The sequence below is a fragment of the Gossypium raimondii genome, chromosome 12, assembly GCF_025698545.1.
Source record: "Gossypium raimondii isolate GPD5lz chromosome 12, ASM2569854v1, whole genome shotgun sequence".
NCBI classification, from domain to species: domain Eukaryota; kingdom Viridiplantae; phylum Streptophyta; class Magnoliopsida; order Malvales; family Malvaceae; genus Gossypium; species Gossypium raimondii.
Genome location: NC_068576.1, coordinates 40164726 through 40236814, shown reverse-complemented (window position 1 = coordinate 40236814; position 72089 = coordinate 40164726). Strand labels below are relative to the sequence as shown.

The 72089-nt window shown below is 33.6% G+C and overlaps 3 protein-coding genes, 2 long non-coding RNA genes and 1 pseudogene across 5 annotated transcripts; 2 read left to right on the top strand and 4 right to left on the bottom strand.

The window, feature by feature from the left end:
• Window positions 1-26496: 26496 nt before the first annotated feature.
• Window positions 26497-27352, bottom strand: LOC105764108 (hypothetical protein). Its single transcript, XM_012582574.2, has one exon. The coding sequence runs from the start codon at window positions 27116-27118 to the stop codon at window positions 26612-26614; it is 507 nt and encodes a 168-aa protein (XP_012438028.1). The 5' UTR covers window positions 27119-27352; the 3' UTR covers window positions 26497-26611.
• A 3532-nt stretch (window positions 27353-30884) lies between these two features.
• Window positions 30885-31525, bottom strand: LOC105764107 (hypothetical protein). The gene has a single exon (XM_012582573.2). It carries the CDS (start codon window positions 31483-31485, stop codon window positions 30976-30978), a length of 510 nt encoding a protein of 169 aa, XP_012438027.1. The 5' UTR covers window positions 31486-31525; the 3' UTR covers window positions 30885-30975.
• Window positions 31526-42246: 10721 nt separating this feature from the next.
• LOC128035594 (uncharacterized) lies at window positions 42247-51757 on the top strand. Its single transcript, XR_008192091.1, has 3 exons — window positions 42247-42500; window positions 42973-43053; window positions 51475-51757. It is a non-coding gene; the product is annotated as an uncharacterized LOC128035594 (long non-coding RNA).
• Window positions 51758-54890: 3133 nt separating this feature from the next.
• Window positions 54891-57707, top strand: LOC105764104 (exocyst complex component SEC15B). Its single transcript, XM_012582572.2, has one exon. The coding sequence runs from the start codon at window positions 55055-55057 to the stop codon at window positions 57464-57466; it is 2412 nt and encodes an 803-aa protein (XP_012438026.1). The 5' UTR covers window positions 54891-55054; the 3' UTR covers window positions 57467-57707.
• Window positions 57708-57773: 66 nt separating this feature from the next.
• On the bottom strand, window positions 57774-65256 carry LOC105764105 (glyoxysomal fatty acid beta-oxidation multifunctional protein MFP-a-like; annotated as a pseudogene).
• A 119-nt stretch (window positions 65257-65375) lies between these two features.
• LOC128035566 (uncharacterized) lies at window positions 65376-67187 on the bottom strand. The gene is made up of 3 exons (XR_008192034.1): window positions 67118-67187; window positions 66564-66650; window positions 65376-65867 (listed from the first exon to the last, which is right to left on the bottom strand). It is a non-coding gene; the product is annotated as an uncharacterized LOC128035566 (long non-coding RNA).
• Window positions 67188-72089: the final 4902 nt, after the last annotated feature.

The following is a 72089-nucleotide window of genomic DNA, read 5'->3' as shown; positions in this document are numbered from 1 at the left end:
GAGGGAGAGCCCCCCTTTTATAGGCGTGGGGGAGGGTTGAGATTGAAAAGAAAAAAAACCCGTTCTTGAAAACACGTCTCAAAAGTGGCGTTTTCATCAAATATCAAACAGAAGCGCCTCAAATATTGCTTGGGATTCCCGAGCTTAAGGCAACTTAGTAGGCTTTAGAAGGGTGGTGGATAGAAAATGCATCCAGTTGGGCGAGCTTTCTTGCTGAAATATCAAGGACAGTTGGGTGAGCTTTTCAATAAATACAAAGAAAACGCGTTCAACTGGGTGCGCTTTCCCTAACATGTCAGCAGGAAAGCTCACTCAGCTGAACGCACTTTTTGTCTACCACCCCTCCAAAGCCTAACAAGATGCCATGCCCTCAGGAGTCCCCGGTAAGTTTTCAAGCACAGAAGACTCTTTCATTATTATTATTTGATGAAAATGTGTCTGCTGAAATGCATTTTCAAGCACCTCTGAAGCTTTCATTATTATTATTCGATGAAAATGCGTATTCTGAAATGCGTTTTCAAGCATGCTTCCCTTCCCCTCGTTCTTTTTTGCTATTAAACTATCGAAGTATTCAATACTAAGACACAAGCAAATTCGTTCTTTTCTGAAGAGTTGCATTGCGAGTGTCATCTTCATTTCTTTAGATAACCATCTGAACAGTTTTTTGTTCTAAATATTTAATTCATTTTAAATTGAAATGAGTCGACGAGTGATGTAACACCCTAACCCATATCCATCGCCGAATTATGGTTACAAGGTATTACTGGACATAGTATAGATCAAAACAGGTATTTTTTTTTCGTAATCAATCTTATCAAAACACATACAATTTAAATTTGTAACAATATAACGCAATTTATAAATCATAACACAGACAAATAATTATAATACACATAATTCATTTAATCAACTAAAACTCAATTAGACTTCACAATATGGGCATTAGCTTCTTAAATACATGTTCAAACATTTATCCTTATTTTTCATACATCAAGTAAATATCAATGCAATTAACTTATGGACAATCATAAGTCATATCATTTTATAAATTGACGAACATGCACATATTAAAAGAAACATAACAACCATGTTACATGACCTAATTTTTATTTTGTTCTAATACATATATGCTGCAATAATTAATGATATACTAAGATCAATCAACTTAACATATTATATACCATTATTTATAACACCGAATAATACACTATTTCATACCACAATTGATAGTTCAATAATACACATGTTCTTCTAAGTTATTCAAATAATAAATATAATTAATATGCACACTTTATGCTTAATAATATATCTACTTTTGGTATATTTAATGAAACCTAATATAAGGTTTAATAATCAAAATCAAAAGAAACATTACACAATTTATTTTAAAACTTTCAAGAATTAAAACATGCATATTTTCCTTTTATAACTTGCACATATATGGTCTCAAATATACCATTTTCAAAGTCCATATTTCATTACCATACTAATCTGGACATTACATATTCGAGTTTTATATATGTATCAACCAATCCATATTATATTTGTATTATGCTATAAAACACATATCTTACTCCTTATTGTAAACCATCCCATTAACCTACTATACATATACACTTAAATCATTATTTTATACCAACCTATATAATTGAAACATGCCATTTTCCAATTTCATATCCAAGCCATAAGTCTTAATCCGAAATACACTAGAACTTATAAACATTCATTTACTCTATTAATAGGTGAAAGTAAGTAGTCACCAATATTTACAAGCATACTTTAAATTATAATTCTTGACCTATACTTACTCAATTACTAAATTCAAACATACTATACCTATCATTTACATATTTAATACATAACCCAAACATTATTTTAACATTACTTATCTAAAGAAATATAACAAACCTACTTACCTCAACAACTTAATTCCCGAAGCACATTAATGAAATATCACCATATAAATATCATCCACATAAAATTTAAACCATGATCAAAGTAAGCTTAAGTCTTAATTCAACCAAAACCAAGCACAAACAAGAAAACTAAGCCATTTTCGCATGGCTTTAATACATACATTTTTGAATTAAGCAAACTCCAAAGCTAGTCTATACATGCCATAGTTTCAAAAGAAATTTCAGCTTATAATATACCGTAGTTAGTCGATAGTGTGATAGGCTTTACTGACGATCCTCGAGCTCGTAACGACTTCAAAATCTATGAAACAAAGGTAAACAAATACAAACACACACAATAAGCTATTTAAAGCTTAGTGAGTCATAAGCATAAGCAATATTTAACTAGTAAAGATTAAAGGCACATAATTTACTATATAAAGATATCATACATTACATAGTCATACTTTGATCACTTATACAATTATAATATCGAATATATCCATGTATAAATGCATATAAATCTTTCACCTTTGGCAACATAGTTATCAACTAAAAACCAAATTACACATATATGTACAAACATGAAAATTCAAAATTTATATTCACATACTATATATAATTCCAAATAAATAACTTACCTTATTTCCATATATTCATTTAACTAATACATACCTGCACATATAATTCAATTACATATCCGTCTTCGTTTAACATTACCCGTTAAACCATTCGGAATTTAAAAGGATACGCGAATAGTCGTAAGGCTCATACAATACCAATGTCCTAGACGTGGTCTTACATGTAATCACAAATCAATGCCACTGTCCCAGACAGGGTCTTACACGAAAACACAAGTCGATGCCAACGTCTCAGACGTGGTCTTACACGAAAACACAAGTCGATGCCAACGTCCCAGACGTGGTCTTACACGAAAACACTTGTTAGAAATCCTATGTCATGATATAAGTATCCCATCTATTTCGAGGGTTCATAAGGGCTTCAAACATTGATTTTCGATTGAATCGAACTCGAAATAAAATCCCTATCCTAGCATACACATTCGGCCAAGACAATTATCCAATTCAATAATTCAATTTACTACATATATATTATAAATATTCATGAATTTTAACAAATTTAAATGCTTATCGACTTACCTCGGATTTCGACGGACGAAATTGACTAATCGACTACTTTCGACTTCCCTCGATCTAATTTCGTTTTCTTCGGTTCTCGATCTAAACATATCAAATTTAACCCTTTTATTTACCAAATCATTCAATTTAATCCAAAAACACATAAATGGGCAAATTACCATTTTGCCCCTAATATTTTACACTTTTTACAATTTAGTCCTTATTGCATAAAACACAAAATACACAAAATCTCACAACAACATAGTTAGGCCGAATCTTCCTTGTATTCATACAAGTCCATGAATTTCATTTATTTTTCATTTTAGTCCCTCAAAAATTTATTTTCACAATTTAGCCCTAATTACTCAAATTCACCAAAAATTCAAAAACAAAACATGTTAATCTAACACATATATTTCATATTTCACCTACTAACATCATAAAACTCAAACATTCATCAATGGCACATTTCAAAATCATCAATAATTCACAAAATTAAGACATGGGTTTTGAAGTATTTAAAGCAACGATCTCAAAAACGTAAAAATTATCAAAAATCGAACAAAATTCATACCTTAATCAAACTTGCAAGTGCCAAAAATGTTAAAGCTTTTAAACATTCTTCTTTCTTCTTAGTTTTGGCTAAAAGATGGAGAAATAATGCTTTAATTTTGATATATTAAACATATATTAACATTAATAATTAGTTTGCTTTATTAACCTTTATATAAATATATATACATATATATATAAGGCTATACTTGTACTTTGCCACCCACTAACTATATTTTGGCCTTATTACATCATAAATCCTCCATTTTATAAAGACAACAACAATTTGATACCTTTAGATTTAACCCCTAAATTTTTATTTTATGCGATTAAGCCATCTTCTTTAATCGGTCACTCAAACTACAAAATTAAAACATGAAAATTTCACACATTATATACACACAAAATAATATTAAAATATTTTTGGACTCAAATTTGTGGTTCCGAAACCACTATTCTGATTAGGGTTAAAATCGGGCTGTTACAAGTGAATCCGTAATTTATTATGATGGTTAAATTTGCAATACAGACGTCGTGGTCGTATTTGTAGGAGCCCAGCTCGTGGACTTGACTTTCAATCATAGCATGTAATTACATGAGCTACGAACAAGAATTAGGAGGAAAGTTGGAGGTTCAAATCGAGGAAAAATTTCGAGCTTGAAATGTAGATATCTGACCTCATTGGACCCCTTTAAGTATGAGCTATTTGAAATGTAGACAACACTCTTGTGAATGAGCGGTAGAAACATATTTATGTGACAACCAAACTGTACTTCAACAAATTTCTGAAAATGGATGAATCACCTCAAGGCTTCTGAATTATTCTTGAGAAAATGGAACCAAGTATACCTGTTGTACATATTAACAAAGGAAATGTAATACATAAATCTATCTGATTTTGTTTATGCCGACCCCCATAAATATAATACTACCAGTTCAAAAGGAAAGGAATAAACTGTTTGAGAAGGAAAAAAAGTTACCTTATGAGCTTTGCCTAATTGACATGCTAAACAAACTTGTGACAACTTAGTTTTATTGAAAACAACATTACAGTTTTGCAACACTTTAGTGAGTACTCTAGTACAAGGATGACCAAGTCTTTTAGGCCACAACTCAACAACATTGCCTACTTCAACATTATACACATGCTTTGAAACAGAAGAGTCTCCAGAGACATATGAACCTCCAAAAGAAGTGTGTGTTGTAAGCGAAGTGTCAAACCTGTACAGTCCTTTATGCATGTGGCCCACCAGCAAAGTGACCCCTTTCTGTATGTCCTTCTCAAAACAATGGAAAGGGTGGAACTTAAAATAAACCCTATTGTCCTTTGCAAATTGCCCAACTGACATTAAGTTCTTACAGACATTTGGCACATGAAGGACATTTTTGAGCTGTAAGACCTTAGAACCAGTAATTAGAGCAAAAAAAAAAACCTATATGAGAAATAGGAATAGAATCACCATTTCCCATAGACACTTTACTTGTACCTGTATATAGCGATGTAGTTATGGGAGTTGGCGTGTCAGCAACGATATGATTTATTGCTCCTAAGTCTGGATACCAAGCTTGATCATTGCTTTCGTTGGAGTGACCTCGTAAACTATTGATTTGAGAATCCCCTATTTGAGAAGGCTGTTGTGTAACTGGTATAATAGAACCACAAAAATGCCGCAGATTGAAACAATGTGACATTTGACAAAAATAGTTTTGACTATCAAGATGATGATAGTTGACTAACATTGAAGACCCTTGATCAACATCAAACACCTCAGAGAAACTTTCATCAAATCTATAGTAGCATGTTTGCACAACATGGCCAACCTTGCCACACAACTAACGTTGAGGCCGAGAACGAGAGAATCAACCTCCATGCTCCCTGCCATGATAGGAGCCTCTATTTCCTCTGGAGCTTTTTTTAAAACCTTGACTATAAGTCCTAGAATAGCCATTCGATGATGCTTGCTTTGAGTGAACACCACCATCACCTTTCTGTGACTCACTAAATTGGCTTGCATGGGAACATCAGAAACCAACTCTAATGGTCACGATACTAACAAAAAATATGACAAAGTATTTATACTAAAAACATTAAAATAAATATTTCCCAACAAATTGAAAGTAAATTTAAAAAAAAAGGATTTATACTTAAATAACACTAAAATAGGTGTAACTTAATAAACAAATCTCTCTAAAATAATAGCAAAGGTAACAATAAAATAATAATTATTGTCGAAACCATTTTTTATTTTGGAAAAAAAAACAAAAATTAGTTGTCGACTTTAAAAAAACAAAAATTGGGAGTCGCCACCAATCTTTTATTGAGGTGTGATTGTATCACCTAAAAACGGCTTTGGTCTACGAGTTTTAGAAAAATGGATCCGGGAGTCGGTTACATACGAGGAAGGATTAGCACCCTTGTTACGCCCAGAAATTGGTACCTAGTTGATTAATTAGTGTCTTAATGTCGAGAGTTAATAAATACTATCCTTAGTTAAATTAAATTATTTATTAAGACTTTCTCATTTTAAAAAGAAAAATATCACACTCAATGCGTTAGGGCACAACATTTTATTCTTTTCAAGATGAGTTAGTCCAAAAAAAACTCGTGTAATAAAATTTAAGAAAATATTTAATTGTTTAAAATTTATGAAGAAATCGCAGCCCAATACGTTAGGGCACAATTTCTTAAAATCCCAAACATTCAATATTTCCTTTATTTTTTAAAAAAATCTTTATCTCGAGAAATCAACGTGTCACATCCAATATGTTAGGACACAACATATTGAAATCCCGATGACAAGTTTTATTTTGTTTGATTAATGAGCAACTCTCGATCGTTAGATTTAACGAAGAAAATCGGAACCCAATACGTTAGGGCTCAATTTCCTTGAAAATCCAAAATACGAGTATTATCTCAATTTTGAAAATTTTTGAATAAAATGATTTTGATGCTTGAATGATATCGAACATAGCCTTTTAAGCGAATAGAATGCGATAAATGATAATATACAACATGGAGCGATAATTCGTAAATAAAACATACACTAATGAATGATAAATAATAAATGAATTCGAAAGAAAATACATAAACCTATTTAAGAGAGAATTTAAACATACACTCGTGTAACAGGAACGAAGCAAAGACTTTAAAAATGACTAATTTTTGCCCGGTCACGCTGGATCTTGGTGCTCTTCTTCTTCAAGCAGCCACATTCCATCTTACTGCATCTTCAGAGGTATAGGAATTAGTGCTTCAATCTACTCCACTACAACAGGGAGATAAGACTTGTATCTTCGATCTACTTCGCCACTAGTATGGGAAGACAAGATCTGCTACCTTTGATCTATTTCATACCGATACATGAAGACAAGATCTGCTTTCTTCGATCTACTTCGCCAATACATGAAGACAAGATCTACTTTCTTCGATATACTTCACCACAGTATGGGAAGACAAGAACTGCTATTTTCGATCTACTTCACACCAATATATGAAGACAAGATCTGCTATCTTTGATCTACTTCACGCCAATACATGAAGACAAGATCTGCTTTCTTCGATCTACTTCGCCACCATTATGAGAAGACAAGATCTGCTATCTTTGATCTACTTCACGCCAATACATGAAAACAAGATCTGTTTTCTTCGATCTACTTCACGACAACCCAGGGAAGCAAGTCTGGTATCTTTGATCTGCTTCACTGTCGGTACAGGAAGGCAAGATCTGCTATCTTCAACCTGCTCCACTACAACCCAGGGAGGCAAGGCTGGTATCTTCGATCTGCTTCACTGTTGGTACAAGAAGGCAAGATCTGCTATCTTTAACCTGCTCCACTACGACCCAGGGAGGCAAGGCTGGTATCTTCGATCTGCTTTATTGTCGGTACAGGAAGGCAAGATCTGCTATCTTCAACCTGCTCCACTACAACCCAGGGAGGCAAGGCTGGTATCTTCGATCTGCTTCGCTGTTGATGCAGGAAAGCATGATCTGCTATATTCAACCTGCTCCACGACAACCCAGGGAGGCAAGTCTGGTATCTTTGATCTGCTTCACTGTCGGTACAGGAAGGCAAGATCTGCTATCTTCAACCTGCTCCACTACGACCTAGGAAGGCAAGGCTAGTATCTTCGATCTGTTTCACTGTCGGTATAGGAAGGCAAGATCTGCTATCTTCAACCTGCTCCACTACAACCCAGGGAGGCAAGGCTGGTATCTTTGATCTGCTTCGTTGTCGTTGCAGGAAGGCAAGATCTGCTATCTTCAACCTGCTCCACTACAACATAGGGAGGCAAGACTGGTATCTTCGATCTGCTTCGCTGTCGATGCAGGAAGGCAAGATTTGCTATCTTCAACCTTCTCCACTACAACCTAGGGAGGCAAGGCTGGTATCTTCGATCTGCTTCGTTGTCGATGCAGGAATGCAAGATCTGCTGTCTTCAACCTGCTCCACCACAACCCAGGGAGGCAAGGCTGGTATCTTCGATCTACTTCGCCGTCAGTACAAGAAGGCAAGATCTGTTATTTTCAACCTGCTCCGCTGCAAACCAGGAAGACAAGGCTTTGTGATTTCACCGATTTATTCTTTGAGGAACATGACCTGTATAATGAACCTAAATATGCATAAGATTAGGATGGCATGATCGAAATGCATCAAATGCTCCTAACTAGACATGTGTGAATGGTGTTTGCATGAATGTAGAATGTTATTTTTGAGAATGATCCCATTTTTTACTTAAGTTATTATTGCTCGAAGTTTATTAAGGCTTTATCACTGACGTACTACAGCATTTTCTTGCTCGGCTGGCGTCTCCACTTAGTCAGATTTCCCCCACTGTAAACCTCAAAGTTCAATCTACTAGGACGTAAAATTTGTACTATCATTCTCTCACTACAACCCGAGGGTAGAAATATATGGCTTCTTCTCAATCCACTCCTATCACAATTCAAGGATATAGAATGTAAAATTCTTTGGCCCTTTACACCATACCTAAGGTGTCGCACCAAAGGCTCATGTGTAAATGAAGTCTTTTTTCTCCAAGGAAACCTCTTCCTATTACTTGGTGACCATTGCTCGCTTGTTTATGTTAGCTTTGTCACCAACCTGACATCCTGTCACTTTGCTCAATCAATGTTTTTGACAACAGAATCCAGAAAGTTCTAATTAGACTCTTCCTTCTTAAATTTCCAACCTTTAAACTTGGTGCGTTCTAAACAATAGTCCTGTTTCAGGTTCCTGTATTATTTAGAAACTTCTAAAGTAATATGCAAAACTTCCCTTGTGAAAGTTTTATTAGTCCATTAATCATTATTCCAATGCAACATACTTGCAAAAAAGGTCATAACAATAGATAAGAAAAAGTTGGTTCTGAGCATAGCTCGAAAGAAATAAATTATCAAAAATAGCAAAGAAGGATAACAAAGAAATTGATTGGGAATGTATATCTTTGAAAAGAATGAAGTATTCCAAGAACAATAAATTCAATAGTATAAAAATTGGGTGCCCCAGATACCGCAGCTTGAACTTCTCTGTACAAACTTTCTGAAGACCCTTCTGAGTTTGACATGTGTTTGAGAGATCTACAGTACTCTGTCGATGCCTTAAGATGTTGCCTACTCTTTCCTATTGACTAGATCACCACATGCCCCAATCTGATCAAGATTCGAGTTGCTCTAATCACCTCATGCCTCATTTTGATCATTATTTGAGCCGCCCTTTTCGGGTTTTCAACTCAAATCCCCTTTGGTCTCAATGCGTCCTTTGCGGATTTTCACCTTGGCCTCTCCCTTTTTCTTTTTCTTTTTCTTTCTTTTTTTTTTGAAATATTTTTTGATTGAATCTGAACTCATAGGATTAGGCATGTCATTGCTATCGTCATTTTTCCAGATAAGGCCTTCCACATAAGATCCTTCCTGGCTTGGGATGAAGTTCTTTTTGTATGGGAATGATCTTCTTCAATATCAGGTCCCTTTCAAAGAATTCTCTAGGGCGGACCTTTTTTGTGAGCTCGTATCATTTGCTTTTGGCGTATTTGACCATAATGGATAACTTTGAACGTTCCTCTTTAATCAGAATTAATCCAAAAACTCAGAGAGAAAGAATCTTGTCTTCAATAGGTAAAACCGCGATGAGCCCAAGAGAAAGGTATTGCCCTGGAAGAGTTTTTTTTCTTTTTTTTTGCACCATCCTTTTTTGGCGATATGGCATTGATTGTGAACAAACTGCAAACTTTTGATATTATGTTGTCAAATATGATCCTTTTGGAGTTCCACATGGTTCTTCAAGAATTTACTAACTGTCGACTTTGTGACATTGGCATACGAAGCAGCTTCCACCCATTTAGTAAAGTAATTGATGATCATAAAGATGAATCGATGACTGTCAGACTCTTTTGGCGAGATCGACCAAATGACCTTCATGCCCCACATAAGGAGAAGTCATGTATCCCAATGACTTTTTTTTAGGGTAAGATCTGTTTCTCGACTTGTTCTACCATCCTTAACAAGTTCAGAAATAGGCTATAATCTATGTCATCTTCAAAGTTATGAGATCCCTCTAAACACATATCTCGCTCAAAAGGAGATTCTAAGTCTGTAGTAGCGTCACTCATGTTATTGATATCTGGGGACCCATAGTAAGTGCAAAAGAATATACAAAATAATGTGTGAATTTACGAATAGTTATTATAAATGAAAGAATGAAAGAATGGGAGAAAATCTAAAAGAATGAAAGAATAATTACTCGCAAAGAATGAAATAATATTGGCTAAAAAATAAATGCAAAGATGTATTTTATTAGAATAATGATGTTCAGACATGAGCCTATTTCACAAAGAAATTCCTATCATTTTTAGGCTAAAAACAATAAGAATGTTTTGAAAATTACTTAAATAAGCTCTAAAGACTATAGAGATTTCTTCCGCAATCCAATTATTTTGAACACTCCCAAATTTATAAGGGCGGACATCTAACAAGGTCCCTTTTCAATTTTGTCTTCGTATATGACATTGATGTGAACCCTTCCCAACACCTCTTCATATATTGCGTTCACTTCATTATCAATCATGATTGAGTAGCGGATTAGATAGATCATCCAACTTGACAATACCCATGTTGATGAAATTTTCAATTAGCTTTTTGAAGGTAATGCAATTCTCTATTGAGTGCCCTGTAATTCCAGTATGGTAATCACATTGTGCGTTCGCATCATACCACTTGGGATACGGAGGTTGTGGAGGTTTTAAGTAGGAAGGGGCAACAACATGTGCATTGAACAACCTTTGATACAGCTCCTTATACGACATCGGTATTGGTGTGAACTGGAGCTTCTCAGTACCTTGTTTCACTCCAAGTTCTTGTCTCAATGAACCTTGTTGATTAGCGACCACCTTTCTTGCCTGATTCACCGTAATCGGCTTGCTGTACGTATTTACGCTGTTCACCTCATTTTCCTTTGAGGCTTGCCTTCTATTATTTCCTCCAGCATCAATCTTTCCGCTCCTTATGGCGTTTTCAATCATTTCACCATTCATGACTATGTCAAAAAAGCTTTTTGTAACACTTCCTAACATATGTGTGATGAACGGGGCTTTCAATGTATTTATAAAGAGCATTGTTATTTCTCTTTCCAAGAGCGGTGGCTGAACTTGGACGGCGACCTCCCTCCACCTCTGTGCATACTGCCTAAAGCTCTCGTTCGGCTTATTTTCCATATTCTGAAGGGTGATTCTGTCAAGTACCATGTCTGTTACATGACTATACTGTTTCATGAATGCTTGTGCTAAATCCCTCCATGAACCAATCATGCTACGGCTCAGTTGATTGTACCATTTAGATGCTGCCCCTGCGAGGCTATCTTGGAAACAGTGTATCAATAGCTGGTCATTACTAACATATCCAGCCATTCGCCTGTAAAACATGGTGATATGAGCTTCTGGGCAAGTTGTCCCATTGTACTTCTCAAATTCTAGCATCTTAAACTTGTGAGGGGGTACCAAATCTGGAACTAAGCTAAGCTCTTTAGCGTCAATCTCGCGATAGCTTTCAGTGACTTCCATCGCCTTGAATTTCTCCTCGAGTCATTTGCACCTTTCCTCTAACTACTTTGGGAACTCCTCCTTTAATCTTTCATTTTCATCCACTTCATCGAAGTCAGGAATGGCGGAGTTAGTAAGGTTGTTTCCGGGGTTAGAGCCCAATCCATCTTGAAAGTTTGAAGCACCGGCCTGAGACTGCTGAGGCCTGATTGTAACAGTAGGTTTGTGTGGATATTCAGCTTGAGCTCGCACATGTGGAGGAGTAAAGACTGAAGGATAGAGTGGTTCATCCTCATTACCCTCTTCGACATCAGCCATGGGACCCTTTCCCTTATTACCTCCTCCAGTCAACAGTTGGGTTAGCTTTGCCATCATATTATTTTGGGATTCCATTATTTTATCTATCATTTTTTGTTGAATCTTCTCAAGCTGCTCATTCATTTTTTGTTGAAACTTATCCTGCATTTTTTTTTGGAACTGTTCTAGCCTTTGGTCCATACCTTTAGTCTTTGATCGAGAACCGTAGCAGTGTTTGGAAAGTTGGTTGGTTTCCAGATTAACTGAGGAATGATTTTAATCGATTAGGCTCTTTTATTGGACTTTAATGTTTATGATGTCATGCAATGCGAATGCATGCAATGAATGCATAAAGAGATGTTGATTCTAATTCAATTCCATTTAGAAAAATTTACTAAAAAATAAATCTCTTTACATAAAATGGATATTTATACGGCCTTTCCCTCATAGGCGGAGATATTCTATCCTCTTCTTCATTCGAGCGTTAAGATAAATCTCACGAACTTTTCAAAAAAAAAAACATCTTTTCTATCTCCTTTTTGCTCGATCTAGGCCATAACTTGTTGCTCACTCATTCTCGTGATGGTCGTTGGCTTCTCTTTAAGAAGGTTCAGCAGCTCTCGAATAATCTTTGCCATCTTGAATCCTTGGGCAACGGAGCCATAGTCGTGTAGTCCTCCATTAAATTATCATCTTTCTCTTATCATGTGTTCTTGGACCATATTCGGACAACCATATTGTCATCCACTTTATCAAGAAACCCATTTTCTTATGACAAGCTCTCTATTTAGCAACTGAACGTGAATCAACACCTCTTTTTTAAGATGCAAATGCAATGCAATCATAATAAAAACAACATGGAAAACAAGTTAGTACAAAGTAAAAGCAAATGAATAAAGTACCTACTCAGGTGACCTCTAGGGGTTTGGCATAGTTCTACCTAGGGCAAGTTCCTAAGGTTCATTATATGAGGTTTGGCTTCTAGAGCAAGGGTACCCGAACTAGCAGATTCCTCAATCCTCACCCATTATAGGCTTATATGGACCGAGTTCAGTTCAGGGGAATACATTTCCCTATGGTTGCACGGAGATGAAAATCTCACGAAGACATAGGTACAGATGTATCCCGGAAGCGGTCCACTACCCTGCACGGAGGTAAAAACCTCACGAAGGACTAGTTTCTCGCTCCCACTTAAAGGATAAAATCATTCAACTCATGTAATGTGTAGTGCAAACTATACTTAAATACATTAAGCAAGAAGATAATGAATGCAAAAAGATATCATGAAATCTTTTTTTAAAACAAATACTTTCTCGACCATAAAACAAAAATTAATCAACTTTGTGGCTCGACTCTCTTATTTTTTTTAAAAATGTCCCCAGTGGAGTCACCAAGCTGTCGAAACCATTTTTTATTTTGGAAAAAAAACAAAAATTAGTTGTCGACTTTAAAAAAAAACAAAAATTGGGAGTCGCCACCAATATTTTATTGATGTGTGATTGGATCACCTAAAAACGGCTTTGGTCTACGAGTTTTAGAAAAATGAATCCGGGAGTCGGTTACGTACGAGGAAGGATTAGCACCCTCGTTACGCCCAGAAATTGGTACTTAGTTGATTAATTAGTGTCTTAATGTTGAGAGTTAATAAATACTATCCTTAGTTAAATTAAATTATTTATTAAGACTTTCTCATTTTAAAAAGAAAAATATCACACCCAATGTGTTAGGGCACAACATTTTATTTTCTTCAAGATGAGTTAGTAAAAAAAAAACTCGTGTAATAAAATTTAAGAAAATATTTAATTGTTTAAAATTTATGAAGAAATCGCAGCCCAATACGTTAGGGCACAATTTCTTAAAATCCCAAACATTCAATATTTCCTTTATTTTTTAAAAAAATCTTTATCTCGAGAAATCAACGTGTCACATCCAATATGTTAGGACACAACATATTGAAATCTAAATGACAAGTTTTATTTTGTTTGATTAATGAGCAACTCTCGATCGTTAGATTTAACGAAGAAAATCGGAACCCAATACGTTAGGGCTCAATTTCCTTGAAAATCCAAAATAAGAGTATTATCTCAATTTTGAAAATTTTTGAATAAAATGATTTTGATGCTTGAATGATATCGAACATAGCCTTTTAAGCGAATAGAATGCGATAAATGATAATATACAACATAGAGCGATAATTAGTAAATAAAACATACACTAATGAATGATAAATAATAAATGAATTGAAAGAAAATACATAAACCTATTTAAGAGAGAATTTAAAGGTAATAGATAAAAATAATATGAAATCAATAATATATAGAATAAAATAATTTATTACAAATTATATATGTATATATAAAATAGTATTGTATGAAAACATTTTCATATAAATCTTTAAGACATATAAATATGTAAAGTGAATTTCAAAATATATTACAAAATAGGGATATCAAAGAATATATACAAATCATGTTGAATTTACCTAAAATATAAAAAATGTGACAAATCGAAATAATAGCAATATATATTGAATTTCAAAATAATGATACATTATAATTTTTTAAAAGGGTAATATATACATATAATTCAATAAACTTATAGCCATAATACATATAAAACGTAAAATAAAATGGAAAATACTAAGCTTAATCATTAAAATAGTATTAGATTCAAAATTAAATATATTTAAAAAAATAGTGGTGTAAGAAATCAAGCACATTGAATTAACAAGTATTTAAATTGAACTCCAAACAGAATTAAAGGAAAAAAAAATGAAGGCCCAATTAAAAGGCGCGAATAACTCATAGGGCTCAAATGGCAAAATATCTCTATCCTTTGAAACGCGTCACTTTATTAGGGCTAAAAAAATAAATAAAATTCGCAATGGTATCACCTTCTCCCTTTTTTAAAATCGTAAATAAGTAAAAAAAAGAAAGACAGTAAGCCACCTTTAAATAACTGACAATCGTTCTCCCCTTTTTTTATTGATTTTTTTCCTCTCCACACAATGAATGGAGAGGCCTCTATTTATAGTTGAGCCTCCCCAAATCCAACAGTACAAATCAATTACATCAACAGCTAAGATTAAAGGGTATCTACAAATTAAATATCTAAGATTACAAAATCATATCTTCCAAGATTGCATATCATTTCCAAGATTGCATATATCATATCCAAGATTGCATATCCTTGAATATTATGTTTCCATAAGCTTGTAGATGGACCTTCAACCTTTTTAAGTAATGGGCCATTCCGATCGGGCCAAATGATATAATTTTGTACTGGACTTAGACTTTATTTTATTATTGTGAGCCAGGATAAAATTGGGTATTACAATTATACAATATCCAAACGACAAAATAATAACAATATAATCTCAAAATGACAGAAGATAACAATAAAACAGTAGAAACAGTAACAAAACAGTGGAAACAATAGCAAAACATAGCAACAACTTTTTTTTTTACAAATTCGGGCCAGGCCTTGACAAAAAAACTTACCCTAGGCCCGGCCCATTTAAAAAACGGGTCCCATTTTTTACCCAAACTCATTTTTCGAGTTTATATTTTTACTCGAACCCTCTCACTTTTCGAGTTGAGTCACCATGATTAGATCTATATGTATAATAAAAATTAAATTATTTAAAACCATTTGATATTAAAAAATAAATAAAGTTAAATGTATGATAATAAAATTTATACATTTATTAAGTTATTGTATTTTTTGACAGAAACTGAATTTGTTTTCATATAGTAAACCTTCAGCTCATAAAAGAGAAATTTGTGCTTTTAGTAAAAAGAAAAACAAGGTTATACTGGGAAACCACCTTAGCAGTGCGGTGAGAATATTTGACCACATCTCACTATTAGTTATCCAAACATATGGGCAGTGCAATGAAAAAAGATATTTTGTCAATATTTCATCTGACCATCGGTATTTTTACATCCAAAAAGGATGGTTACAAAATATTTATATTCAAGTCTCCGGTTAATATCGATTTTAAATTTAATCTCAATATTATATTATGTGTTTACAGTGTTTATTATAATTTTATTATTTTTAATATAATAATGATCTGAATCTAAATAATTTAAAAGAATTGAAAAAGTATGCATTAGATTCTTCAGAAGATATATTTTCATGTTGAGATTGTTGAATATCAATTGTATAAATAAAAGTAGAGAATATCAAACACACAAATATTTACATAAAACAAAATTCCTCAAAAGAGGATAAAAAACTACGGACAAAAGAGACTTCATTAAATGAGCAAAAATCGAAAAAGTATAAAATGAAGATAATTTCAACAAATAGCCCTAAATCCTGAAAGAACAAAGGACTCTAGCTGAAACTCGAAATTTTTCAAAACTCTCTCAATCTCAACAATGATGATGATTATTGTTCTAGGTTACAACAACTCCTTTTATAAGTTAAATTCGTAGATTAAATGCGACTAAAATAATATATATTAATCAGAGTTTAATTGAAAAACAATAGCAGAGTTTAGCTAAGAGAAGAAAATCCGATTGAATTGGAAAATACGTTGCATGTACCTTGTCGGGACGTTGTGGTCGCCTCGTCACGATATCGACTCTTTCTCATTGGCACGTCAACTCGTAAATAAGAGGTACACTCCACAAATATCAATCTTTTTGAGGTTAATTTCGTAAAAACATTTTGATATGACCTAATGATGTCATGTAGACATTTACAGGTGGGCAAAATTTGTCCACTAATATATATATATATTGTCTTTTTAACCAAAAAATGGTACTCAACTCGGTTCATCTTCCTAAATATATATTTTTATACTGAACAAAAAATTTATACACTTATTATATGATTTATTTAAAAGGAGAGATAACAGGTTAACTTGTGCTTACAAAGCGCATGCTGTAGTTACACCTAATGTCTAAATGGAAATTAGTATCAAATGGATAGCAAATTTGAGAGTACTACACATCACGTAACTGAATCCAATTCCTACATAAACTATTTCCTGCTGAGTAAAAATAACTTAAAACTTGCATGCATGATTGATTGCCAATATCAGCTCACCTACACCAAGGAAATTAGTTTCCCATTGGGGGATATTTACTAAAATATTATAACAAAAATAAAAAATTACCAAAATGTTATAACTTTTTTTTATTTACCAAAATATATATTTTTTTATTTACCAAAATATATAAAAAAAAACCTGAAAAAAAAATCTGACTGATGTGACGGGTGTACCTTGGTCACGCCAATGGGATTGGCGGCACCAATGGTGCCAATACCATTGGCGGCACCAATGTTTATTAGGAGGGGTCGGTGGTGGGGGGGACCAGAAGGAGAGGGAAAGAAAGAAAGAAAGAAAGAAAGAGAGGAGAGGAAAGAAAGAAAAAGAAGGAAAGAAAAGGAAAGGAGAAGAGAAAAAAAGAAAGAAAGAAAGAAGAAGAAAAGGAAAGGAGAAGAAAAAGAAAGAAAGAAGGAAGAAAAGAAAGGAGAAGAGAAAAAAAAGAAGAAGAAGAGGAAGGAAGGAAAAAAAAGAAAATGTATTTTTTATAAATTTAAATTTTTTTAATATTTGTGTGTTTAAAATTTATATTACGTACATTATAGTTATTTTATTATTTTGTTTAGCATATATATTTTATGAAATATATTTAGAATGAAAAAATAATGGTATGTACATTGTATGTTGAATAGGATTTTTTAATGAAATTTACTTAGGAATTTGAAATTTTAATTTTAGGAAAATAGCATTAAAAGAAAAATGACAAAGAAGTATGGTTAAGAAAACATAAAATACGAAAAGAAAAAATGGAAATTGTATATTTATCGAAAATAATAAGATGCTAATAAAAATGCGAAAAGTGTACATGTAATAAATTTCAAACATAATAAATTGAAATAATATAAAATTATAAAATAAAAATTACTATATTTTTAAAAATAATAAAATACGGAAAAAATACGAACAAATGGCAAGTAAGAGTGTATTAGTAAATTTTTTAAAAATTCAGAAATAAGTTATACAAATAATTGAAACAAAATGTCTGAAATAATATAAAATAATAAAATACTGAAAATAATATATTTTTCTTGAAAGTAATAAAATCGGAAAATAATAATACGACCAAAGGCGGGAAATGGTTTATTTCGGTTTTTACCAAAATATTAGAAAAAAATACGAAAATATTATAAATTTTTTATTTACGAATATTGTGTTTTACAAATATATTTAAAAAATTAAAAATAACCAAAATGTTATAAGTTTTTTATTTACCAATATATATATATTTATTTACCAAAATATATAAAAAAACACGCAAAAAAAGGGTGATGGTTATTTTTTACGAGAAAATTAATACGAGCAAAGGCGGGGGTAAGAGTTATTTTTACAAAAATTAATTTAAATAACACACTAGATTAATAAATTTCAAACATTATGCATTGGAATAATGTAAAATTATAAATTTAGAAATTATGATATTTTTTAAAGGAATAAAATACGGAGAAAAAAATTACGAATAAATGGCCGAAGTAAGAATTTTTTTTTAACTTTTTTTTTCAACTTGCAGGCATCGCAATGGCTGGATTGATTCAAAGCAATATTAGACACATATCTGATGCGGCTAATAACAAAGTATGATTTATTATTTGTTAATCAGGAGTTCTATTTATTTTAAAAGGATATACCCAGTATATACAAAGAAATTATGTTATCATAATATTTTTTCTGTAATTTAACACTATCAGGACTCATTCCGAGTATTAAAGGGCCGCGTGAGTGTTTTAAAGAAAGCTCCGGATGATCGATTGCTGCCGTACCTGGAGCTAGCCGGATTTGGGTCAGTAGCATTAATCCGGTCATCTGACTTGCGCTTTGATTTATTATCTGCGCTAGTGGAGCGGTAGCGTCTGGAGACCCATACTTTCCATTTTCCGTGCGGGGAGTGCACGGTGACCTTGGAGGATGTTGCAGTGCAGCTGGGGCTCCCAATTGACGGGAGTCCCGTAACGGGAGTATCGTCATTCACAAATCCGGCTGCAGTTTGCTATCAACTCCTAGGAGAGTCGCCAGAGGACGGCGACAAATATTTTTCCTGCATCAAATTTACATGGCTAAAAGCCAAAATTAGACAATTATCAGTGACCGCCACTGAAGGTGAGTTGATGTGCGTTGCCCAAGCGTACATCATGCATATGATAGGGGCAGTACTCATGCTTGATGCAAACGGCGACTGTGTGCATTTGTCGTACCTGCCCCTGCTAGTTGATTTATCCACTGCTAGGCGGTATAGTTGGGGTTCCGCCGTTCTAGCAACGCTCTACCGGGAGCTTTGTCGGGCGACAGAGCCGCAGGTTAAAGACATCGGCGGATGCCTCATACTGCTGCAGTCGTGGGCGCTTTATCGGATATCGTTTTTGGCACGCGTTAGTCACCAACCCTATCTATATCCACTGCCACTCAGGTGATAAGACGCTAAATTGTCATTATTTGTAGTCATAATATATTGAGTAATGTTACCAACCCTAAACCCTATACTATTTTTTGTAGGTAGACGACCCGTCCTGGCATTGGGAAGTCATCTGATGTCCCGATATACCGCATTAGGATTGAACAGCATGCCCGGGAAGGGGTAAGCTGCTATTCTAATATTCATGACATCTATTCTATTTCTATATCTTAATCACATGTTAGCGGTCTAACTCGTTACAATGTTATTACTCATGCAGTTTATATGGATACCATACCGGAGGCGGGAAATTACAAATGTCGTACCCTCGTCCGTACTCGTTGATTCCCACATATAGTGCATTAACACACCAATTATTAATTTCAACGTCGTCGAGTGGTATCACGACGATCGCGTGCTTCGGCAGTTTGGGTGCATCCAACCTATCCCGGATCCGCCAGCCCAGTTGGAGGATGATCACGGCTTGACAAAGAGAGGAAGAGTTCAATTGGACTGGGGAATCAAGCACCGGAAATACGTCGCACTGTGGAACGATCGATTTCGCCGAATTCCTCAAATGGTTATGGCTACGGACCTGCAACCATCATTGGAGTATACACAATGGTACCATAGTTGCGGGAAGCCATATTTACTTGGAGGGCAATCGACTATAATCCCCCCATACGTGCAGCAAGTTGGGGCATCGGACGACCCGAGCCCGATGGATCTAGATCCGACGGCATGTTGTTCTCCGCAACTGACAGAGCCGGAGCAGGACCCCCAGCCAGATCCCGGACATTCACAGTCAAATGTGGATTCACATGGCTATCGTCTGGATTTGGTGGGCGATGAATATTATCCGAGCTTCGCAGGGGGCGAATACGCCTACGAGTTTGAACTGTTTGGATCCCCCGGCCGTAGTACGGCATGCCCGGCCCATCCGACACGTATCCGCAGCATTATGGTTCAAGTTCGTCGGCGGCGAACGAGGCACAGGACCTTTCCTCTATGTTTTCCACGCCCCCACCTATGGACGATGAGGATGTTGGTCGTCGCCCAGACCGTGAGCGTCGACCTTCGCAGAGGTATACCCCCCGGACAACACCATCGAACCATCGATTTTAGGGGTTTGATGCACTTTCTATATAAAAAGCCATATTTGTATTTTAATTGACCTTACTTCTGAATTTTTTGTATAAATATCCATTATATTTTTTTCATTATATTAAAGCTCAATCGAATTATGAATGCCTCTATTTTCGATATAATCTTAATAATTCCAAGTGCGCACATGGTACAAAGCCGAATAAAATTACTGTTTATAACAAAATACAAAGCAAATCAATTTCGCCCCGATCCGGACGACTGACCAACATGAAAGTTTTGGTTAGGGAATTTATTCCGGCTATGACCACTTAACCGGCATATTCCACAACGCTTTCCATCAAATTTTTCCCTAATGTCCATCTCATTACGGATTTTTCTTGACTACGGATGACCCCTTGGATTCCTCCTTCGCCCTCTGTCTGGGATCAACTCGAAAGTCATCGGCGGCACCTCCCATGTAGATAGGTCCGGCAGGACGGGGAACTCATTCTCCAAGACACGCAATGTGCGCTCCAGCGTGTACACATCATCGACATATTGTTCAACATCAAGGTTGACTTTAGCACACGCCACCACGACATGCGAACAGGGATAATGAATTGTTTCAAACTTCCTGCACTCGCACCGTCTGTTCCGAAAATCAACTCCGTAGGACCTAGGTCAATGAGCGATGTTCACAGTAACTCGAAACGTTTCTAGTCGTCGTGAACATATTTCCACGTTCATTGACCTCGCCAACTGACGGTTTACGACCATTGCATCCCTTACATGTTCGACAAACACATGTCCCGCCTGAATCTGGCCGACTTGCTGCTGACCCATTCTTGGCATCAAAGTAGCCAACCTGTAGAAAGTAGCAGGAAATACCGATACAATCGAAAGATGACGTGTTTTCAACAAGACAGCGTTGATCCCTTCGACTAAGTTTGTGGTCATGTGGCCGTAACGAAAGCCCTCATCAAAACTTTGAGCCCACTGCCACGGCTCCATTGTGCGCAACCATTCTCGGAAAGATGTGTTTGTCTGCCCCTCCATGTCACTCTCAAGTCGGATCATTCTTTGTCGGAAAATATATGGCTCTAACTCGTACGCTGCATACGTAATTAACGAAAAATAAGTTCTAGTAAGTCGATAACATCAAACATTACAACTTATAGTGAAAAGATAAGGTTATCATTTACCCATTGCCATGACTTGTCTCTTCCAGTCTGCATTCTTATAATCTTTATGGAAGTTAGACGCAATGTGACGAATGCAGTAAACGGATCTCCACGGCACACCGGAACGCCTAATAGCTGCAATTAAACCCTTCCCTCTATCGGAGATGATACAAATTTTATCGTTCCTAATAACATACCTCTGCAGATTTGTGATGAAGAATTCCCAAGACTCCATGTTCTTTTTATCTACGATAGCAAATGCTATCGGGAGCACGTTTCTGTTACCGTCTTGAGCAACTGCAAGAAGTAGGATCTGTGTATATTTTCCATACAGCCATGTCCCATCCACCTGCACAAGTGGCTTGCAGTGAGGAAACGCCCGCACACATGGATCGAACGTCCAGAACATCCGATGGAAAATCCTTTTTGCCGGCTGTAACTGGTCATCCGGGCCGTAATATGAACTTGTCTACAACTCAATCATAGTCTCCGGTACGTACTCCCGCATAGCAGCTATCAAACCTTGAAGCTCATTATACGATGAATCGTAATCCCCATACAGTTGCTCCATCGCCATCTGTTTAGCTATCCATGCCTTCCGATATGAGACTCGATACTGGAATCGTGCTTGTATTTCCACAATGAGTACCAAAACTTTAATGGTCGACATGTCCTTCACCATTGGCATGATATACGCACAAATAGTTTTCGAATCAAGTTTTCCATGATCTTCTGTCATACGTGTTGATGTGCATGTATGAGGACCAACAAATTTTCGTATCTCCCACAGCTGAGAACTTCTAATGAATGCAACTCGTACCCGCCAATTGCAGCCTTCCGCTGCCTTCCAACACTCCCCAACATATATTGTCGGAGTAGACACGGATACTTTATAATCCACCGATATCTTCATGCTTTGTCTGCTTTAATGGCATATACGCACTCTTCTTTACAGCTGAATCTCTGGCCTATGAATATCTCATCATCATCAGATGTTACGGGCAGCCCGTGAGAATGAACTATTTTAGGGTACTCCGAAAACTCAGCTCATACGCTGCGTCGGGGTCTATGAGCGACATGTGTGGCCTAAGATTATTGTGTATCACAATACGCCGCATCTGCTCCCCGACTGAAGAAGCGTTAATGCCTTCATCGTTGTTGACAGCTTCATCGTCAATATCATTAGGTACATCATCAACATCGAGATCACCGTCACTATCGACCTCTTCATCTCAATGATCGCCACCACCTTCTTCTTCGCTAGCACCTTCTTCTTCACCACCAACCATGTCAACATCGGGTGTAATATTCAGGTCGATACCGATCCCACCCATAGTTGATTCACTATCAACGTATGATATTGGAGCCACCATCCACGGTTCTTCAGCCCCGTCTTCTTCATCAGATGCATTGACATCTTCATTTTGCTCCATACCGACTAACTCAGCAAAGAAGTGAATCGATGCATTCTTCTCACTTTCATTCCCACAGTAGAGATCGACCATTGTCTCCACGTCTTCGTCGTCTACAAGTTCCATTTCGACGAATTTGACCGGATTTGTCGAAACTGGAAACTTGTAGAAAATTTTTGATATCCTTCTCCCACAACGTCTATGAATTTTTGCATTAATCATTGCCTTCATTTCATCGAACGATACATTTCTATTAAATCTCATTGCTATTTGATGCCGACATTCAAATACACATCCAACACTTGTTGTCAAGATGACTCCATCGAAATAAACGCATACAAGAAACTTAGAATCCATCTTCAATATTTAATCTGTCAAAAAAATAATATCTCATAAAAATTCTCGAACGGTAACTAAATTACTTAAAAAAAAATTTATACTCAAAATAGTATACAAAATAATACACACTAAAATTATTAATTTTACTAAAAATAATAACTAACTAACTAACTATAATAATAATACTAGTTTTTACTAACTAGTTTATTTTCAGAAATAAAAATAATAAGTAACCATAATAATAATACTAGTTTTTGCTAACTATAATATTACTAAGTTACATCTTAATACATTAATAACATCTTAATACTAACAACAACAACAACAACAACAACAACAACAACAACAACAATAATAATAATGATAATAATAATAATAATAATAATAATAATAATAATAATAATAATAATACTAACTAATACTATTATTTTGAGTTTTATTAATCTTAATAACTAAAGTAAAACAAAAAATATTACAAAATATACAAAATAATAACAACAATATAATCAATTATTTTTAAAAAAATATCTTCTTTTTCTCCTCTTTTTCTCTCTTTTTCTCTTCTTTTCCACAGCAACTCTTCTTCTTCTTTTTTTTCTTTTGATTTTTCTCTCTTCAGCTGGACAGAGGTCGTTTTTATAATACAAGTAGTGCCGCCAATCAATACGGCACCATTGGTGCCGCCAATCCCATTGGCGTGACCAAGGTACACCCGTCACATCGGTCAGATTTTTTTTTCAAGTTTTTTTTGATATATTTTGATAAATAAAAAAAAAGTTATAACATTTTTGGTAATTTTTTATTTTTGTTATAATATTTTAGTAAAAAACCCTTCCCATTGGTGTCCATATCATCCAAAAACAGCAACAGCTCAAGCTATTTTCATTGGAACTTATGAGCTATTATTCATCCTCAATAATAATACGAAAAGAAAATGGTACATTTGATGATTTTTCTTTTTTCTTTTTGTTGTTTTAGTCGGTAAAAGTACCATGGTGTTAGTATAGTAGCAGTTGAGTAATTAGTTGAAGTAGTTAGCCAGTTAAAGAGCAGTTAAAGAAGTTAGTTTGTTAGCAACTAGCTTAGCAGCCATTAATATCTTGTATAAATACAAACCCAAGTATACTTTGTAAATAGATGAGTTCAATGTAAAACTTCTCTTTGATATTTGTTACTTGTCTAGTAATGCTTGGTATACTCAAAACATGTAAGCTCCTGTACTTTTGGTTAAATTGTATTTTATCTTTTTTATTAAAAAAATAGACAAATTAATTCTTATATGTTAGATCAAATGATAAACTAATCATTTCTATTAAAATTTTCTTCCATTTCTATAGTTAAAATTTGGTGTGACTGACAGAATTACCAGACAGTTACCCGTCACGTACAACGTGTACATCATGTTGACGTATAGGGACTAATTTTTAATTGTAGAAATAAACAATTTTTAACAAAAGAACTAGTTTACTCTTTGATCTAATGTACAATGATTAATTTACCCATTTTTGAGTTGAGAGACAAAAATGCAATCCGACTCCTAATGTAAGAACCTCCATGATACTTTTACTTGTTTCAGCATTGCTTCGTCCAAGATTATCTTCCTAATAAAGAGCAGAGACACTTGTCAAGGAAGGGTTTATACAAATTACAATGATGTGAATCCACACTTGAACTACAGAAAAAAGGCAGTTACGGAGTCTAGGCATGGATTTGCAACATCTAGCAGTGAATTAGTCTAAAAGCTGTCAAACATCCATCTTTGTCCAAGTCCTTATCAACTAATCCATTTAGAGAATTTTCTTCCATCTTGGTTCAACAAAAGAAACATTCTCAAGATTGTTGAAAGTTACAGTAATGTGATAGCTTCAAGTTAACCTGTTACAAATACTGGATTTAGATTTCAGAACTTTAACCATCATCTCCAATATATCGAATGCAAAAAGTTGTTCTCATAAGCCTAATTACCTTCCAGGTCTAAATGTTCTTATAAGCCATTTTAAACATGATGCAGACTTGCCTATGATCAGCTAATATAAAATAACCGAGTCAAACTAGCAGAACCATCATTTTTAATCGCTTCAAAATGACCATAAATGGCACCTTGCTATGTAATTTCAATCGAAGATGCATTGAGCAACAAAGCTATAGCAGTTTGAATTATCCAATTCCATGTTTTGAACCTAGCATGCTTTAAACAATAATGTGATCAGTGCTTTCATCATATATGCAGACCAGAATAGTGCAGAATACTACACAGCATATGCATTTTAGGTAACTGAGAACTCCACACCATGCAAGTTCAAATGAAAACTTCTCTGGTTGAAACTATTGAAGTTCTCCACTAAGCTTAAAGGGTACTACTTGCAGAGTAAGTAACAAAGAGCCTGCCTTAGAACTAGACCGTGGGAGTCGCGTACATATCAACTAGCACTCGTGTTGAGGCATTGTAAAGAGTTTTGGCTAATGACTTGACTAAGATTCAAACAAATCATTGAAATTCTCACTGGAAACATTATGAATCTTTCTACTTCCAGCTCTCATGTCCAGTTAATACCGTACCTACTTCACCAACAAAACTTACCGTTCTCAAGTCTGCTCTAGTCTTCCTTTCTGCCCTTTCCACCTACTTTCTTTTTGGTAGATCCAAAGTATCCTCTAAGTCTGTTTTACGGTCCATAGACACTAATCCTTTCAAGATTTGTGACTGGCACTCCCAACAATGTTGTATCAAAAAATTTGACCTAAGTCCCATTGAGAGTGCAATGCACCTTACCATTCCACCTAATACTTGTCCTTTCCACCACTTTCTATTCACTCAATAGTTGCTTAATAGCAACATAAATTTGCAGTTCACAATCATATACATGAGATAATCTTGCAAAGCATAGCCTTCTATTAACACCCTGACTAACATTCATCGTCCTAAGTGAAGATATAACAGGATAGAAACATGTCCCAAGTCCCAACCCTGGGCTTAGGATTCTAACAGTCTAACTCATAGCATTAAAAAAAAGATTAGTCGATCAATTCAATCCTTCCCTAGGCAATGAAACATAGACCAACCACAGAAACAGAAACAAATACATATGAGTTGAAAGTAAAAACGCGTAAAAAAAGTTTAAAACTCTGCGAATTTCAATAAATAACCAAGAACCCACTTCAATTTTCAAGCAAGATGAAAACTTAAACATTCGAATAACTTCAATATATTTTGTCCCCTGAAAATTCCTCTAAAATGAAGAAAAAGAAGACTTAATTCTAAGCTTGCTTACTCTCCCATTACCGCAATCCAATCCACAACCACACTGCGGACACTCATAAAAGTTATCAATCGGAAAGCTTGCAGAGGCAATCCCTACTGAAAACTCCAGCTCGTCATCATCTCTAATAACCTCCACAATGTTGAGCCATACAAAAAAGACCTTAACGCTTATTCCACTAAGGTCTTTGAGCCTGTTATTGGATATAATTCCGCTGATCGTGGATTTGTATTTGAGTTGATAAGACCCTTCTAACGAGAAACTACACGTATCATTTAAGTAGGCATGGAATCGGCCCGTGGATTCGTCTAAATCGTACTTTATTACTCCTTTGGGAAGAAGACCGACGGGGAAGTTGTAGCCTTGAAGGACATCGTAAGCTGACGGTGAGTCGCCAGTGACAGCGTGAGGCGATTGAACGAAGAGGAAGAGGAGGAGGAGAGATATGGGAATGGCGGTGGTGAGATTGAGAGCCATTTTTTGTTTCTTTTGTTATATTTTTTTATTCGTGTGACTGGAAACTAATGAGGAAGAAGATGGGCGGTGAAATGGGGAAAGGGCAGGTGGGTGCTTGACTGGTAGAGGGACTATAGAATAGACTCTCTAGACAGCACGTTAGTGGCAAATTTGTCAACTTCAAAAGTAAGACAACTGGGACGCAGTTTTCTAGCTTGGAATAGTGGTTGGTGACCGCCACGGTGCGGTGGGTGACCGGAGAATTTAGTTGGGACTTGGGCCCTAAATTAAGGTATTTAGAACCGCACCTCTGATGGTCACATTACTATTTTTCGATTTGATACATTCCCTGGTTCATTCAATTAGTATCAACATTTTATTTTAAATTGATAACTTAACCAATTTTTAATCCATTGGTCGGTCCGATTTTAAAAATAATACCTTAAATCATCAGTTTTATAAATATTAAATAAAAGGCTTAAATCTAAATTTGCCCCAAGCTATATTGTTTTATTATTTTGGATAGTTAAATTCTTATTATCAAAATTATATTTAAACTATTAATTTCGTCTCCTTTTATTTAAAATATGATATCAATTAAAAAAACACATGATATATTGTTGTTATATTTTTCTTTTTGATAAAATGAGAGGATATTATCATTTTAGTTAAAAAATTTAATATTTAAGTAAGAATTTTTGTATTTAGAGATCAAAATTATAATTAGGCCTAAAAATAATATAGGATAAGAGACATCTTTGGTGTGAAATATACTTTCTATAGAAAATACTTACTTACCCTTTTAGATTTTGAAATATCATGTAAATTCAATTGAAATGTATTTAAATATTTAAATTTTAAATGAAAAAAATAATTATATATAGGAGGATAATGCGCTTTACGAACTCAAACTCACGTCATCCTGATAACAATGTCAATGCCAATCAAATTAAGATTCAATCAATAAGAATTAAGTATTATTTAAATATCAAACTACAACTTTAATCACTCTCCAAACAATTTTGACTAAAATTAAATATTTGAACTTATATTAAACTATATATTAATATTAAGTTAAGTTCATTATTATTTTTATTTAAAATTAATTAATTATCTCGTTTAGAAAGTTTTAATGAAAATAAATTCATTAAAATAAAAAAATAAATGGAAAAAGTTGTCTCAAAGTTATATTATGAGTAAACTACTAAAATAGTCACTTTTGTTTTCCTCGATTACATTTTAATTATTTATGTTTGAAATGTTACTTTTAGTCACTTATGTTAACATGTTGTAATATTTTAGTCATTGAGACATTAATTGTAGTTAACGGTGTAATGGTAAGCTGACGTTGCACGTTAAATCATCATTTCAAACAAAAAGTTTAGGTTAAATTATACAATTAGTCCCCATATTTTTTCATTTTGAGCATTTTTTTCCTTTTTTTTTTCACTCCATTCTGCTTCTCCTTCTATTTTCCTCAATTCTCCATCTTTTTTAATGTAAAAGAAAAAAAAATTAAATTGCTCAAAACGAAAAAAATATAGGGACTAATTGTATATTTTAACTTAAGAATTTTGTTTGAAATGTTGATTTAACGTGCCATGTCACCATCGTTATTAATCGTTAACAACAATCAATGCTCAGTGACTAAAATATAACATGAGAGAAACAAAAGTGACTATTTTAATAGTTTACCTATATATATTTAAATTAAAATTAAGTTTAAAATAATTAATTTGCATAAAAATATTTAAAAATTGTAAAGAGAAAAAAATATATTTATCATTTATGATGGTTTTTATCTATGAGTGTTAAGTAGGGAGAGCATAAGTTGGTTAAAATCAATTTAATTATTAATTTGGTTAAATTGATTTTAGTTTAGACAGTTAAATTGATTGTAGGATTAATTTATTTGATTATATCAGTTAGTTATTGATGATTGAATTTTTTAATTAAACCGATGATTTAACCAACTTAATATTTAATATTTTTAATTATTTTAAATTTATTTATATTTTATAATATATATAAATAAGTTAAATATATTTATGTTCTCATTATTTTGAATATATTTTATAATATACTTATTTTAAGTTGGTTCATTAATCTAAACGGACAATATTAAGTTAATTGATACCATATAAAATCGGTGTGTTAAGCTATTATGTAAAAATATCGGTTAAGTTTATTAAAATTTCAAAAATTGATTGAATTAATCGTACTTATCAGCAAAAGTTAAAATTTTCTACTTCTGCTTTTGACTAAAAAATAAATTTGCAAAATATTTTTTGTCCCAAAATTATTTTTAAAAACTTAAAACATCTTATTTAAAAATACTTTTAAAAGTAAAACTAAACTCGCCTAATAGTGCAGCGATAAAGCTGATTACCCTATTCATAATGGGGTATTTACAGTGCTTTGTCTTTTGTTTTCTCGTATCTTGTATCAATACCTCCTTACATGAGATAATGAATCTTACTGAATAAAAAGGAACGAAATTTATTGTGTCTCAAAGTCGAATAAAAAGATGAATAGTTTAGTATTTGTCTTCATGTAAAATTGTTGAATTTTTCCACGTCAGAGGCCGTCATGGCTTGAATCGAGCCGGGTTCAGGTGGACTCATGTAAGATATTTGATTAATTTTTAAGCATGGATTTGACTCCATCCGAAAATTAGATTTAGTTCTTTTAACGTAATTTAAGAAAGGTCTGTTCATTTTGATTTTTAGATTAGTTTTTATTTAAAAATAATTTTAAAAAAATATAATACACTTAATGCACTAAAAAATACTAAAATAAAATTTTCCAACATATTAAAAAATATTTATATTAAAAACACTATCATAAATATAATAAATGTTTTATCATATTAAAAACAAAACAAAAACAAAAACAATAAATATTTTATCGTATTAAATGTAAATTTTAAAATTTTATATTTTAGATTGAGTTATTTAGTTGGGTAAAAGCATTTTAAATTTTGGATAATGAATTTAATTGTTATTGAATTAATGATTTAATATAAATATAAATATATATAATTAGTATAATATTTTTATAACATGATATATCCGAATTAAGCTGGGCTGAGTTTAAGTCGAAAAATCTTGTCCAAAACTCAATCCACATAAATAAAATCTTAAATTTTACCTAATTTCATTTTTTGAATCTCTATTTTTATTAAACCCTCTTAATTTTCTTATTTTTCTGCGGTTGCCACTGCCCATTTCACCTCTTGTTTTAAAATTTAATGTACAATAATTATCCTATTGAATAATGGCTAGAGGTGCTCATGGGCCGGGTCGGGCCTAAAAAAATTTTGGCCCGCATCCTAGGCCCTGGCCCTGGCCCGGAATATGGACCTGAGATTTTGTACAGGCTCAGCCCGAGAAAAAATTTCTAAGCCCGAGCCCGGCTCTTTTTTTAATAAAACACTAAAAAATTATTTTTAAAAAAGTATTTTAAAAATATTTTAAAATTTAAAAAATAAATATATATTTATTATATTCGGGCCAGGCCGGGCTCGGGCCAAAAAAGTGAAAACGGGCCTCATTTTTTTGCCCAAACCCATATTTCGGACCTATATTTTTACCCAAACCCTCCCATATTTCAGGCAGGTCGTTGGGCCGGGCCGCCCGGCCCATGAGCACTCTAATAATGGCTATAGGGTAGATGAACTAATTTTGTTCCAAGTATGACGTAAAGTAGATAATAATGATGAAAAAAAAAAATTGACACCTCCTTTTCTCTTAAGTTGAACATAGAGTTCAACCTAATCGCAAGCATATCAATCATACATGACAGTGAAATCTTTGATTAAACCCAAAACAATGTTAACATAAACCTTAAACTCTCTTAATCAAAACATGCCAACTTAACTAAGCAGAGGATATCAGCTGATGATTGGGTTTAATATTCTTTCCACCATTAACAGTATCACAATCGAAGCCACATCCACAAGTAGGGCACTCACTGAAATTATCGACGGCGAAATCAGCGGACGCTACCCCAACTGAGAATTCAAGCTCATCGTCATCACGGGTTACCGACCGGATGCTGAGCCATAAAAAGAGGACCTTGACCTTGATCCCGCTCAAGCTGCTTAGCTTGTCCTTGGATATGACCCCAGTTATTGTAGACTTGTATTTGAGCTCGTAGTTGTCGATTGAATAGCTGCAACTACCGTTCAAATAGACGGAGAACTTGCCGGTGGTTTCGTCTAGCTCGTAGCTTGATACACCTTTGGGAAGGAGACCTATGGGGAAGTCATATTGTTCAAGGACTTCATAAGCGGTAGGTGAATCCTCGCCGGTGGCGGATGAGATCAGAAAGAGAAGAATCAAAGAGAGAAATGCAATTGATGGAATGGGTTTTAGGTGGAGAGACATTTTCCTTTTGACCGTCTGGTTTAAGCTCTAATTCAGGTTCTATGGAGTAATATATACATACACGCACGTGTATGTGATGTGATGGCTACTATTTGGCTACTATACTTGTGTAAAATTAATATGATTTTTACATATTTGTACTTATCATACATAAAAAATTTTAAATGGGTTTGATATCCCAATCATATTAATTTAAGATATTGTCTGCATTAATAAATATTTGATAGTTGAAGGCTTTTTACATAAAACAAATGATTTAAAATTTTGTTCTTTACTCGAACTTGGCATACATGATCTATATGAATAGAATATGAAATATAACGGTTGGGCTATTAAAATATCAATCATAAAAAAGTTACGGAAGTGTGTAAACAGTGCTAATTTTACATTGGTGTAAGTGAATCACTCCCTTATATTTAATATTTATTATTAATTTTGATTAATAGTATATTTTAAAATGAAATACATAATATTTAAGGAATTTGGTTCATAAAATATAAAATTACTTGTGTAAATAGGGTTACCAAAATGTAAGATCACTTAGCAATTAACACATTATTAGGTATATAATATTACCTTGTTTGGATTACTTAAAAACATATTTCTTTAAATTATCATCATAAAATTTGATCACTATTGTTTCCAGCATAAATGTTGAAGCTTATTATATTGTTTATCATAAGGACATGATCAAATTGGTCACTCCATTATTAAATATATCAATTTAATTATTTTATTGTTAAAAAGAATTAAATAAGGTCAAATTGTAACATAGTTAACATTTACGGTTTCACACCCACACTCGACTCGGTTGACGGATCTGAATGCGTAATTACACATTATGTTGCCAAAACAACCTAGATCATCTCAATCCAATTATGAAAGAATCATGTAACACCCCTAACCCGAATCCGTCGTCGGAACAGGGTTACCAAGCATTACCGAAATTTATAAATCAAACAGACAGAAAATGTAAACATTTCATATCATATATCATTCATGTCAAGAACCAATCAAAATCATACATATTGTCCTTTATATGTGCCATCGAGGCTCAAATTACGCATTAGAAACAAATCAGGACTAAATCAAAACTCAGAAAATTTTTCAAAAACATTTAATATTTTCAACATTGCAGGGGATACACGCTCGTGTGCTAGGCCGTGTAAGCATACTGACTTGTAATATTAAGGTGTAGGGGTCACACGGTCAAGCCACACACCCGTGTGCTAGGCTGTGTGAAAAATTTAAGCATACTGACTTATGCAAATTAAAAGATACAGGGGACACACGACCATGTCACCTGGCCGTGTGTCACACACGGTTGAGACACACGCCCATGTCTCTACCCATGTGGACGAAAGTAGACCATTTTACAAGCCATATTTCTCACCCAATTTTGTGTCAACCTACAATCAACTTTGTGCATATCTACAAATCATAATTAGACATAAAAAGAAAGTCAAAATCAAGCTTTAAACATATAATATTGTCACTTACAATCAATATGCTTTTAGGCACATCAAATATCAAATTATAATAGGTATATTCATATTTTCAATATATTCATATGTTAACAAACTTATATGCATATTTGTACCTAAAGTTTACCAAGCTAATTTGCATTATTTCTAACCAAGTCACTTACCTAACAAAACTTACCATTTGATGCCAAAATGTATTTCAAATACTAACATATTTAGTTATATATATACCTTACATATCATGGTACCGATTCATGATCAATTCATTGCATCCCAAAACACATGTATATAAATACACTTTTATCTAACATTTTACCTTTCACCATACAACCATAAACCAAACCACACATCAAACATTTAAGACAAATATGCACCAAACCAATATGTGCCAAAACACAAGCCAAATAAGTGGTTAATATTAACAAAACTCATATAGGCCAACATTAACCAGAATACATATACATGCCATTATAACCAAATCAAAACATTTAAAAGTACCAATAGAATCGAAAGATAGTGTGATATAACTCTGACAAAATTCTAACCTGATCGAGCTTCCGATAATCTAAAAAGTAAAGGAAAACAACTACATAAGCAATGAATGCTTAGTAAGCTCGTATAAACTTTAATCATATTAATTCATTTCAAATATGAAATCTATATGTATCAAGAATAACCCAATATTGATACCACAATACTCATGAAGCTATATTCATCAATTCACAAGGTGAATAAATCCACAGTATCACATATACATATTATCCCAAGCTTAGTAGGATTTTATATAATTTTAACTCTTCCAAATTTCTTTATTTTCATTTGCACTTCTTTACTTTCCGCACTTATTCCATATGCATGACACACAAGTCATAAATATATCATTCAACCATGGCCACAAGCTAGTGCATTTAACCAAAGCCTTTTTCGAATTGACCACATGATAAGTCATTTCATAAGAAATTGCATAATTTAAACCTTACCACTTTTTCATGAGCGCTAGCATATTTTCACTTAAATACTAACCAATTCAATGCATCTTATAAATAATCATATTACCATTCAACCAATAGCTTGGCACTTGCCTAAGCATCAAGCAACAACACTGGTTAGCGTACTTGCTCATATTACATATAAATTCAACATTGATAAACTTATTTTCTCGACATGTCACACTTGAGTCTATTACTCGTCTCAACATACATAATTTCCTTGTATCAACATATCAAAGATAGTCACATATTTACATGTCATGATACATATCATTCTCTTGCCGTTTCTTCATAAACATAAATCATTCATTTCATTATATCAATATTTTATGTATCATCATTTTCATGGATTTCGTGTATATTTATTCGATGAATAGTTCATAATCATGAATATACATAATTATCAGGTAAGTTTCACATGCATGTATTTTCCATGTCATGTTTCAATATATCAAATAAATATCATTTCCATGCATTTTAGGTATATACCGGTAATAGTTCATTTCAAACTCATGTTATCTCATATCAGAACTTTACTCGTTGAATCATTTAAAATATCGATGGATACAAAGGTAGTACACATGAAGTGTATGAATCCGAAATCCGCCAATTCATATTCGGGGGTACTCATTAAAGCACATAATTAGCAAGCACTCTCTCGAGCCATATAACAGGAAGCTCATGTGAGCCATGTAACAGGAAGCTTATCTGGGCTATAACAGGAAACTCATAAGAGTTTAGAACAGAAAGCTCATGTGAGCTTAACGGGTAACTCCGAAAAGCTATTACTAAGAAGCTCCAGATAGCCATATATCAGGAAGTTCAAGCGAGCCATATATCGGGACGCTCATGAGAGCTGCGGTATGTCTACAATACATGCAGGATCAATATCGATCATATAATAGGATGTTCACAAAGAGCTGCGGTATGTCCGCAACACATTTTGGATCAATACCGATCGGGATGCTCGTAGGAACTATGTAACGGGAAGCTCGAGAGGGCTTATAACAAGACGCTCTTTTGAGCTATAGTGTGTCCGCAACATATGCAGGACCACATCCGATACGGGAAATCCTGTATCCATCGAATTTTATTTATTCAAACGAGACTTTATATTTATCAGACATCATCGAATATATGATCAATTTCATATATATGACATTTACACAAATTCAAAAATATAACATTCAATTCAAATATATAAATATAAAAAATTTAGTTACATGAACTTACTTGGCTAAATTGCAGAAATATCAAGATTCAGGGGTATTTTGGTAAATTTCCATTTTCCTCGATTTTCCACCGATCTTAATCTAAATTAATAATTTCATTAAATTTATTAATTTAGACAATAAAAAATTCATTTCCTGCAATTTAGTTATTTTGATATTTTTACAAAATTACCCCTAAAGTTTTACTTTTATTCAATTTAGTCCCTAAACTCAAAACATGCAAATTAACCATTTTAATACAAATTCAAGCTAGCCAAATATTCATGGCATTCAATACAACCCATTTTTCAATAAATTCACAAAAAACTCTTGTATTTTTACCATTTCAACAATTTAGTCCCTAATCGGAAATTCATCAAAATCACTTAATAAAATATTTTAATTAACAAATAATATATCAAATTCATCATTTAACATCAATAATCATATATATTCATTAATGAAAACATCCAAAAACTTTAACAAAATCAAAAACAAAGGTAAGGTTTAGTTAGACTTAATTGTAACAATCTAAAAAACATAAAAATTATTGAAAACTGAGTGAAATTGAACTTACCTGCAGCAAAAATATGAAAACCAGCTTGAGCTCTCCCCCTTCTCTGTTTTTAAACCGAAAATTGGAGAAGGAAAGCCTAGAATGCTTTTTAAATTTCAATTTGTCTTATTTAATTTTAATATAATTACAATTTTACCATTGTTTCTTTTTATTTTATTATTTTTTATTCACATGCCGCCTTATCCATTAATTTAGGCATATTTATCACTTAAGTCTCTCCTTATTTATTAATCAAGCCATTTAGTCACTTTATTATTATAATTAGTAAGTTTTGCACCTTTTTCAATTTAGTCTTTTTAATTAATTAACTGTCAAAACGTTAAAATTTTTTAGCGAAACTTTAATACTACCTTAATGACACTTCGTAAATATTTATAAAAATATTTACGGCTCGGTTTATAAAAATGAGGTCCCGTTACCTCATTTTCTAAAACCACTTAAACTAGAGTTTTATCACTTGAACCTAATAATTCATTATAAGACAAATTATTAATTCAAAAATATTTTTAAAACCATATTTGACTCGTAAATATTAAATAGTAAAATTTATGAGCTTACTCGTCGTATTTGGTGGTCTTGAACCACTGTTTCGGACACCACTAAAAATCGGGCTATTACAAATCAAGCATATATGTAACACCCCTAACCCGTCTCCGTCACCTGATTAGGGTTACGAAACGTTACAGTACAAATCATGACATTTTTCATTAAACAGAAATAAAAATATAAAATAAATGATAACAATCAATAACTTATAAAAATCAGGGTAAAATAAACTTACGGGCCACGACTGTGTGGTCAGGCCGTGTAGAATAACCTAGGCCGTGTGGTTTCACACACGCCCGTGTGGCCAGACCGTGTAATTAACTGTGACCATGTGAAAAGTCATGTACCTAAAAATTAATAAGACACATGGCCGTGTGGCATAGCCCAGGTCGTGTGCACCTTAAAAAGCTTCCAAAGCAAGGCAAAACTTTCATCCAACACTTAGGTTCCAAGCCAAATCAAAATCAACTATTCTCATGCTTCAAAAATACATTTAAACAAGCCTAAAACATGCCAAAACAACAACCTAAGTGCCTAACCAATGTATCCTTATTGACACCATAATTCAATTATGAACCTCAATTCACTTGACACATCAACTAAATTGCATTCAAATTCATAAGTTCATACATAGAACTCATACCAAACTTATCATTTCTTCTTAATCATTCATATTCATTCATACCATGATTCAAACACTTACATAAGGTTTATATCATATGACCAAAACAACTTTATATGAACATATTCACACCAAGATTGAAGGTACATACACAAGTAAGCTTATGCCAAGCTTAAAATATAACATTTGTAATAATTATCTAAACATATACAAAAACACCTATTACATGTCATATAACCCAAAATAAGCGTATCAAAATCTACCAAAATGAATCTGGATAGTGTGATCTTTAAGTTGATCCGATTGCCCGACTCCACAAAACGTTATCTACAAGGAACATAAAAAAATACGAGTAAACTTCACTAGAGCTTAGTAAGTTCAATGGTTAACACAATAAAGCTTACTGAATTAAACATAACAATTTTAATAACAAGATTAAAAGTTAGAGTTTCATGTCAACCACAATCCACAACAGATGAATTTATACTTAAACAAGTACGAGATCATTCATTATCAAGCCACAATGCTATTAGAAGATTCATGAATAATCTTTCAACAATTTGATATCAAGACATTTAACACAAGAAACATTGCCTGATGAACAATATATGGATATGAGTACACAGTTATCCATCCGAAACACGCCAAACGTTCAACTGAGCCAATCCAATCGATAACACGCCTCGACATCAAATGTCTAACCCGTAGGCTAACATCCCTCCGAAAACACACCTGGGCACTAAGTGCCAATCCCGAAGGCTTTACATTGACCCCTGGTAACACGTTAGAATCACTATAATATATCGCGATAGTCCGCAACAAATGTTGGGCTTCGATATATTAAGTGTAAAATCACAGGACAGGAATTATCATCTCATCTCAAATCAATTCCCGTACTACGCACACTATAACCTATTGGCATGCTAATCGTACTCTATCCTACATTCATTCGGCTCAAGAGTTATCATCGCTAATCAGTATTATAAACGATTCACTACTTCAATTCTCATTAATATAACATCTAATATATAGTAAATTGAACATTTGATAATCAATTTTTTCACTCAATATGAAATTTAAAATATATTAAATTAAACTGAACGAACTTACCAGGCCTAAACTATAGAGTTTGCAATAGTTCAGGGACTATTCAACAACTTTCCATTTTCCTCAGTTTTCTACTTGATCTTGATATATAATATAATTTATTTCAATTATTAACCTCAATTTCATATATCATTCAATTTTATACATATAACTTCTTATTTACAATTTTTACATTTGCCCCAAACTTTTACATTTTAATCAGTTTGGTCCTTAAGACCAAAACAAGCTTATTTCTCATAATTAAACTTTAAACCCATTGAACCTAATATTTTACCATTCTAAAAAGCCCTAAATTTTTTATTTATCTAGAAAAACCATGTCTATTTTAGTTTATTTTCGATTTAATCCTTAAACACAAAATTACTAAAAATCACTTTACAAATTTAATCTCATCTAATAATCAAGCTTTCAATAAAATCACATAATATCAAAAGCACTCAAAATCATCAATGATAAATTTTTAAACGTTTATCAATTTCACAAAGTAGTCTCTAAACTGGTTGGATATCAATACCATGATCACGAAAATATAAAATTCATTAGAATCAGATAAGAAACGGGCTTACATGCAATACACCAAATGACCAAGCACTTAAGCTACTCCCAGTTTCTTTCTTCCCATTTTCGGCAAAAACAAAGGAAAGAGATGATAGCATTTGTTTATTTTATTTGATTATAATTTAATTAAATATTTACCACTTTGCCCTTAACTAAATTAACTCCCAGTTTCTTTCTTCCCATTTTCGGCCAAAAAAAAGGAAAGAGATGATAGCCTTTGTTTTTTTTATTTGATTACAATTTAATTAAACATTTACCACTTTGCCCTTAACTAAACCATGTAAAATTAACATTTGCAAACCCAAAATCGTCCATATTCAAGTGTTAGGGTCTAATTTCAACATTAATCCCCACTTTAATTATTTATACTATTATGTTAAAATAAATAAAAAATAAGTAACTTTTTACCTTTTACAATTTAATCATTTTCTTTAATTAACTAACTAAACATCAAAATTACCTAACCAAATTTTAATACACCTATATAATCACTCTATAAATATTTAATAAAAATATTTATGGGCTCGATTATAGAAACGAGGTCTTGATACCTCATTTTCTAAAACCACTTTACTTTAGAGATAACCCACTTGAACTTAATTAATCATTCAATTAACTAAAATTATCAATTCAAAATTGACTATAATACTATATTTGACTTGTAAACATTAAATAATAATATTTACGGACTCTCTCATCAGTTTTGTGGCCTCTAAACCACTATTTCTAACACCACTAAAAAACGGGCTGTTATAATATAAACATGGAAAAATTCAAAACATTTTCAATTACAATTATGATCATGCTTTATCAATGTTTAATGACCACACTTCACAGGTCTTGAGTTTATACGGGGTAAAATAATGAGCGAGGACTCAAATCCAAACTCAAATATAAAAATTCAACTAAATGTCTTGAGACATTGAGGGTCATGTCTTGAAACAAGCTTACCTTGTTTTCTTGTCTTGAGACATTAGGGGTTCATGTCTCGAGACTTTGTGGGTTCATGTCTCGAGACTTTGTGCATTGTGTCTTGAGATAGGCCTTGAGACTCACCTCCCCTATTTTGGACTTTACATTCAATGTTTCTTATATCGAAACATTGGGGTCTAAGTCTTGAGACTTAGCCATTTGTGTCTTGAGCTTGTTCATCATGTCTCGAGACAATTACCCAGAAATGTTGGAAACAAATATTTTATTCTTTACGTTTTAAGAAAATAACCTCATTGTCTCGAAACCAAATGACAATTTCACCTATTATACACATTTTAACACATTCAAATGATTTTCGATATAAGCCTTACCTAGGCTAACATAATACCAATTCATAATACATCAATTTAATGTCTAAAACATATCTAAGACATTCAATAACATAACAGTCAATGTATTATACCTTAACTTGGTTAATTAATCGACTTAATACCTATGAACATGCATATTTGTAATACCCTAGGCAAATCCCACATCGGGAAAGCATGGGAGAGACCTGGGCTATATAAAGGGGTAGAATCACTTAAGTGGTAATATGCCTTTTGGGGTGTATGGGCCCTTCCAAAAACAAAGCTGTGAGGGCCATGTGTGCCCAAAGCGGACAATATCTTACTGGGCTGAGTGTTGGCTATGACATTTAGTGGTATCATAGTCAAGTTCAAAACTCAAACTGTGGATTTTAAACGGGTCTGAATGCATATTTTAAAGAGTACTTTAGAAAAGTATTTTTCTATTAAAATTAAAAATTAAATTTTTAAAAATGCGAGACTCCTGAAGCCGATCTAAAATAAGTATTCTCTATACTTGAAACTTTAGATTATAAAACCTTAGACTATTAAATGATATACTTCTAGATAGTGAAACTCTGATTGAAAATACTTAAGTGATAACATAAAACTTGTTTCTAAAAATTGTCAGATAAAACTCATAAATATTTATCGATAAGTGTCATGAATAACCATAGAGTACGAACTCGTGGTGCACATCGTCGTGCGGCTCAGTGAGAGTCATCTACTGTAACACCCCTATCCTGTCTCTGTTGTCAGATTAGGGTTACAGAGCATTACCAATCAAAATAGAATATTTAACTTCACCACAAAATCGATTATACAATTAAATGCCAATATACATAACAATTAAATCTAACCATGGCAAAAGTACACGTATGGGTCTTTAATCGAGCCTATGGGGCCCTAAAAATAGTTTGGGAACAATCTAAGATTAAAACAAAAAAATTCATAAAATTTTAGAAAAATCTTAAAAATTTTAGAAAATAGAGGTCACATGGCCTTGTGACATAGCTCAAACCGTATGAACATTCGAAGTTATGACACACGACTGTGTTCTAACCAGTGTGTCCGTCAGTATGGGTAGTTGAAATAGGGCCACACGATCGTGTCACAGGCTGTGTGCCAAACCGTGTGCAACATGTTCCTAAACTCAAATTAACATACACGACCGTATGGTGTGATCGTGTGTGGCACACGGCCGTGTACAGCTAAATTACTTCATTATCAAGCCAAAACAACCATTTTAACTTGGACACCAAGACATTCTATTTCTAACAAAAATGACTTATTCAAAATCACATTTAACACATAAAAAACATATCAAATTCATACAACTTTGTGCCAAACCAATGTGTCCTTATTGACACCACAATTGTTAATCATAGACCATTATCATATCATTTAAAATATTACCATCATGCATATGTTATTCAATTAACCATCATGTAACTATTTCCTAGTATTAAACATAAACCATAAGCAAATCTAACATGACCAATACTAGAGCATAGACCATTAAGAAACTCTACTATTTTTAGACCATCAAGGCTACAAAGAGCGTTGAGCTCATGTGCAGGACAATCATAGAGTGGGAGCATAATAGGAATCTCCCATCTCGAATCAACATACTGTATGTTAGCTGAAAAAAATAGCCCTAATCCTTTTTGTGGCAGAAATGACATGGCAAGGGATCCTTGAGGTACAAGATCCTAACACAACTCTAGTGTACTCATTTTCAAAAGTAATATTTTTCTATGAAAATATCTGAAAATGAATAAGAATATTTTCTTTACTAGTAACAACATCTAATCACTTATTCAATCTCTCCTTAACATCAATACCATCTGAAGAGAATTACTCTCAACTGGAATGACAAAAAGCTCTTTTGATGATGGGGTTAGATTCAACACAATCAATCTTATATCCTCGATTTCCTTCTCAATATGTTAAGAAAGAAATGATTTGGTTAAAATTTCATCAAAAAATGCAACTCCAACACAAAAAATTGGTAATGACTCATCTTTATTAGGAACATAATTCTTCTGCACTTTATAAGTAACAACCACAAGAACCATTAAGAGAAATCATGGTGTTATAAGTAACAGCTCGCTTGAAATTTCTATAGTGAGACATGCTTGTTGAATTGAATATATATATATATTGTAACAACCCGGTTTTGACCCTAATCGGAATAGTGGTTTCGGGACCACAAATTCGAATAAAAAAATAATATTTTAATATTATTTCATGTGTTTATTATATGTTAATTTACATGTGTGAAAATTTCGTGAATTAATTTTATTGTTGTGTGCTTAATTTAATAAAAGGACTTAATCGCGTAAAATGTGAAATTTACTAATTAATGTGTAAAGTGCTAACTTGCTAATGCCTTTATAATGTGAAGTCCTTAATAGGAAATTAGGCCATTATTCAAGATAGTGGATGACATTATGCTTATAAATTATAGTTTTTATATTATGTATAAAGGTTATAATAATATATTATATTATAAAGTTAATATATTAAAAGACAAACAAATTAAAAGCCACACTTTTCATCTTATTTTGACCGAAACTAGAGAAAAGAAAAAGAAAGAAACCTAAGCTAGGTTCGGCCATCTTTTGAAGCTTAATTCAAGGTTAGTTTTTGTTCGGTTTTTGATAACTTTTATGTTTTTGAGATCGTTGCTTTGAATACTACCCGACCCATGCTTGAATTTCTGATTTTAATGAATATTTTGAGTTATGCCATTGATGAATATTTGTGCTTTGTGATGTTTGATGATGAATAATGGAAGATATGTCTTAGATTAACATGTTTTATCTTGGGATTTTTGATAAATTTGAGTATTTAGGGCTAAATTGTGAAAATAAATTTTTGAGGGACTAAAATGTGAAATAAATGCAATGTGTGGACTTGTATGAGAACCATGAATATTCGGCCCTTGTGTGGTATGGGCAAATTTTGTGTATTTTGTGTTTTGTGCAAAAAGGACTAAATTGCAAAAAGTGTAAAATGTTAGGGGCAAAATGGTAATTTTCCCATTTATGTATTTTTGGACTTAATTGAATGTTTTGATGAATAAAAAGGTTAAATTTGATTATGTTTAGATCAAGAAACGAAGAAAACGAATTTGGATCGGGGAAAAACGAAAGTAATCGAATAGTCGATCGTGTCCGCTGATATCCGAGGTAAGTCTATTAGCAATTAAAAGTTATTAAGTTAATATTTACACATGTATACTAATTGTATTTTGTGTTGAGCTATATTTAAAAGTATATTGATTGAATAAATTTTGAAGTATGGATGATATTTATATATATAGCATGTTCGAATATACAAGTATAATCTTGTATAGATTTATGGGTTGAAATAAAGGTAAGAAATGTATAAGAGTATAGTTGATATTTGAATAAGCATGTATATGTATATGTATATATAATGCTAGGATATATATACATATATATATATATATATATATATAGTTATTGAAATTAGTTAAAGTATGAATGTTGCATAGGTATAAATTCTTGATTTTAAGCGGAGGTATGTATAATACATATATATGGTACGAATATATATATAAGTGGTTCAAGGTATGTTTCAATTCTTGTGAAATGAATCTAATGTTATGAATTAAAGATATTTATATATTGTTCGAATATATGTGTATATAAATATATAGGGTTTTGAATTGATTGAAGTATGGAAGTTATGAAAATATGTATATGAAGTCTCAATATATATATGTATATAATTGTATAATTTTTTGGAATTGAATTTAAGGTATGAATTATATATTATGGAATAAGTGTGGTTTGAATGGGTATAAACGTATATACAATTATTTGTATTGAGCTAAAAGTATGGATTGTAAGTACAGATATAAGCGAGCTATGGTCCGCCAATTTCTTGAAAGTGTGGTTAATGCTACATGAATTATACGTATATGTTTTAAACATGTGTAATGCCGATGAGAAATTATTCTTGTATTTGTGATATTCGGGTTACGTACCTAGCGGGCTTTATGCCGTGAATTTTTCGGACTTTAAGTCTAGCGAGCTACGTCTTGGTGATCCGAATCGAGTTATAAACCTAGCGGGCTACGTCTTGGTGATCCGAATCGGGCTATAAGCCTAGCGAGCTAAGTGCCGTTGAATCTGCTTTAAATTAAGTGATTCTATGTATTGAGTATAAATATATATGATTTTGTTTATATGAAATGGATAAGTTTATGAACATTGTATCAAGGTGGTTGATGATTATATAATCGTTCGAATATTTGTGAATAGTAAGTATGTATATATATATATCGGTTGTCATGAAATTGTTGGATATATATATGTGTATATATGTATGCATTCGGCATAGGTGGGTATATGTGTAAATGTGCATTCGGCACTTATAGTGGATAAGTATAAAATTATGCTTTTGGTATATGTATTTGAACAATTATATTTAAATGGATCCGATGAAGTGCGAACAATAAGTACTATAGAAATCAAGTATATGCGAGTTAATGATTATGTTAGTAAATTGATTATATGCATATAATGTATATACATTTGTTCGTTTATGTGTATTAGATAAATACACATCCATTTAGATTTAAACAAAATGACTTAATATAGCAATGTTTGATTAGTAATTATTATTGATAATTGTGATTTCAATAAATTTAATTAAAGAATTATATGATTCTTTTATATGTATTTTAGATATGCTATAGACTTACTAAGCTATAAAAGCTTACTTTGTTTGTTTTCGTCCATTTGCTTTTATAGATTTTGGAGACGCGTTACGAGCTCGGGGATCATCAGCATAGTCCATCACACTATCGACTTCTTTTGGTATTTTGTTAAATATTTGAACTCAATCTTATGGCATGTATAGGTTTGAGTACGATGTTAATTACATTTTGATTGTAAATTATAATAGCCATGCGAAAGTAATTAAATTTTTACGTTGTGATCATTTTGGTTTTAAAAATGTTGAATTTGTTCGGTAATGCCTCGTAACCCTAATTTGGCGATGGATACGAGTTAGGGGTGTTACATTTTATTGGTATCAGAGCTACGGTTTAGTCGATTCTTGGACTAACGTAGTATGTATGAGTCTAGCTATACATGCCATATTTTTATACCAAGATAGTGTGATGACTGCTGACGTCTAAAAATGTGTTTTCAGATAGTAATGGATCCCGAACGAGCCGTAGCGATGATGTTGAGAGTATAGCGCTGCTCACTTTGAAGGGACAGAGCCAAGATATTCTTGACCAATCTCGAGTAACCGAAGGAGAGGCTAAACAAGCCTTTTACCAAATGATGAATGATGGTTTACTCAATATGTACGAACTAATCCGGTTGCACAACAACCTCCACCCCGACTAATCCATCTTCGATTCTGTTATACCTCAAGTAAGTGATCCGATGAGATTACTTAAGCCTCCTGCTGACAAAATTCAAAAACACGGGTGAAGAGTTGAGCTCTCGATGATGATGATCTTGAGTGAGTGAATTCGGCTTGATAATACTATTCGAGTGTTTGATGAGTTATCTTGCACCCCTGATGAGTGCTTGAAATGTGCCATATCTTTGCTACGGGACACTGCATATCACTGGTGGAATACACTAGTATCGGTGGTTCCGAAAGAGCGAGTGACACAGGAATTCTTTCGGATCGAGTTAGTAAGAAATACATTAGCGAGATTCATTGATCGAAGCGTAAGGAATTTCTTGAATTGAAGCAGGTCGTATGTGATGTGATGAATATGAACGGAAATTTGTGAGACTCAGTAGATATGCTCGAGAATGTGTTTCGACTGAAGCTATCATGTGTAAAAGATTTGAAGATGGGCTGAATGAAGATATTAAACTGTTAGTTGGTATACTTGAGATAAAAGAGTTTGTAGTACTTGTTGAACGAGCTTGTAAAGCTGAGGAGCTCGGGAAAGAGAAGAGGAAAGCTGATATGAAGCTCGAGATTCTCGTAAAAGATCATTCAAGAATCGTTCCATCGACCTCAAGGAAATCCGAGAGGATCATAGCCGATCTAAAGCTACTGCAGGTTTCTAAGTATGATCAAGATCGACCCCGTGAGTTCACGAGCTACTTGATTGCTAGCGTTGGTAGTGTTCGACAAAATAGATCGAGTGCAAGCATTGTGGGAAATGGCATCCGGAGATTGCGATTACATGATCGGTCTTGCTTTAAGTGCGGTTCAAAGGATCATTTCATTCGAGAGTGTCCAATGGTAGTGAGCAAAACACTTGTGCGAATACCGCATCGAGTAATGTGCGGACGAGGTAGACCGCCGAGGCATTTGAGTAATGTAAGTGGCGGTCGAGAGAAACAAAGGACACGGCGATTCGATCGAGGCTCGTGCACTGCCGAGCATATGCCATCCGTTCTCGGAGGAGGCTTCTTCTCGGATGTTATTCTGGTACTTTCACTCTTTATGATACTAATGTTATTGCATTGATTGATCTGGTTCGACTCATTCTTATGTGTGTGAGACTTTAGTATTCATAAGACTTTGCTGTTGAGTCTCTTGAGTTTGTAATTAAAGTATCGAACCCCCGGGCGGTGTGTTTTGGTTGACAAAGTGTGCAAGAATTGTCCGTTGATGATTCGAGATTTATGTTTTCCTGCTGATTTGATGTTGTTACCATTCGACGAGTTTGATATAATTCTGGGTATGGATTGGTTAACTCTGCATGATGCTATAGTAAACTGCAAATGGAAAACTATTGATCTACTGATGTCGAATGATGAGATTATTCGGATTGAATCTAATGATCTGAATGGTTTACCGACAATAATATCCTCGATGTCGGCTCGTAAGTATGTGAGAAAAGGTTGTGAAGCTTACCTTGCATTTGTTCTTGATAGTAAAGTGACCGAAAAGAAGATTGAATCGTGCGATGGTGTGTGAGTATTCAGACGTGTTTCCCGAAGAATTACCGAGTTTGCCACCTATTCGAGAGGTAGAGTTTGGTATTGAGTTAGTACCAGGGACGACTCCAATTTCGATAGCTCTGCATCGTATGGCACCAATCGAATTAAAAGAATTGAAAGTACAGATTGCAAGAGTTGGTGATAAAGGTTTTGCACGACCGAGTTTCTCTCCTTGGGTGCACCAGTTCTATTTGTGAGAAAGAAAGACGAACGATGAGAATGTGCATTGATTACAAGCAACTCAATAAGGTGACTATAAAGAATAAGTATCCGTTACCACCGATTGATGATTTGTTCGATCGGTTGAAAGGGCTCTGTGTTTTCAAGATAGATCCGAGATCGAGCTACTATCGATTCATGAGTTAAAGACTCTGATGTGCCAAAGACTGCTTTCCGAACGAGGTACGGACATTATGAGTTTCTTGTTATGCCTTTCGGACTTACTAATGCACCTGCTATTTTTATGGATTTGATGAATCGGATCTTTAGGAAGTATCTGGATCGGTTTGTGGTAGTATTTATTAATGACATTTTGATCTACTCTCGTGACGAAAATGAGCATGCCGAACATCTGAGACTTGTGTTACAAACTTTGCGAGATAAGCAGTTGTATGCAAAGTTTAGTAAATGTGAGTTCTGGTTACGTGAAGTGAGTTTTCTGGGACATGTTGTATCAGCATCGGGTATTCGGGTTGATCCGAGTAAAATTTCAGCTATACTTGATTGGAAACCTCCGAGGAATGTTTCGGAAGTTCGAAGCTTTCTGGGGCTCGCTGGTTATTATAGACGGTTCGTGAAAGGGTTCTCTATGATTGCGACCCCGATGACAAAGCTACTACAAAAAGACATTAAACTCGAGTAGTCAGAAAAGTGTCAGAAAAGCTTTGATCAGTTGAAAGTTCTTTTGACCAAGCTCGATCCTAGTTCAAATTTTAATCGGGTAAAGAGTTTGTTATCTATAGTGATGCATCTTTAAATGGTTTGGGCTGTGTTTTGATGCAGAAGGCAAAGTTGTAGCCTATGCCTCGAGACAGTTAAAGCCGCATGAAAAGAACTATCCGACGCATGATCTGGAATTGGCTGCTATTGTATTTGCGTTAAAAATATGGCGCCACTATCTGTTTGGCGAAAAATGTCATGTTTATTCCGATCACAAAAGCCTGAAATATTTGATGACTCAGAAAGATCTGAATTTGAGACAGCGTCGATGGTTAGAATTGCTGAAATATTACGAGCTTGTGATTGACTATCATCCGGGAAAGGCTAATGTTGTTGCTGATGCCCTAAGTCAAAAATCACTTTTTGCTTTGCGTGCAATGAACGCACATATGGTATTGTCGATGATGGTGCGATAGTAGGCGAGTTGAAAGCAAAACCGTTATTTGTTCAACAGTTTGTGAAGCTCGGAAAGTCGATAATGATTTAAGTGCAAAACGAGCTCGGTGTGACTTAGATGTTGATTCGAGTTTTAGTTGATCTTGAGGATTGTTTGAGATTTAGAAACCGATTATGTGTTCGAAAAATTGAGTTAATTCGGATGATTTTGAAGGAAGCTCATAGTAGTCGATTTTCTGCTTCATCCGGTAGTACGAAAATGTATAACGATCTCAAACAAAGACTATTGGTGGCAAGGTATGAAATGAGACATTTCTGACTTTGTTTCGAAATGTTTAATTTGTCAGCAAGTTAAAGCCGAGCATCAGGTACCATCTGGGTTGCTTCAGCCGATCATGATACCTGAATGGAAATGGGATCGAGTCACGATGGATTTTGTATCCGATTTACCGTTGACACCGAGCAAGAAAGATGCAATCTGGGTTATTGTTGATAGGTTGACAAAATCGACACACTTTATTCCGATTAAATGATTTTTCGCTTCGATAAACTTGCGGAATTGTATATTTCATAAATTGTGAGGTTGCATGGTGTACCTATTTCTATTGTTTCGCATGAGATCCGAGATTCACATCGCGATTTTGGAAGAAACTACAAGATGCTTTAGGTACGAAACTACATTTTAGCACAGCTTTCCATCCGCAGACAGATGGTCAATCTGAACGAATCATTCAGATACTTGAGGATATGTTGAGATGTTGCATTCTCGAATTTGAAGGTACGTGGGAACGATACTTACCTTTGATTGAATTTGCTTATAATAATAGCTTTCAATCTAGTATCAAAATGGCACCTTATGAGGCTTTGTACGGTCGTAAATGTCGTACACCACTATATTGGACCGAGCTCAGTGAAAATAAGATACACGGGGTTGATTTGATTAAAGAGACCGAACAGAAAGTGAAAGTGATTCGATATCAAATCGAGATCGGATCGTCAGAAATCTTATGCGGATTTGAAAAGAAAGGATATAGAAATTCAGATCGGGGATAAAGTGTTTTTAAAAGTCTCACCATGGAAGAAAATACTCAGATTCGGTCGTAAAGGCAAATTGAGTCCGAGATTCATTGGACCGTATGAGATTATAGAGCGTGTTGGATCAGTTGCTTATAGATTGATGTTACCGCTTTGAGTTAGAAAAGATTCATAACGTGTTCCATGTTTCGATGCTCGTGATACCGATCGATCCTTCACATGTGATTAGTCCGACGGAGATTGAAATTAACTCTGATATGACATATGAAGAAGAACCGATTAGCATTCTGGCTCGTGAGATCAAAGAATTACGAAATAAGAAAATTCCGTTAGTTAAAGTATTGTGGCATAAACACGGGGTCGAAGAAGCAACTTGGGAGTCAGAAGATACAATGAAAGAGCGTTATCCAAACCTATTCACCGGTAAGAATTTTCGGGGACGAAAATCCCTAAAGGGGGGAGAGTTGTAACAACCCGCTTTGACCCTAATCGGAATAGTGGTTTCGGGACCACAAATCTGAATAAAAAAATAATATTTTAATATTATTTCATGTGTTTATTATATGTTAATTTACATGTGTGAAAATTTCGTGAATTAATTTTATTGTTGTGTGCTTAATTTAATAAAAGGACTTAATCACGTAAAATGTGAAATTTACTAATTAATGTGTAAAGTGCTAACTTGCTAATGCCTTTATAATGTGAAGTCCTTAATAGGAAATTAGGCCATTATTCAAGATAGTGGATGACATTATGCTTATAAATTATAGTTTTTATATTATGTATAAAGGTTATAATAATATATTATATTATAAAGTTAATATATTAAAAGACAAACAAATTAAAAGCCACACTTTTCATCTTATTTTGACCGAAACTAGAGAAAAGAAAAGAAAGAAACCTAAGCTAGGTTCGCCATCTTTTGAAGCTTAATTCAAGGTTAGTTTTTGTTCGGTTTTGATAACTTTTACGTTTTGAGATCGTTGCTTTGAATACTACCCGACCCATGCTTGAATTTCTGATTTTAATGAATATTTTGAGTTATGCCATTGATGAATATTTGTGCTTTGTGATGTTTGATGATGAATAATGGAAGATATGTCTTAGATTAACATGTTTTGTCTTGGGATTTTGATAAATTTGAGTATTTAGGGCTAAATTGTGAAAATAAATTTTGAGGGACTAAAATGTGAAATAAATGCAATGTGTGGACTTGTATGAGAACCATGAATATTCGCCCTTGTGTGGTATGGGCAAATTTTGTGTATTTTGTGTTTTGTGCAAAAGGACTAAATTGCAAAAGTGTAAAATGTTAGGGCAAAATGGTAATTTTCCCATTTATGTATTTTGGACTTAATTGAATGTTTTGATGAATAAAAGGTTAAATTTGATTATGTTTAGATCAAGAAACGAAGAAAACGAATTTGGATCGGGAAAAGCGAAAGTAATCGAATAGTCGATCGTGTCCGTGATATCCGAGGTAAGTCTATTAGCAATTAAAAGTTATTAAGTTAATATTTACACATGTATACTAATTGTATTTTGTGTTGAGCTATATTTAAAAGTATATTGATTGAATAAATTTTGAAGTATGGATGATATTTATATATATAGCATGTTCGAATATACAAGTATAATCTTGTATAGATTTATGGGTTGAAATAAAGGTAAGAAATGTATAAGAGTATAGTTGATATTTGAATAAGCATGTATATGTATATGTATATATAATGCTAGGATATATATACACATATATATATATTATTGAAATTAGTTAAAGTATGAATGTTGCATAGGTATAAATTCTTGATTTTAAGCGGAGGTATGTATAATACATATATATGGTACGAATATATATATAAGTGGTTCAAGGTATGTTTCAATTCTTGTGAAATGAATCTAATGTTATGAATTAAAGATATTTATATATTGTTCGAATATATGTATATAAATATATAGGGTTTTGAATTGATTGAAGTATGGAAGTTATGAAAATATGTATATGAAGTCTCAATATATATATATGTATATAATTGTATAATTTTTTTTGGAATTGAATTTAAGGTATGAATTATATATTATGGAATAAGTGTGGTTTGAATGGGTATAAACGTATATACAATTATTTGTATTGAGCTAAAAGTATGGATTGTAAGTACAGATATAACTGAGCTATGGTCTGCCAATTTCTTGAAAGTGTGGTTAATGCTACATGAATTATACGTATATGTTTTAAACATGTGTAATGCCAGTATGAGAAATTATTCTTGTATTTGTGATATTCAGGTTCTGTACCTAGCAGGCTTTATGCCAGTGAATTTTTCAGACTTTAAGTCTAGCAGGCTACGTGCCGGTGATCTGAATCAGGTTATAAACCTAGCAGGCTACGTGCCGGTGATCTGAATCAGGCTATAAGCCTAGCAGGCTAAGTGCCGTTGAATCTGTTTAAATTAAGTGATTCTATGTATTGAGTATAAATATATATGATTTTGTTTATATGAAATGGATAAGTTTATGAACATTGTATCAATGTGGTTGATGATTATATAATCGTTCGAATATTTGTGAATAGTAAGTATGTATATATATATATCGGTTGTCATGAAATTGTTGGATATATATATATGTGTATATATGTATGCATTCGGCATAGGTGGGTATAGGTGTAAATGTGCATTCGGCACTTATAGTGGATAAGTATAAAAATTATGCTTTTGGTATATGTATTTGAACAATTATATTTAAATGGATCCGATGAAGTGCGAACAACAAGTACTATAGAAATCAAGATATGCGATTAATGATTATGTTAGTAAATTGATTATATGCATATAATGTATATACATTTGTTCGTTTATGTGTGTTAGATAAATACACATCCATTTAGATTTAAACAAAATGACTTAATATAGCAATGTTTGATTAGTAATTATTATTGATAATTGTGATTTCAATAAATTTAATTAAAGAATTATATGATTCTTTTATATGTATTTTAGATATGCTATAGACTTACTAAGCTATAAAAGCTTACTTTGTTTGTTTTCGTCCATTTGCTTTTATAGATTTTGGAGACGCGTTCTGAGCTCGGGGATCATCAAGATAGTCCATCACACTATCGACTTCTTTTGGTATTTTGTTAAATATTTGAACTCAATCTTATGGCATGTATAGGTTTGAGTACGATGTTAATTACATTTTGATTGTAAATTATAATAGCTATGCGAAAGTAATTAAATTTTTACGTTGTGATCAGTTTGGTTTTAAAAATGTTGAATTTGTTCGGTAATGCCTCGTAACCCTAATTCGGCGACGGATACGGGTTAGGGGTGTTACATATATATATATGTATGGAATTGGCACATTAAGAAATTATATCAACCAACAATAGCAAACCACAACCAAACTTTATTTTATTCATTAATTCTAGCAACCAAACTATGTTATATAATTTTGAACAAATCAATTGAAAGAGAAGATTAAAAATTGAAAAAAAACCCTAAACATTTTAAAATTTCCAAGGGGTCGAAAGCCCTCTACTCGAATACATCGTCATCATCAATTAGGGGCTCGAATACCCATTATTCATGGATTCAATTTCTATGAACAAAATTAAACCCTAATAGTTTAATTCTATAGAAAATTTTGGTATAAAAATTAAGAAGATGATGTTTTATAAAATTATAAGATTGGAAAGAAAGGTTTCAACGAATTCATGTTACTTTCAATACTCTAGATTCACTAACAAAAAATAGAAAAAAAATCTAAGAGACTTGCCTGCTTCTTTACTCTAAGCATATTATCAAATTCTTTAACCTTTCAAAATGAGATCAAAACTAGAATATAACAGTTGGAGAGAGCCTTGTAACATTGCCAATATCAACCACAACTAAAAAATTATCTAAAATAATATGATATTCACATCATATATTTTGAAATCTTAATATTTATTGAAAATATGAGATCACCTATTGAAGATAATTTTTGGAATGTAAAGGTAAAAATTTATTAGAGAAATCTCATATTACACCTTAAAAATATGGGTAAACTACTCAAATAGTCACTCTAAAATTACTTCATTCATGTTTTAGTCACTTTAATTTTTTTTTGTCAAATATAGCACTGCCGTTTGTAAGTATTCTTGTTTTGATCATTGTCCCGTTAAAACCTAAACAAAAAGCTGACTAGGATGCCACGTATTGCTGATTGTTCTGTCAATTGTGTATATCTTTTTACAGATCATTAAAATAGTTTACCAAAAATATCATTTAACATTAACTAAAAATTTTTACTATTTATAAAAGGATCAATAGTGGTCCTTAAACCCAAAATCATTAAACCTTAAACTCCATTACCATTCCTAAATCCAAAATCAAACTCTAAACCCCATTTAGAGACCACTATTGGTCATTTTATAAACAATAAATTTTTTTAGTTAATATTAAACTTTTTTGTAAATCACTTTAATGACATGTAATAATATATAACAATTTGTAGAATAATAGTGTGAAAGGAAAGCCTGGCTCCAAGTTGTTTAAGAATAGTGGTGTTGTTGAGTTTCTCGATCCTTTGACTTAGGATTAGTCAGTTCTATTTCTTGAAAGGGGCAAGGAAGGGATATAACTCAACGGTAGAGTGTTACCTTAACGTGGTGGAAGTCATCAGTTCGAGCCTGATTATCCCTAAACCTAATGTGAGTTTTTCTATTTTGCCTTGTCCCCCGCCGTGATCGAATAAGAATGAATAAGAGGCTCGTGAGATTGAGTGAGGGGGTAGGAATGACTATATTTCTGAGAGTGAACTCTAGGCGAATATGAAGTGCATGGATACAAGACAATTTCGAATTGGCTTTGTCTACGAACAAGGAAGCTATAAGTAATGCAACTATGGATCTCATGGAGAGTTTGATCCTGGCTCAGGATGAACGTTGGCGACATGCTTAACATATGCAAGTCAGACGGGTGAGTAACGCGTAAGAACCTCCCTTTGGGAGTGGAACAATAGTTGGAAACAACTGCTAATACCTCGTAGGCTGAGGAGCAAAAGGAGGGATCCGTTTGAGGAGGGGCTCGCATCTGATAGCTAGTTGGTGAGGCAATAGCTTACTAAGGCGATGATCAGTAGTTGGTTCGAGAGGATGATCAGCCATACTGAGATTGAGACACGACCTAGACTCTTACGGGAGTCAGCAGTGGGGAATTTTTCGCAATGGGCAAAAACCTAACGGAGCGATGTAGCGTGGAGGTAGAAGGCCCACGGGTCGTGAACTTCTTTTCCCAGAAAAGAAGCAATGACGATATCTGAGGAATAAACATTGGTTAACTTTGTGCCAGTAACTACAATAATATAGAAGATGCAAGCGTTATCTAAAATGATTGGACGTAAAGTGTCTGTAGGCGACTTTTTAATATGTGGCATCCTAATGATCAAAACAAAAATGTGCTATATTTCATAATAAAAAAATTAAAGTGATAAAAATAATAATAAAGTAATTTTAGAGTAATTATACGAAGAATTTACCCCCAAAAACATTATATTCCTCGAACCAAGCACAGCTCCGTCGCGTAAATTCTACTTGCATAAAAACGTAGTCTTTACCACGTCTCCAATTGCGACTTTCAAAAAACGAGGAAGTCTCCAATTGGCAATTGCAGTCTCAAAATTACTAATAAGCCCTTACTATTTTCCATCATCTCAGTGCCGTTTTCGTCAAACCGAAATTAACAAATGAAAAAAAGAAAAAGAAAAAGAAAAAGAAAAAGAAAGCTTACCCTCGTCACTCTGTCCAAAAGCTTCCGATTCACCGCTCCCCATCTCTCCCTCTCATTCTTAAATCACGGCGCCATCACCATTACCGTTAAAAGAAATGCAGTCAACGAGGTCGCGCCGTAAAGTAGCGCCAGCAGCTGCTGATGGCGGCGACTCCGGCGACAAATTGGAACAACTCCTACTTTCCTCCGCCATCTGTAACGGCGAGGACCTCGGTCCTTTTGTCCGCAAAGTGTTCGCTTCTGGAAGGCCTGATACCCTCCTCCATCACCTTCGTCACTTCGCTCGTTCAAAAGAATCGGAAATCGAAGAAGTTTGCAAATCTCACTACCAAGATTTCATCCTCGCCGTCGATGATCTTCGATCTCTTCTCTCCGATGTCGATTCTCTCAAATCCTCTCTCTCCGACTCCAACTCAAGGCTCCAATCAGTCGGCGGTCCTCTCCTTTCTTCCCTTGATTCCTTTGTCGAAGCTCAAAATGCTTCCAAGAACGTAAACTCCGCTTTGCAATCGGTAATTTTGTGTATTAAGCTGACGGAGCTTTGCTTAAGAGCAAATCTTCATCTCTCAAACGGCAGTTTCTATATGGCGTTGAAGTGCTTAGACTCGATCGAGAACGAGTTCCAAGATAAAACACCTTCGTCTACTTTAAAAAGGATGTTGGAGAGGAAGATTCCAGAGATTCGATCTCACATCGAGAGAAAAATCAGTAAAGAGTTCGGCGATTGGCTCGTTGATATTCGCGTGGTGAGCCGCAATTTAGGGCAATTAGCAATCGGACAAGCCTCGGCTGCCAGGCAACGCGAAGAAGATCTGAGAATCAAGCAAAGGCAAGCCGAAGAACAGAGTCGACTCAGCTTGAGAGGTTGCGTATACGCTTTAGAAGAAGATGACGACGACGGTGGACTCGGAGGAGACGAGAACGACGGTTATAGTAACGGTAATAACGGATCGTTTGGATTTGATTTGACTCCTCTATATAGAGCTTATCATATTCATCAAACTTTAGGACTCGAAGAACGATTTAAGCAGTATTATTTTGAGAATAGGAAGCTTCAATTAACGTCGGATTTTCAAGTTTCTTCTATGACCCCATTTCTTGAATCTCATCAAACATTTTTTGCCCAAATTGCGGGGTTTTTTATCATAGAAGATCGCATTTTAAGGACAGGTGGGGGTTTGGTTTCCAAAATGGAAGTTGAGAATTTATGGGAGACTGCTGTTAGTAAAATGTGCTCGGTTTTAGAGGATCAGTTTTCTAGAATGCAAACTGCTAATCACTTGTTACTGATTAAGGATTATGTGAGTCTGTTAGGAGTTACTTTGCGTAGGTATGGCTACCCTGTTGATGCATTGCTTAATGTTTTAAGTAAGCATAGGGATAAGTACCATGAGTTGTTATTATCTGATTGTCGGAAGCAGATTGCGGAAGCTCTTGCTGCTGATAAATTTGAGCAGATGTTGATGAAGAAGGAGTACGAGTACTCGATGAATGTGCTATCTTTCCAGTTACAAGCATCGGATATTGTTCCAGCATTTCCTTATGTTGCGCCATTTTCATCTACTGTGCCTGATTGTTGTCGGATTGTGAGATCTTTTATTGAGGATTCTGTTAGTTTTATGTCTTTTGGTGGGCAGTTGGATTTCTATGATGTTGTAAAGAAGTATTTGGACCGGCTTTTGGGTGAGGTTTTGGATGGGGCTCTTTTGAAGCTGATTAGTTCATCTGTCCATGGGGTTTCTCAGGCAATGCAGGTTGCAGCAAATATGGCAGTTTTGGAGCGGGCTTGTGATTTCTTCTTTCGTCATGCTGCACAGCTTTCTGGCATTCCTTTGAGAATGGTAGAAAGGGGTAGGAAGCAGTTTCCTCTTAGCAAAGCCCGTGATGCTGCAGAAGACATGCTGTCTGGGATGCTCAAGAGAAAGGTTGATGGTTTCATGACTTTGATCGAGAATGTGAACTGGATGACCGACGAAGCTTCGCAGGGTGGTAATGAATATGTGAATGAGGTCATAATATATTTGGAAACTTTGGTTTCTACTGCACAACAGATATTGCCTCCTCAAGTTCTTAAAAGAGTTTTACAAGATGTAATTTCTCACATATCAGAGAAGATCGTCGGGGCTTTATTTGGAGACTCGGTGAAGAGGTTTAATGTAAATGCTATTATGGGGATTGATGTGGATATTCGGTTGTTAGAATCTTTTGCGGATAACCTATCACCTGTGTTTTCTGAAGGGGATACAAATCAATTGAAAAATGCACTTGCAGAGTCAAGGCAGTTGGTCAATTTGCTTTTGAGCAATCATCCAGAGAATTTTCTGAACCCAGTAATTAGAGAGAAGAGTTACAATGCCCTGGACTACAGGAAAGTTGTGACAATTTCAGAGAAGTTAAGGGATTCGTCAGATCGGCTATTTGGAACCTTTGGGAGCAGGGGTGCCAAGCAGAATCCAAAGAAGAAATCTATGGATGCATTGATAAAAAGACTCAAGGATGTGAGCTGATTTTGGCAAGGAGCTGTATGTATGTCTATGTTCTTTTACCTTTTTCAATTCAATCGCGGTTATTTCTTAGTAGTTCATTGCTAATATATTTACTTGATATTAAGGCACAGCATTTATTTATTTATTTATTTATTTTGTTTCCTGGTTGTTTTAAATTAACAGTTGTGAGTTGAAATTTTCGTTGTATTAAATTCTTTTTCGGCAATGAGTGAATTTGTTCGTAGAATTGCATTAAGAATAAGACCCTTTGTGCTAAGCTATTTTAGTTGCTTGCTTTTATTTTTTTGGTCAGTTGGTATGCCACCACTTATAGGATATGGAAATGCTTGATTTAATTGTACCATATAAAGGGCGTGGTTGTTACCCTACGTGTATCTCATGTATAAATGGGGTACATAGTATACACACATACACGAGTATGGGCATTTATTTATACGTACATATATGTGTGTGGATTCCTTGTGATTGATAATCTCCGTACAGACTGCTTTCTCGAGTGTCTGCGGTGTTCTCCAGCTATAGTTGAGACTTTGCTTGCCCTTCTCCCCCCTGCAGGTGGTTCATTTGTTATATAATGTGGTGGGAGAAACTGGGTCTCAATAATGATTTGAAATGGGAGAATTCATCAAAATGTTAATATAGACTTCATGTATGGACTTGAATAAGATGCAGACACGAATGTTAATAGCTCACCAGAGACACTCTCTTGAAAGCTCTTTCTGCTAAATAGGCGCAGGGCTTGAACGGTCCATAAGTCTTTGACCATTTCTCCAATTTTGAACATATATATTTTGGTCCAAGAGTATCAGCCCAGAAAATGATTCCTCCCCTAAGTCAATTCATCATTCGTATCGAAATTAGGAATTATACATTTGACTATCGGAAAGAATAAAAAAGCAACAGGGGCACAAACCACAAACCTATATTCCGGGAATCCCATGCCTGTAACAGAAGCAACGTCGAGATCTGATGCCTTGACAACAATTTTGTCCTCAAAAACGCAGCATGCCTCGTTCACAACAGGGAAGAGAATCATTTCAACTATCTCTTCATCGGATAACTGCATCAACTGTTAACAAATTCGAAGCCATCGAATGTGGATGCACACATAGAGAAGTGGTAAGGATAGGGAGAAAATTTCATGTTAGAAAATTCATAAATTCATACAGAGAAAAGCAGTATAGTACTTATAACAACTACTTCATGCAAGCCTGCTTGTTATCTGCTCAAGCACAGAACCTGATGGGAAATATAACTGAACTTTAAGTTAAATAACCTCATAATCAATGCTGAGACCGGAGATGCTCCTTGCCTTGTTTACATACATCTTAATATCAGGATTAGGGGTAAACTTGGACTTCCCGTCATAGATGTAGAAACCTTTTCTAGTAGTTTCATCTGAAACAGGAGACAGTCATGGAGGATTCCAGATGTCGATTTAATGGTTCAGTTTCTGGTCCAATAGCATGCCAAAAAGATTGTCAGCTACTATAAGGAAAAGAGCGGACAATGTACCTGCTTGGATGTCCTCTTGCATGACAAAATTCAGCTTCGACAACTCATTGAATCTCTCTCCAAAGTTCTTGCTGAATTGGACCTTCATTGCAGATGCAACGTCAAAACCAACAAAATCCATCATTCTGCATCAACAACATAAAGTTTAAAGCCAATCTGATGGATACATAAAGTTTAAATATGTTGAAAGTACCTAAATGGTCCCATAGTCATTCCAAATGCTGCAACTGCTTGGTCAATCTGATAGAGATCAAATCCGTGTTCAACAAGCATCATGGCTGCTTGTAATAAGGAATGAACATTCGGTTAATTGCAGAACCACTGGAATTGTGGACTACTACCGGGGTTTTCCTCATCTTCTTTCTGATAGCTAGTAAGTCAACAATGACTTGAGGGGATGTTTTTTCTGTTCGAATTATCTCCAGGACCGGCACGAGATGAGCTTGACTGCATCAAAAGTTGACATCAATGATAGGTTGGAAACTAAACAAAAAGAAGCAGAAATCAAACCTACCCGAAAAAATGAGTCCCGACAATATGATTTTGGAAATTTCTTCTTTCATTGATTAAATTCAAGTTTATCATGGAAGTACTGCTAGCAAGTATGCAGTGTGGTGGTCAATAACTTTCAAGCTCAGCAAAGATCCTCTGCTATAAAGAAATATTTCCATAACAGCCTGCTTAAAACACAAGGAATTAAAAAATATATATATTTAAAAAAGTCAAGTTGATTGACAACCTTAACTCTACAAATATAGTTATTGTTATTCTTCATTTTTCTTTCTTTTTCTGTTCATTCATAACCTCTCAGCTTACTATAAATAAGTTCTATTTATGTTTTTCCACTTTTCCATTTATTTTAGACATATATCTCTTCTATATCAAGAAATTGTCACTGTATTTTTTGGTGATAGATCCAGGGACGGGTAGTAGGAGTGGCCGAAAGGAGATAGGTGTTGAAGGTAAGTGTACTAGGCGAATATGTTGAGGACGTGCCTTAGACTTGCTGAATAATAGGTCTGTAGACCAAGTCTTTAGGAATTTTTAATTTTGTGGCATGATTTTAAGGGTAAATTAAGTGGTTGGACAATGTGTTTCCAATATATTTTTTCTATAACATTTTTTGTGTTTCATATTTTTTACTAAAAAACCAATAATTGGTATCAAATCTCTTATCTCAAGGGATTTGTGAGTTGAGAGAAACACATAAGTTTTAATCATGGAAGCTGACATAACTATCAAGCTTGGGCTGTTAGAATGACAGTCTATCTTGATGCGATGAATCTTTAGGAAGCAGTAGAAGAAGACTACGATGTTCCGTCATTACTAACAAATCCAACAATGAATCAACTAAAGACTCACAAAGAGAAGAAGACAAAGAAGTCCAAAGCTAAAGCATGTCTTTTCTCTACTGTTTCAAGCAAAATATTTACAAGAATCATGAATTTGGGGACAGTAAAAGAAATTTGGGACTACCGAAAGAAAGAATACTAGGGCAAATTGGAGGGCATAGTAAACAAGGTAAGATTGTTGGGTAAGGATTTTTCTGATGATCGAATAGTGCAAAAATTCTTGTCACTTTACCTGAAAAATATGAGTCTAAAATTTCTTTATTAGAAGAATCTAAGGATTTGTCAAGTATATCCTTGGCAGAATTAGTGAATGCATTGCAGGCTCCAGAAAAAAAGAGGAAAGATGAGACAAGAAGCATCAGTAAATGGTGCTTTCCGAGCAAATTTGAAAATTCAGTAGGCAAAAGCATGAAAATTGAAGATAAGATCAACAATAATAACAACAAGAAGACATATCCACCATGTTCATATTGTAAGAAGACAAATCACTTGCGAAAGAAGTGTTGGTGGATGCCTGATTTCAAATGCAAAAAATGTGACAATATTGGGCACATAAAGCGGGCCTGTAAGTCTCAACAACATGAAGAGGCAAAAAAATCTATTGAGCAACAAGAAGATGACTTTATTCCAATTAGGGGAAAAAGAATAGTGGCTATTGAAAGTTTAATAGGTTCGAAACACATAACTATATGTGCCTAACATTGACCAAAATATTCTTAGTGTTGGGCAATTAATTGAAAAAGGTTTCAAAGTCATATTTGAAGACAAATGATACTTGATCAAAGACTTAAAAGGTAGAGATGCATTCAAAGTAAAAATGAAAGCAAAAAGTTTTGCTCTAAATCTATGGAGGAGAAGTCAACAATGAAGCAATTGCTAAAAACTCCTAAGTACTTTGATAACAACATAGATGATGTTCCAGTTTATGACACAAGATCTTTATCTAAAATTTATGAAAGGTGTAATGTTGTTGCATTTGAGTCTGCTGAGTTTAAAGAAGCTGAGAAGGATGACAAGTGGATTCAAGCAATGAGAGAAAAGCAGTCTGAGGGATTCCAAGTCAAGAGACAGGAGGAGAAAGTCTACATGTTAAACAAGGCCTTATATAGTCTCAAACAGGCTTAGGGCCTAGTACAACAGGATTGATGAATATCATTTGGAAGAAACAGAAGATTAATGAAATCAAGTTGGTTTTTTACAAGACTGAAGATCAAATTGCAGATATGTTAACCAAGACACTTCCAAAACTTAGATTTAAAGTTTTAAGAAATAAATTAGACTTTTGCAATTACTAAGGCAAGGAGGAGTGCTGAGAATGTGCCTTGAACTTGCTGAATAATATATAGGTCTGTAGACTAAGTTTTTAGGAATTTTTAATTTTGTGGCATGATTTAGGGATAAGTTAAGTGGCTGGATATTAGTAGGATATATTTTCTGTTTTTTTTTTAGCTATATAATCTGAACAGTATAACAAATTATAGTGTGCTACTAATATGTTTTTTTCTTTCATATTTTCTATGATTCATATTTTTTACTAAAATACCAACAGAATATAATCGATCATGTATTATGCTCATCTCTCAATTGAACCGACACTGAACCGACACTATCTCATTCCTGCAATTCATAAGCTTATCATTTCACTTTAAAACCGATGCTGTAAAAACCAAACCTCGATGACCATGTCCACTTCTCTAAAACCTTCATAGTGGAGAACACCTTTACAAAGAGAGAGGATCTTGTCAAGCTTTACTTCGGCCAATTTCCCTTGCTTGACATGGTCTTGCAAATTTACTGGAGGGACAAGAGGAAAAATGAGAGAGGCAAGTTATAATAGCAGAAAGGAAGGGGTGGGGTGGAAATCATTCACCTAAAGAAATGTTTATGTGTCACCTTTCACTCTCAAAATTCCGGTCAGCAGGGCCTTTTCATCCAGTTCTTTCAAAATCACTGAGTAGTTACTAAGAATGAGTGCCGTTGCTATTGAAGAACCCAGTATTCCTCCACCAACAACAGCAAACGTATCCACTTTCCTCGGTATTAACCTCATATCAGTTATACCAGGCACCTATTTACTTAGATTAAACATAAGCACTTGACTAGCGAGAAGGATGACTCCATGAGATAAAATCTCAAAATATCAAGAAACTACGAGAAGCAACAACCTTTTTCAGATATAATCAAGAACTACAGCTACTGTGACTGTATACCTTGGAAGTTCTCTGCCGGGCAAAGAAGTAGACTAAACTCCTACAAGTGTCGGATTGTCGAAGTTCATGTAATGCCTTTGATTCCTATAAAAAGCCAGCATGTCATCTTATACACCAGTAAGACTATTTGCAATATGAACCAAAAACTGATCATAAAGAAGTACCTTCCAAAGTGCAGCACGGGGACCATGCACTAATCCTTCTTCAATGACATCAATGCAAACTAATGGATGTTTGAGATTTGGAGCTTGTTTTTTTGACTTAACTCTGGCGTGCTCAAGCATCATCTTAGCCTTTGGTAGGGGCTCTAACCAGTCTGTCCTGTAAAGACTAACAGTTCTTGGTCTTCTATGCGCTAAAATGTCTTTAGCCCAGTGACAAGCTGTGGTAGTCAATAGATCTGCTGAAGAAATGCCGTCCACGAGGTCCATGCCTCGAGCATTGTCTCCGTATACTAATTTTGACATCTGGAGGAAGAGAAAAAGGAGAGAGTGATTATGAAGTCTTGTAGCAGAAAACAAAGCAAAAGAAGGGATCATTTCTTCCTATAAAATCACACAAAGCGAGTGATCATACCAAGATCATTTCAAGAGCCTTACGAAGGCCTACAAGGCGTGGCAGACGCTGTGTCCCTGAAATAAGGCATCAATGTAAAGACATAGGAAAAATGAAACAATAACCATCTACATCCACATAAGCACAGCCTTACCACCTAATCCCGGAAGAATTCCATAACGAAGTTCAGGCAGGCCGAGTACTGTCGATGAGGTTGATATACGGGCATGACAAGCCTAAGAAGGTATCGGGTAAATCATCAAATCATTGACGAATAAAGCACAGAAAGGTTGAGGTATCAATTGAATTCGAAACATACCAATGCAATCTCCAATCCCCCACCTAAAGCAGGGCCATCTATAGCAGCTACAAAGGGTTTTCTGGCAGCTAAGAAACCAACATAAAAGGATCTTATAAAAGACCAGAAGAAAAACCTTATGGAAGATAACACAATATAACAAAATAGTACAAATGTACCTTCTAAAATGTCAGTAACAAACTCTATTGACCAAAATCCAAGCTTTCCATGCTTCCCTATGATCAATTCAAGTTGCGTAGTCCTTGCCTCATCATACAGATTTAAAGGACTTAAAAGGGGTGTAATGACAAATTTAGCCACTAACGTTTACATGTTTTGTCAAAATGGTCCTAATTGTATTTTTGAGCCTTTTTTGGTTATCAACTTTTTTTTTCAAATTGTTTTTTTTAACAGATTTGATGAAAATATTGAATGTCTGCATTCATTTTGAAACTTTTTTTTAGATAATCATGTTTATTTTCTTTAAATTAAAAGTTATTTTTTTAATTTCATGTATGATTTATTTATTTTATTAATTTTTACATGTAATTATCTTATTGGGTTACCTAAGTAATAAATTACATTTCAGTAAAAATATTCTCCATCATTCCGTTAATCTGTTAGAAAAATAGTTTTAAAAAAAGTCAATGACCAAAAAAGCTAAAAAATACAATTAGAACTATTTTGATAAAACATGTAAACTTTAGTAACCAATTTTATAAAAAGAAAAGGAAAACAAATAAGATAAACCCTTTTTCCCAAAAGCTGTAACATCAAAACCTCCTGAAAATTTCCCTTTTGAACCTGGTTTAATAATTCAAGATGTTACATACAAATGATTAAATATCATCTCCATGGCAAATAATACACAAATCTATTGTAACTTTCAGTTTACCAGTAATAACTACTGCGTTCACATCATCCCTTAGAAGAGCCTGCTCAGTGTTGTCCTTGAGGCTAAGCAGCACTGAAAAATCAAGAGAGAAAAAGCCACTGGCACCATCAAGAAGACAATTAAAAGTTTTGAAATCTACAAATGGGGTATGTTCATAAATCAAAGGCACCCTTCACTTTCTTGAATTAGTGAAATGGACAAGTTAGAAAAAAGGAAAGAACCAACCATCAACAGAGAGCAAATTATGTGGTGGGTTGTTGATGGTGATGATAGCCACGCCATCAGCTCCAACTTCCAAATAGGTTTTTCCTTTCATTTTCCCGGCTATTTTATCAAATTAGTTCAAAAAATATTATATTTATAAAAATAACTCAGGTTTAAAAATAATTATTAAAATAATCTAAAATTAACAGTAAAATTGGGTTGTGGCCTGTCAATGGCCGGAACCCACTTGTATTTTGCACCCATGATTGCCTAATAATTACCTCAGACTTAAAAAAATTAATTTTTTGGGTTTTGGCCGGTCAATGGCCGGAACCCATGTATCTTTTTAAATTATATAATACTAATATACGAAAAAGATAAAAAAACGAATTTTTTTTTTGGTGCTGGCCTATCAATGGCCTGTAACACCCTTTACCCGAGACCGTTTCCGGAGTCGAGCACGAGGCATTACTTAGCTTATCTTACCAATTCGGAGCATAAAAACTAGGTTTGAAAATTTATTTCACTATTTACAGCAAATCTGTCCAATCGCGCAGCAGTTACTAAATTAATTATAACTTGAGCTACAGAACTCGAAATTTAATTCCGTAAATTTTCCCTGAAACTAAACTCATATATCTACTCACCATAAAATTTTTAGAATTTTTGGTTCAGCCAATTAGTACAGTTTATTAGTTAAAGTCTCCCCTGTTTCACCATTCGACTATTCTGACCTCTTGTTACTAAAAATAACTTTTCTTGTTATAGGATTTTCATATGCTATTCCACTTGTTCCTACAGAAAATAGACTCATTAAGGAATCTAAGCATGTAAATTTCAACTCATAACCATTTTGTACAATTTGTAATTATTTTCTAAACTCAGAACAGGGGACTCCAAAAACTGTTCTGACCCTGTCTCACGAAAATTCACATATCTTAAAATATAAATTTCCTTTTTCTACACCGTTATTTTTCTATGAAAATAGACTCAACAAGCTTCAATTCCATATATCATTCACCCTCTAATTCATTTTATACTATCTTGGGTGATTTTTCAAATTCACGTCACTGTGCTGCCTGAATTCTGTTTCTTTGCAAAATTTTATCCTTTCATGATTTCCATGCATAATTTATCACCTAATCTTTCATAACAACAAACACCTTCATCCTTAACCATTTTAATGACCATACATCATCAAATACTTACACATCACTCATTAGCAAAATCATCATTACAAACATACAAAAAAACTAAATCCCTATACATGCCATAACTCAAACGTGATTCGATATAAAATACCGAAGCGGTTGTGGTTGATAGTGTGGACGATCTCCGACTTCTTTAGGATCCTTGAAGTAGCTTTGCAATACTATAAGAGAAAGAGAAATAAAAGAAGTAAGCATAAAGCTTAGTAAGTTTACTAGCAAATAAATAACAATATTTAACTTAAATAATTAAACTCAATGTCTATATCTCTAGTTTACTCTTTAGTTAATCTCATACTAGTTCTCGTACTTGTTTACTTAGAATACTTGTGTGCATAACTTACTCAATCCTTGCGCATCGTTGAACATCAATTGATAGTATAATAAGTTCTTAAGTCTTACAACTTACCGAGCTTGCCATTTATGCTTTAAACTGAACTTTCATGAACATGATTCATTTACAAGCCCGTTGAGCTACATTGGAATAATAAGGATACTCGGGTCTCTTCTGATAATAACATGCCAAAGCCATGTCCCAGACATGGTCTTACATGGGATGTTCTCATGTTGGTGCCCATGCCATGTCCCAGACATGGTCTTACAGGGGACCTCTTATGATCTTAAGGATGCCAATGCCATGTCCCAGACATGGTCTTACATGGGATCTCTTTACCCAAATGTCATGACATTCGTATCCAGTACCATCCTTATGTATCAACGGGACTTTTAAATTTTAATTCTCTATCATTTCATGCTTAGATCATCATCAAATAAATTCATAAAATAAATTCATAGTTGCTGGAAAATAACAGCATTGATAATAAATATGGAAATATTGCATTTATTTACCGTAAACTTACCTCGGTACCAATTATAGCCAAATTCACCAAATTAGTCTTCAACTTTATTCTTCCCTTTGTCTAACCTCGAGTTTAGTACTTCTTGATCTAAAATAGTAAATTTAACTTATTTAATACTCACATTCAACAAAACAGCCCTTGACTCTAACTTTTCAAAATTACAATTTTGCCCTAAACTTTTACATAATTACATTTTTGCCCCAAGGCTCGGAAATTAAACTTCATCTCTTATTCTTATGTTTTATAACATTATGAACAATTTTCCCTTCTATGGCAACATCAAATTCCCACTCTAACATGTACTTATGAACATTAGGTATTTTTACCGATTATGTCGTTTTACTCGTTTTCACTTAAAATCGCTTAGCAAAAGTTGTTTAACATAATTTCTAGCTTCATATTCTATCATAAAACATCAAAATAAACACTTTTCACCTATGGGTATTTTTCCAAATATAAACCCTAGGTTAAATTATTGCTAGAATAAGCTAAATTAAGCTATCGGGATCTCAAAAACGTAAAGAACATTAAAAACGGGGTTTGGGATCACTTACTATGGAGCTTGGAAGCTTGAAAACCCTAACTATGGCTTCCCCCCTTGCTGATTTCGTTCATATGAAGAAGATGATGATTTTGCCATCTTTTTCCTTTTAATTCATTTTAATTACTAGATTACCAAATTGCCCCTAACTTAAAAATTTTCTATTTCACTTATCTCATGTCCATTTTTGTCTACCAAGTTACCAATGGTATAATTACCATATAAGGACCTCCAATTTAAAGTTTCATAACAATTGGACACCTCTAACATGTAGAACTCAACTTTTGCACTTTTACAATTTAGTCCTTTTGACTAAATTGAGTGCCCAAACGTCGAAATTTTCGAACGAAATTTTCACGAAATCATTTTGTGAAATTGTAGACCATAAAAATATAAGAAAAATAAAATTTTTCTCATCGGATTTGTGGTCCCGAAACCACTGTTCCGATAACCTCAAATTTGGGCCATTACATGGCCGGCACCCAGTACAATTTAAATTTTTTTTCTTTTTTTTTCGTGTCAGAATCAGAATCAGTATACGAAAAAATAAATTTTATTTTGGTGCTGGCTTGTCAATGGCCGGCACCCAGTACAATTTAAAATTTTTTTTCTTTTTTTTCGTGTCAGAATCAGATATCAGTATACGAAAAAAATAAAAAAAATTTGTTTCTATCCAATTTTTATCTCATCCATTTGACACTCTTTTTTATTTTTTTTATCAGTATAGAAATAAAATTTTTTTATTTTTTCGTATACTAATATATGATTCTGAAACGAAAAAAAAAAGAATTTTTTTAAATTGTATTGGGTGCTGGCCATTGACAGGCCAACCCCAATTTTTTATTTTTATTTTTTTCATATACTGATATCTAATTCTAACACGAAAAAAAAAAGAAATTTTTTTAAATTGTACTGGGTGCCGGCCATTGACATGCCAACACCCAATTTTTTTATTTTTTCAGATATCGATATCGATTCGACACGAAAAAAAAAATTTTTTAAATTGTCTTTGAGTCTTGCCATTGACAGGCTAACACCCAAAATTTTTTTTTATTTTTTTCATATACTGATATCTAATTCTAACACGAAAAAAAAAGAATTTTTTTTAATTTGTAATTTTTTTTATTTTTTTTGTATACTGATATCTGACTCTGACACGAAAAAGAAAGAATTTTTTTAAAATTGTACTGGGTGCTGGCAATTGACAGGCCAACACCAAATTTTTTTTTTTCGTTTTTTTTTCCTTTTTCGTATATCAGTATTATACAATTTAAAAAAAATACATGGGTTCCGGCCATTGACAGGCCAAAACCCAAAAAATTAATTTTTTTAAGTCTGACACAATTATTAGGTAATCATGGGTGCAAAATACGAGTGTGTTCCGGCCATTGACAGGCTACAACCCAATTTTACTGTTCCTTTTAGGTTATTTTAGTGATTGTTTTTAAACCTAAATTAATTTTGTAAATTTAATATTTTTTTGAACTAATTTGATAAAATAACCCATTTTCCCACTACTCCAGCTTTTTGCCTACTGTTCTATTTTTTGGGTAATCAACAAAGTCCATCTATCTATCTATCTATATATATTTATGTATTTACTTCCATGGTCTTTACTGAGTTTAATCAGCTAAAGTTTTCAGTCAAAGCCCTTGGGACGGCAACCGGCAGAGAGGACAGTTTAATTATTTGTCGCTGTGGTTGCACAACACAAAAAGTGATCTAATTATTAGAGAAATAATTATGCTCCATAATTTTTTACATATATTTGTAAATACATGGTAAATAATGATAATGTAAATTGTAATTTAAAATTACATTTTCATCATTTAATTTTTAATAATATATATCAATCACTAACATCGTTAAATTGTTATATTTTTGTTCCTTGAATTAACGTTGCACATTAATTCAAAGGGTTAATAATTAATTTGGTCATTGAATTATAGTTAAAAATTATTTTAATATTTTAAATTTTTTAACAATAACTGTAAAAAGATTAAAAATCTTAAACTAAAATTATTAAAATCTAGAAAAATAATAAAAAACATATTTTTTAAAAATATATAAAATTATTTAAATATGTATAAATTTAAAATTTCTTAATTTTAAAATTATTTTTATATTAACCTTTTGCAAATTTTATTATATAAAAATCTTAAAATTTTCAAACTAAACTCCATTAGTTTTTCACTATTAATGAACACATTCAATCACATCAACAACTTCACCTTGTTTTAACCCATAAATATCCCATAAATATAGGCTTGCAACACCGCTTTCATTCTTGACAATCATTATTTTTACCATCAATGATTTGTCTGTAGGATTTTGTTGATAATTATGAGAAAAAGAATGGAGAAAAATTAAGGAGAAAGCAAGAGAGAAGAGCAAAAATTCTATTATATTGTTTGGGTTATTTGATAAGTTTTAATTTTTTAATTTGATATTTTTCTTTTAATTTATAATACAAAATATCCTACTTCTTTTCTAAATGTATCATTTCTTTTTATAACTCGAGTTACTAGATTGATTAGGATTTTGAGTAACTTTTAATTTTGGAAATTTGAATTTTTTAATTTACAATGCAATGTGCTCTTCATCTTCTTCAAACCCGCCATTTTTCCTCTCAAATTTCAAGTTAAGATTTTACTTTCAACTATAAATAAATCATATATATTATTTTTAATAATATGGGAAGAGCGAAGCTGACACCAATATGCATGAAAAGAGAGAAAAAAAGGCAAAGAAAGATGAAAATGAAAATGAAAATGAAGATGAAGAGAGCATAAAACAACAAAGCAAATGAAAAAACAAGTGGGATCTAAGTGAATGGGTATTTTATTTATTTATTTGTGAAAGTTCAAAGGTTGGTTTTTTATGAGAGTGGATGTAGAAAAATTAGCCGCAAATTTCTTGATTTTTTCTTGCTGCAATTGATTTTTTGTATGAAGTTTTTATTTATTTTTAAGACTTTTTAAATTTTTTTACAATTGTTAAGAAAATTTTAAAAATATCAAAATGATTTTTAACTATATCTTATGGACCAAATTAGCTATTACCATTTTGAATTAAGGTGCAATGTTATGTTTTTAACGAAAGTTAACTTGAGTGGTAAAATGTAATAATTTAATAACTTAATGACTATTTTGTAACTTTTGAAAGTTGAGTGACGAAATGTAATTTTAAACAAAATTTAAGAACAATTGGTGCATTTTACCCATTATATAATTAAATATTATTGTCGTATTTCATATTTTTTGAGTCATTTCTTATTTAACATTAAACATATATTTATTTCATCATGGATCAATCATTGTCAAAGTAAAATAATCAATAATAAAAACTATGGTAGCGTTTGGTATAATAGAAAGTGATACTTTTTCTTGGAATGTCAATGATTGATCTTTTTCCAAATATTAAAAATTAAATTCCAAAGTAATTATTGTAAGATCAATTAAAAGAAAATGTAAAGAATGGTATTGCCTTTTTCATTCTTTCTTTTTCTTGGCCGAACCTCCATTTGAAGATTAGGGAAGCTTTAGTTTGTATTCATGGTTGCATGTAAGTGTTTCTTGGTTAATTTTTCAAAATTTTTCATGTTTTTCTATTTTGATTCAAATTACACCCTAGTTGTTCCCAAATTATTTTTAAGGCCTCGTAAGCTCGGTTTAAGGCTTGTAAGTGTATTTTTATCCTGATTCTTATAAGCTATTGAATGTTATCATTTATTTTATATTTTTGTTTTTGTTTGATGATAAATGTCCTGATTTGTACTGTAACACTCCGTAACCCTAATTTGGCGATGGAGACGGGTTATGGGTGTTACATTTAGTGGTATCAAAGCTATGATTTAGTCGATTCTCGGACTGAACATAGCGTCTTTGAAGTTTAGAAATTACATGCCATATAAACCTGTGATAGTGTGATATTATTTTATCCGATCTAATCCATATTTTTCGTATTGATTTTAAAGATGTCGGTAGAATCTGGTCGTGCTGACACTGATGAAATTAATAGTAATGTTCTGACTAATGGACAAGAAACAAATCATAGTGAACCGATTCCACATATGTCAGAAAATGAAGCTAAAAATGTTTTCTTCAGTCTAATGGGTTAATGATTCACAAAATTTATGTGAACCAACCCTGTGGCTTAATAACCTCTACCTCCTGTTGTACCTCCTGTGGTACCTCCACCTTCTCAACAACTAAAACAAGTAATCAGATTCTTGTTGATAAAATCTGAAAGTGCAGGGTTGAAGAATTTAGAGGTAAAATAAATGACGATCCGACTAAAGTTGAGTATTGGCTCATTCAATGAGTATTTGACGAACTTTCTTGTTCCCCTAATGATTATCTAAGGTGTACAGTGTCGTTGCTTAAAGATGAAGCGTACAGTTGGTGGACCACATTGACAGCAGTAGTACCAAAAGACAGAACTACCTGATATTTCTTCCAATCCGAGTTTAAAAATAAATATGTCAGTAAAAGATATTTAGATCAGGAAAAGAAAGAATTTCTTGAATTGAAGCAGAGAAATAAATCGTAGCTGAATACGAGAGAGTTTGTGTATCTTAGCAAGTATGCCCGTGATATTGTGCCGAATGAAGAAGAAATGTGCATCCGTTTTAAAGATGGACTAAATGATGAAATTAAAGTGTTGATTGGAGGAACTAAGATTCGAGATTTTGTTGTTTTATGTTATCGTACTCAAAAGATGGAAGAAGTTTATAAACACAAGAAGTTGAGAGATAGAAAAGCTCAGGATTTTAGTAAAAGAAGCTTTCCTAAATCATTTTCAAAACCCTCATCAAAGAAAAACAAAGAAGAATTCCATCGTACCACTTCGACATCTGGGTTTTCGGGGAAAAATAAATCGATTCAGAATGATTCAAAATATCAAGTTAAGCCTGCCGATAGTGTGGGAAGTGTTCAGAATGCTTAGAAGCTGGTTTGTAAACATTGTGAAAAACTTCATAGAGG

Coding starts and splice junctions, on each gene's coding strand:
- LOC105764107 (XM_012582573.2), bottom strand. CDS start 31,485: ATGTCTCTCCACCTAAAACCCATTCCATCAATTGCATTTCTCTCTTTG.
- LOC105764108 (XM_012582574.2), bottom strand. CDS start 27,118: ATGGCTCTCAATCTCACCACCGCCATTCCCATATCTCTCCTCCTCCTC.
- LOC105764104 (XM_012582572.2), top strand. CDS start 55,055: ATGCAGTCAACGAGGTCGCGCCGTAAAGTAGCGCCAGCAGCTGCTGAT.